Here is a 60,948-nt window from a genome sequence, read left to right on the forward strand (position 1 = left end):
CATTCATTCTATTAGTGAGGACAATGATGTATATGATGAAAAACCCTCCAAATGTTTGTTTCTACTGTTGGTTCGTTTCTTTTATATCTCTTGCAAATTTGTTCATTTCTTGGGGTTCAAGCCACTGATTTAAGTCATTTTGTTTTCAGAATTTTGAAGAACTTGTTGTGGGCATTTCTACGGCCGAGCACATGTGAAACAATTGGAGTAAGTATTGTTAGAAATTTATAAGTGCAATCAAGGAACATTTTTATTGAAAACCAAAATTTTGAGAATGTGATTCTAAGAGTTGACAAATCTTACTGCTTTAATGAGCTTTGGCATGTTTGAGTTTTATGGCTTGTTTGACCCAGCTTTTTTTTTTAGAGCTTATGCAAATAGCTTATGCAATATAATTAAGTTTTATGTTATTTTATAAGATCATACTAGTAAAAAATTATAATTTTATAAGTTATTTTATCATAAACTACCTCGACAAACTTATTTGGTAGTAATCAATTTATTATTATATTTTATATATATTAGAAGGATATTCTTATTTCTGATTTATTATTATTTTTATGCATATGTTCTTATTTTTTTGAACAAATCTTAGTCAAAATTTTTGAACAAATCTTAATTTTTTTTAATATAATCTTCTTATTTTTCTGATTCATTATTATATTTTATAAATATATATTTATACTCTTTCTTTTGTTTGTAACACCCCGCGCAAACCTTCACTCACTCTTCCACTCTCTCTTTTTATCATAAAAGGGGTTTATTGATCATAGTTATTGCTTCATGGATCCTGATGCTGTTGAAATTCCTCCGCAGAAACAGGTTTCTAACTATTCAAAGTTTTGATTTTTATTAAAATCTTCATCTGGGTTTTCAGTTTAAAGTGATGATCATTCTTAAATTCATTGCCTTTTCTAAAATAGTTTTACTTTTCTTGTGTGGGAAACTTGGAAGTTGAATTCATGTTTAGGGTTGTTATCTTTTAGGAACTTGGAAACAAACAAATAATATTTTTTTTTTTAATTTGTTTTATGATATGGCTTGGTCAGGTAAACTAAACCTATTTACCGTCAAGCACAAACACTTCTCAGATTGGGTGGTGGACACATGTCATTGTCCACACTGACACTTATGATTATTGGTGTCTATGTTTAGTGTTTGTGTTGTGTCTGGTGTCCGTGCTTCATAGCCATTTGTGCTGGTTTATTTGTTTATTTTCTCCCTCTCTCCTCTTTTAGAATAATTTCCTAGTTTAATCAGAACAAGAGAAATCACCTTTTTAAGTGGTTAAGGACTTGAAAGTACTTGAATGTGCATGTATTATAGGAGTCTGTTATCATCAGAATGCTATTTCCCATCATACATATGAAACAACAAAGACACTAACACATCGACACCGATAGTAATCTGAGAACATGACATAATTTCATGTAATTATAAGTGTCAGTGTTGCGTCAAATTCAAGGAGTGTTCGTGCTTCAAAACATATACAAATGATGTTTTTTATCGTCCGATTGTTTAAGGAGATTCCGTATGTGCCCTTTGTTGTTATGAATCTACTGGTATCTTTAGAAATTAGGGTCTAATATTTAACCATAACTTCCATTTTATTTTATCTATGTATGAATGTTTCAAAAACTTAATATTTTTCTTTACCGATAAATAATCATTGTATGTTACTTTATTGTAGACCGTTTTTCATGATGTGATTGACCTTGAAGGTGAAACATCTCATAAAAGAACAAATAAGGGGAAGGCAGTGGTTCCACCAGGGTCGACGACAATCACTAATGAAACTTTGAAGAAACTTCAAAGTTTTAAGCAATTTGACATTGTCGTTGACACTTCCGACCATCACTATGTTACAAATAATTCCTCCACAAAGCAAGTTAGTTGGTTTTTTTTTTCTTTTCTTTTTTTAATTCTTTTAAAGGCGTACTTTGTCTCAGTATATGGATTTATATATTACCTATTTCCTGAGCAGAATCCAACGAGTTGGGCTAAAAGAATCCAAGAAGAGTGGAAGATTTTGGCGAAGCATTTGCCGGGTGAGTACAGTATTCCTGATACTAAATAGCTTGTAATAGTTTCTAAGTTTTATCACAGATCACGTTTAGTATTCAATTTACTTTTTTGAGCTGATGGACTTTACTATATGTAACCAATCATTGTTCATTTATTTCCTATTGATATCCGTTCGTTGCTATTGAAATGGTAGGTCCGGTTTATTTTGAGTACTACTATAATACTCAACATGACCATATTGTGTAACCTGCTTCTGGCATATTGCTCAACATGACCATTTCTTTGTCTGTTTTTTCTTTAATGTTCATCAGAAACAATATTTGTGAGAGTTTTCGAATCAAGGATGGATCTCTTGAGGGCAGTGATTGTTGGAGCAGAAGGTACACCTTACCACGACGGTCTTTTCTTTTTCGATGTTCAATTTCCCAGTGGCTATCCCAATGTACCCCCGGTGCGTGGTTAAAGATACTTCATCTGACTGACATTATTTTCTTGTTAACTCCGTTTAACTCAATTCTAATAAAAGGTCATTATTTTTGTGGCAGTTAGTCTACTATCACTCTAGAGGTGTTAGGCTCAACCCGAATTTGTATGAGTGTGGCAAAGTATGTCTCAGTCTACTTAACACCTGGGATGGCGAAACAAATGAGATGTGGACTCCAGGTGTTTCAACAATGCTACAGGTTCTAGTCTCCATACAAGGTCTAATCTTGAATTCAAAGCCTTTCTTTAATGAGCCTTTTATTGGAATTATGAGTGGCACACAAATTGGTGAAGCATGGTCCCTGAAGTATAGTGAATATACATTCATTCAATCAGTAAGGACAATGATGTATACGGTAAAAAAGCCTCCAAAGGTTTGTTTCTAATCTTTGGTTCTTTCTTTTATATCTCTAGCAGATTTGATTCATTTCTTTGGTTCTAATATAAACAGGTTTTCCTTTCTTGGGATTCAAGCAACTGATTTAAGTCATTTTGTTTTCAGAATTTTGAAGAACTTGTTGTGGGGCATTTCTACAGTCGAGCACATGATATTCTGGCGTCATGTAAAGCGTACATGGAAGGTGTTCAGGTTGGTTGTTTTGTGAAAGGCGGGGTTCAAGATGATGATAATGGTGGACGAAAAAGCTCAGATATTTTTAAGGCTAGATTACTTGGATATGTCAAGCTTCTTGTCCAAGTTTTTGAAAAAATTGGAGTTAAGGATTGTCAGAAATTCATTTTTCCGAATTCTCCGAAACCAACTCTTTTGAAAAAACTGTTTTCAAGTTGTTTTTTAGACTTAATTGTAGTTTTTGCCTCTTCTTAAATTTTTTAATTGTGCGATTTTATTCCTCCACTTGATTTCCTCCAATTTTATGACATGGCTTAAAAGTCAGCTTTCCAATAGTGAAATTAATTACATTAATATACAAAAATAGAAAATAAATTAATGTTTGTGACATAGACTTTCTCTTTATCTTCTTCTTCTTGCCCTATTCTCCAACCCTCTACGACGCATCATCAACAACATTAGTTTGTTCGACTTATTCCAATTGATTTCGAAAATGCATCAGAAGCAATACTTCTACAATTTTTAATTTACACTGCTGATTCTTTGATGATTCTCTTGTTCCCCTCTCGTTTCTATTCCACTTGTACCAAACACTAACCAGTTGATCAATCGAGCCTCTGTGGCTATGCAAATATACTAATTTTGTAATTTGCATACAAATATAATACTCCTCCGACATTAATTATAAACAAAAGTGAATGTATTTTCCAAATATATCAACTTTCTTTGTTTCAAAATATTTGGTCTACATGCAAACAATTTTAGGAAGTACTCTCTATTTCGAAATAATTGGTCTACTTGAAAACAAAAATTTCTTCCCAAAATAATATTAATTACTTTTTTTTGAAACAATATTAATTACTTTTTAACCATCAATGACTTCGCTCAAGTGGTAAAGTATCGTGTGTGCCCTTAAACAAGTGACGGACAAAATAATTGGTCTATCGTGTGTGCCCCAAAATATATCAGAGAGAAAAAAAAAACATGCAGTGACGGACAATGTTGAAGATTAAACCATTCTTATCCAATGTTAGTGCATATCCTTTAAACTCACAAGATAATTGTTTTTTTTTTGGTTTAAACTCACAATAGAATTTATTGACTAGCTTAACACCCCGCTCAAAACGTTCAATCTGCTTACTCACTCACTCATATGCTTTCTCTGGTTTTACTCAAGAAATAAAACCCAAAAAGGGTTTAATTTGATAACAGTGTTAACAAGATTGAACATATAGAAACATAGAAAAAGAGAAAGATCCTTAAAGATACTTCATCTGACTGACATTATTTTCTTGTTAACTCTGTTTAACTCAATTCTAATAAAAGGTCATTATTTTTGTGGCAGCTAGTCTACTATCACTCTAGAGGTCTTAGGCTCAATTAATTTCAGTTGTCGTGGATGTCATAGCACGATATTCAGATTCAGTAGAAGAGCGGGAGACAATGTCCTGCTTTTTGCTCTTCCAAGAAATGAGAGAATCTCCAAGAAAGATACAAAACCCTGTGGTAGACTAGTCAAATACACAAAACAGAGAGTTAGAAAACATAAACATCAACATACCAGTGTGAGAAATATACTCACACTTCATCATTATTATCATCCATATTCTAACTCACAAATATACATTAATATCTTCATTCAATAATAGATTACAAGATAATTGTAATCAAAACATCATTTACAAACAACAAAGCATCACAAACATACATTCTCAATCTTAGTTTAATTATAAGATTATTAGGCATCAACACATAGAAGTATCATTTAGAGTTAATAAAACATCTAACACTTCAATCAATTATAGATTACAATATAATTGTAATTAACACATCATCTAGCAAGTATAGACAATTCATCACAAGTTTATGTATAATGTCATAGATTTACATAGGAAAGATTCCTATAGATCGTATTTTTTTTTATCAAATTAAAAAATGTATCATAGTTTTTCTTGTTTTTATTATTTTCCACAGAATTATAAAGTTGATGGAAATAATTTTTCTATGGGATATGGAAGAGACTTTGAGGTTTCGAAAAAAAAACTTTGAGGTGGATATGAATTAAAAAAAGTATGTGTATCAATATATGAGTAGAAATATAGAATAATAACAAAAAAAAATTGATTCACATATTAATATTTAAGCAGTAATATATGTTCCGGTTGACATAAAAAAAAAACTCCATATACGACTAAAAATATAGATTTCATAAAAATTATAAAATAAATAAAATTTCATATTAATATATATATGTCTTCCAATTTTTTTTTTACAAACAGAATAGAGGATCGAACCTAGACCTCTTGTATATAATTCAAAGGGAGCTACTTTTATCACCCTACTGGTTATTCACACGCTCTATTTTTATACATCCGCTATTTAAATAGTGGATGTTATAAAATCAAAATTTTTGAGAAAAAATGTCGTCCACTACTTAAATAGCGGACAATGTTTAAGTAATCAGTAGGTGATAAGTGCTAAATATTAGTTAAAATACATGTTTAAAAAGCACTTATTGAATGAATTGTGATAACAAATCCTTGGAATATAAATCACTTTTGATGTAAATATAGTATGTACTAAGAAATTGTGCAAGAATTATCAAATCCAACCATTTTGTTAGGTTCATGCTGATACTAAGAAAAGAAACAAAATTTTGAAGCATTCGCTGCAGCGAGCATGCAGCGAACAAAGGCCGGGAGTTCAGGGTACTTGGCGAACACCCAGCGAACCTGCAGCGAACAAACTCGCTACAGCGAGCATGCAGCGAACAAAGGCAGTGAGTCCAGGGTACTTGGCGAAGCACCAGCGAGCATGCAGCGAATAAGCTCGCTGCAGCGAACACTTAGCGAGCAAAGGATGAGTCACAGCTAAATACACGTGTCAGCAAACCTCTTCAACTAAGCAACTTCTTCGCGTAGCGAACACGGATTCGCGTAGCGAATAGGCCTATTTCAGAAATCTATAAATAGCATTTCAGATCATTTTGTAAAATATCAAGTTAGTTAATACCAGATAGAAAAAAACACTATTTTCATAGATATATCCTGTTAGTGAGGTTTTGAAGGTGGATTCCACACAACTTGAGAAATCAAGCCCAATGGTTTTTCAATCCTTCTCATCTTCACTCTTTTGTAAGTTTATCATGGCTATTCATAGCTAAATCTCTTTTGTTGGGATTGGATGTAATTGAATTATGATCATGAATCTAGTTTAACTTTGCTATATGTGTTTTATTTATCAATCAATATTAGTGATGTCCTTGTTTTCATGCTTTTATTAAAAGATTTAAATGATATAGACATATGTTATTTGAATCAAAGGTAGGATAATCACTTGTTAAAGTTCAAAGTTTAGACATAGATCTTGAGCTTTAATAGTCACTTAAAGTATTAGAGCTTAATGCTATTTTATCGATTAATGATTCGAGACATCGGAAAGTTAATAGATACAATAGATTTCAAGACATATTCCGGACACGGATATGATCAACGAGTAATACGTGACGATATTGATTTATAAATGAAATATATATATCAATAGTTAACTGATACATGTGAATGATTTGATGGAATCCAATTCCAACAAGTTTTTATCTCAAAAGTTTATCACGCACTTTTATCGCAATTTTATGTTACGAAACCAAATCGAAACAAACCCATACTTAGAATCATGGAATTTGTGTATTTACAATTGATATCACACTAGTCCCTGTGGATACGATATAACGAAAATACTTGCTTTTGTACTTTCATCAAATGGCGCCGTTGCCGGGGACTGGCGTTTGATATTAGTTGTTTAATCGCAATTTCTATCGTTTTAAGCAATTTTGTACTTTTTAAATTTTAGTTACTATTCGTTATTTTTTGTGCACGCTAACTTGTCTGGTTAGATTGTTGTCCTGTTTATGCGAGGAAAGATTTCTGCAGAGAATTTACTTTTTGATCCAGAAATCGAAAGAACAGCTCGAAGGAATAACAGTCAAAGAAAGAAAAGGAAACAATTAGCCAAACAAAAGAGGCTGCAAGAAGAAAATTCTGCTTCTATTTCTTCAACATCCTCAATCTCCGAAGAGATGGCTGACGATCCGCCACGTAACGAAGGTGGAGGTGCCAGTATAAGGCCATGTCACAATAGTCCGCGGAGGCTTGCTCATCTTGCAAGGCCTCCCAGAGGTGCAAGACAAACGGAGATGAAAACCGGACTCTTGCAATTGTTATATGCTAACCCTTTTACAGGTTTGTCACATGAAGATCCTTACAACCATTTGGTCAAATTCTATGAAATTGCCGGTTCACTTGGTGCTCCTGAAGCGGAGGAGGAAGCGGTGTTCATGAGAATGTTTCCACATTCATTGATAGGAAAGGCCAAAGATTGGTACCTTGATTTACCAGCTCAAGTCATGACAAATTGGAATACTTTGGAAGAGAAGTTTCTTGATCGGTTCTTTCCACATCATAAATTCATGGAGTCAAAAACATCAATTGCGGTGTTTTCTCAAGGCTCCAATGAGACTCTATGTGAAGCATGGGATCGATACAAAGCAATGCTGCGTAAATGCCCTAATCATGGATTTGATGAACTAACCCAAATTCATATTTTTAGAAATGGTCTTTTGCAGGATTCAAAGCTCCTTTTAGATGCAACAGCAGGTGGTTCTCTTTTATCATTAAGTGCTGCAGATGCTACGACTATCATTGAAAAAATGTCACTTAGTGATCGACAAAGTGAACGCAGCAAAACTCAAAGGAAGCCTGGGATTCTTGAACTTGATACTTCAGATGCTATGTTAGCTCAAAACAAGCTTCTTACTAACACGGTGGAAGAACTATCAAAACAAATGTCTAAGATAATCACCTTACAAGAAGGATCGGGGAAAGCAAAGCAAGTAGCATCGTGTGAATTATGCACCGGAGATCATCCAACTGGTCATTGTCCTCCATCTCATGAAGAGGTGAACTTCATGGCAAATCAACAAAGACAAAGTCAGTATCCGAATAATGCTGGCTATCAAAGGGGAAACAACTCAAACTATGGTCAAGGTTGGAGACAAGATGTTGGCTCATCAAATAGGCAAAGACAATATGAAAGCTACAGTCAACCACCGGTACAACAAACTCAAAATTCAAATTTGGAAGAAGCTTTGAGATCATTCATAGAGATGCAGACCAAACAGAATCAACAACAAAATTTGATGAATCAACAACAAAATCAGTTTGTGCAAGAAACTCAAGTCTACCAAAGAGGCAATGATGCGGTGTTAAGAAATCTTGAGACTCAGATTAGTCAAATAGCAAAAGAAATGGCCAATAACAAAAATCAAGGAGGATCATTTGCAGCCAACACCGAACCGAATCCAAAAGAACAATGCAAGTCAATTACAACAAGAAGCGGTAAGGAAGTTGGCAAGGGAATAGGTGATAATTTGAGGAAGGAAGAGGAGGTTATGAGACGAGTAGATGAAGAGGAGGAAGGAGAAAGTGAGAATGAAGCAGAAAAGAATAAAACGGAAGAATTAGTTGAAAAAGAAAAAAAATGAAAAAACAGAAAAAAATGAAAATATTGCAGAGAAGGAGGTTGAAGTGAGAAAAGAAAAGAGTAGTTTACCTCAACATCTGCCATATCCACATGCTCCATCAAAGAAGGATAAAGAAAGGCAGTATGCAAGGTTTATGGATATCTTTAAAAGATTGCAAATCAACATTCCATTTTCCGAAGCCTTGGAGCAGATGCCAACATATGCAAAATTCATGAAAGAAATCCTTACCAAGAAGAGAAGGTACAATGATGATGAAGTTATTCAACTTGATGCAAGCTGTAGTGCCATTATTCAACGAACTCTTCCGACAAAAGAAAAAGATCCGGGGAGAGTCACGTTGCCGGTTACCATTGGTAATGTGAATGTTGGAAAAGCCCTTATTGATTTAGGGTCAAGCATCAATCTTATTCCTTTATCGGTGATTAAACGGGTTGGTGGTCTTGACATCACACGTACAAGAATGACATTGCAACTTGCTGATAAATCCATCACTCGTCCGTCGGGAATGGCTGAAGATGTTCTTGTAAAAGTTGATAAGTTTATGTTCCCTATAGACTTTGTGGTGATGGACATTGAAGAGGATGATGATGTTCCATTAATTCTTGGAAGGCCGTTCATGAAAACAGCTCGTATGATGATTGATATTGATGACGGGGTGATGAAAGTTCGAGTTCAAGATGAGGAGGTTAGTTTTAATTTGTGGGAAGCTATGAAGCATCCACATGAGAAAGATATGTGCTTCAAACTTGATGCAACTGAAGAAGCCATATTAGATGTAAGAAAGCAAGCACATAGACCTTCATCTCTTGAACAGGCCTTGACAGATGCTTTCGAAGCACTTGACCCCGAGAAAGAAGAAGAGATTGAGGACTTCTTGAAGCAACTTGATGCTTTTGAAGAATTACCTCAACCTGAAGTAGTGATTGACGAGTTGAAGGAGGATGGAAAGCCGGTCGAAGTAAAACTTGAGCTGAAAACATTACCATCACACCTCAAGTATGTTTTCCTTGGGGATGACAATCAAAAACCAGTAATAATCAGCAGTTCTCTATCAAAAGGTGAAGAAGAAAGTCTGATTCAAGTGCTGAAAAACAACAAAGAAGCAATAGGATGGGCATTATCCGACTTAAAAGGTATTAGTCCATCTTATTGTATGCATAGTATCATGATGGAGGATGATTATAAACCAGTTGCACAACCCCAACGTCGTTTGAATCCAACAATGAAGGAGGTTGTAAGAAAAGAAGTGGTGAAATTACTTGAAGCTGGTATGATTTATCCGATTTCCGACAGTGCTTGGGTTAGTCCGGTCCAGGTGGTCCCAAAGAAAGGTGGGATGACGGTAATCACAAATGACAAGAATGAGTTGATACCATCAAGAACAGTCACAGGTTGGCGGATGTGTATAGACTACCGGAGACTCAACAAAGCAACCAGAAAAGATCATTTTCCATTACCATTCATGGATCAAATGTTAGAAAGGTTGTCAGGTCAAGAATTCTATTGCTTTTTGGATGGTTATTCGGGGTACAATCAGATTTCAGTCAACCCCGAGGATCATGAAAAAACAGCTTTCACATGTCCTTTCGGTGTTTTCGCTTATAGAAGAATGCCTTTCGGATTGTGCAATGCACCAGCAACATTTCAACGGTGTATGCAAGCAATTTTTTCTGACTTGATAGAGAAATGCATCGAAGTGTTCATGGATGATTTCTCCGTGTTCGGTCCGTCTTTCCAACATTGCTTGAAGAATTTGGACACCGTACTGAAGCGGTGTGTTGAAACGAATCTGGTTCTTAATTGGGAGAAGTGTCATTTCATGGTGACCGAAGGTATTGTTCTTGGTCACAAGATCTCTTCCAAGGGTATTGAAGTGGATAAAGCAAAGGTGGAGGTCATTGAAAAGCTCCCTCCTCCGGTAAATGTCAAAGGAATCAGAAGTTTTCTAGGTCATGCCGGTTTCTACCGAAGATTCATCAAAGATTTTTCCAAAATTGCCAAACCATTAAGCAATCTGCTTAACAAAGGTACGTCTTTTAAAATTGATGATGAATGTTTACTTGCTTTTAATAAATTGAAAGAAAGATTGGTGACTGCACCCATAATCATAGCACCCGATTGGAAACTTGAATTTGAATTGATGTGTGATGCTAGTGATTATGCAGTTGGTGCAGTCCTTGGACAAAGAAAGAACAAAATTTTTCATGCTATACACTATGCAAGCAAAGTATTAAATGATGCACAAGTTAACTATGCAACAACCGAGAAAGAATTGCTTGCTATAGTGTATGCACTTGAGAAATTTCGTTCTTATTTGATTGGTTCAAAGATTGTTGTGTACACTGACCATGCAGCTATCAAGTATTTGATTACAAAAGCTGATTCTAAGCCGAGACTCATTCGGTGGATGCTTTTATTACAAGAGTTTGATCTTGAGATCAAAGATAAAAAGGGAACAGAAAACTTGGTAGCTGATCACTTATCGAGACTTATAAACAATGAGGTGACCAAACATGAACGTGAGGTTCTTGACGAATTCCCCGATGAAAAACTGCTTATGGTGCAAGAAAGGCCATGGTTTGCTGATATGGCTAATTTCAAAGCATCCGGATTAATACCGGATGATTTCAATTGGCACCAAAAGAAAAAGTTCCTCCGTGAAGCAAATCAATATGTTTGGGATGATCCTTATTTGTTTAAAATTGGAGCAGACAACTTGTTGAGTTGATGTGTTACAAAAGAGGAAGCCACAAGCATCATGTGGCATTGTCATAACTCACCATATGGAGGCCATTATAATGGAGAGAGAACAGCAGCAAAAATTTTGCAGTCAGGATTCTTTTGGTCGAGTTTGTTCAAAGACACTTATGAACATACTCGGAGATGTGATAACTGTCAAAGAATTGGTGGAATTTCAAGGCGTAATGAAATGCCACTTCAAAACATGCATGTTGTTGAAGTATTTGATTGCTGGGGTATTGATTTTGTTGGCCCTTTTCCATCATCATTTTCAAATGAATACATTCTTGTGGCAGTAGATTATGTGTCTAAGTGGGTGGAAGCAATTGCGTCACCAAAAGCCGATGGCAAAACGGTGATAAAATTTCTAAAAAGAAACATTTTCACTCGTTTTGGAACTCCTCGTGTGCTTATTAGTGATGGAGGGTCACATTTTTGTAATTCTCAACTAGCCAAAGCACTTGAGCATTATGGAGTCAAGCACAAAGTAGCATCGCCATACCATCCTCAGACCAACGGACAAGCAGAAGTTTCGAATCGTGAAATAAAGAAAATTCTGGAAAAAACTGTGTCCGCATCAAGAAAAGATTGGTCATTAAAGTTAGACGAGGCATTATGGGCATATCGAACTGCTTTCAAAGCACCAATAGGCCTTACACCTTTTCAGATGGTATATGGTAAGGCATGTCATCTTCCGGTCGAACTAGAACATAAAGCCTATTGGGCTTTGAAATTTTTGAATTTTGATGAAAGCCAAGCCGGAGAGCAAAGAAAAGTTCAGCTTCAACAGTTGGATGAATTGAGATGCCAAGCTTATGAATCTTCTAAGCTGTACAAAGAGAAGGTCAAAAGCTATCATGATAAACGGCTTGTCAACAAAGAATTCAGGCCAGGCCAAATGGTTTTGCTTTTCAACTCAAGATTGAAGTTATTTCCGGGAAAGCTTAAATCCAAATGGTCCGGTCCTTTCAAAATCCGTGAAGTGAAACCATATGGTGCAGTTGTGTTGGAAGATCCAGCTACCAATGACACATGGACTGTGAATGGTCAAAGATTGAAGCTCTATTTTGGTGGTGAATTTGATCGTAGCACTACCAAAATCCCACTTTCCGATCCTTGAAGCTCCAAAAAGAACGTCGAGCTAATGACGTAAAACAAGCGCTTGTTGGGAGGCAACCCAATTTTGTAAGTATTTATGAGTTTTAGCATGCATTAAACACTTTTGTTATGAAGGAAGCAAGTTGGCCAGACACAGCAGGCCAATTATGCAGAATTTTTTTTTTTGATGTGTGTTCGCTAAGCGAATAATCCATTCGCTAAGCGAACAGTGCGAAATCTGCAGTTTTTAAATTGAGTGACAGCTGGCCATTTTTGGCCACCTCACATGCCACCTCACTCCCCACTTCCACAAAATCAGAGGGGAGTACGAATCTCACCCCTTTCAACCCTAATTCCACTTTTCTAACTCCCTCTTCTCACAAAATTCTCAAAACCACCATCTCCATCCTTCACCATCTCAAATCTAAGACAACACTCACTACCCCATTCATTTCTACTTTCAGTTTGTACATCTCCATCACTCAGGTATGCAGAATTTTAACTTCAATTTCCAATTTTTTTTCATTTTTGTTCATAGTGAAAGATGCATGCTATTGTGGGTAGAAAGATGCATGATTGTATAGATAGTTTGAAAATTTTGATGAAATTGTGGGTAGTCATGTATGTTCTTCCATGAATTAGGGTACACAAATTTACATCTCTTCATGTTGAATTTCTTTTTGACAAATTGTGAACAATTAACTTGCTTTTGAATTGTGTAATTTTGTTCACACATGCTACAAATTTGTTTCAAAAGATTGAATTTGTCAACCCTAACTCCAACCCTTTGTGTGTGCATAGTTGTGGTTTGCCAAAATGTAAATCCTTGTGTTATATATTACTTCAAAAAACCCGAAAATTTTCGATAAATTGAACTGTGAAAAGTTGAAATTCATGCTCTGTAATATGAATTATCTAATATTCTGAGCAAAAGACTTATGTGGTTTTTCGAAGTAATTTCAGGAATGGCACCAAAAAGACCCGCAGCTAGCACCGGAAAGAAGCAAAAGACTGGGGCAAGTTCATCGCACACAGCCTTTGACCCCAGCAGGTTTCGTGGACCGGAGCAATTTGAGCGGTACCAAATACTTGAAAAGAAAAAGATTTGGAATGAAAGGAAATTCGAGATTTTTGAGCATGGAAGCTATGAGAAGTTTGCAACAATCATCAATGATAGGCGTTGGGGTAGAATTATTGACCCACCAAAATATTTCAACACTACCTTTGTGAGAGAATTTTATGCAAATGCTTACCCATCTGAGGGTGAGCCATTCTCTTTCACCACTATGGTACGCGGAAAAACCATCCGTTTTGACCGAAATGCCATCAATGAGTATCTTGGCAACCCTTTCACCCTACCCGCCCATGAAACTTTGTGTGATTTTCAGAAGCAAAGAGCCCGCAAGACTTGGGACATTGACACCATGCGAAGAAAACTTCTTAGGCCTAACCATGACTTCGTATATGGCACAACCAACAAACCTTTGAGGGCCCTTAGAGATGATATGCGCACCTTCACCCTACTCCTTTTCCTACTTGTTTTATATAACATCCAACCTAATTCTCACACTTCTGATGCTGTCATGAATATACTTGGCCTCATTCATTACATAAATGAAGGCCTTGAAGTGGATTTGGCCGGTATCATCTCTGGTTGGATGAAAGAGATTACCTTGTGTGGCCACCCTGACAAAAACCTCAAGTCCACTGCTGTGAGATCCGACAGTCCTTTGGGTTTCCCGTGCTTAATTATGGGATTGTGTACGGCTAATAGGATACACATTCCTGAAATTGGACGTGAGGAGATTGGGAAGATTGATGATAATTATGTGGATCGGTACTGCAAACCGAAGAAAAGAAGAGCTGCACAACAACCACCACCACCCCCACCACCCCAGGCCTCCACCTCTGCTGTTCAGGATCAGAATTTTTATAACCATTTTACTTATTTGTATGATCAGAATGATGCAGGGTATAGAGCCATGAGTGCAATGCAGCAATCTTTCTATAATCAGCACACCGGGCAGTCGGTGATGACACCACAAGATTTCGAAGCCTATGTTGCATGGCCTGAGGTCAGGCCTACTTTTCTCGGAGGAGGTAATGTAGCAGATGCTGAAGCTGCTAGTGAAGGAGACAATGCAAGTGAAGAAGAAGCTGGTTCTGATGCATCTATGCAAGAAGGAGATGAAAGTGATGCTGGTTCCGAATCTGGTTCGGAAGCCGGTTCTGAATCCGAGTGAAGAAAGCAAGGAGATGGCTGAAAAGCTCGCCAAAATGAGTGAACTTTAAAAAGCTTTCAGTCATTTAATGTTTAAGTTTAAGTAGTTTATCTTTTGTGGAACATGTGGAAGTATGAATGTGTGTCACTTGTTTTGTGTTTTGTTGTGAACATATGATGAATGTTTGAAGTTTAATGCATGATAATTAGTAATTTAATATAGTAGTATGGTAGTCTAGTAATGTGAAATATTGTGATTAGCATTTTGAAGAACAAGCTCACATATGTTTGAAATTGAAAGATAGGTTTGTGATAAATCAATGTGTTGAGCATGATAGTTGATTTGTAGAGATATATGTCAATCTTCTTTGATTAGTGTTCAAAATAGGCTTAGAAACTTAACATGTTTTTGAAATGTGTTACTTGTCCTAAGATGATTCTCACTATTTTTGTTGAACATGATTGAAACTTGTGTTATCCAATCTAGCTGGGTGAGAATGTGTGAACTTTCCATTGTTTACATAAATATGAGAGTGCCGGCAATTGTGTATGCTCATTTGATTTTAGCTTAATCTTGCTGTCACTAATGTGTTTGATGTTGTGGATATGATCAAGGCCTTGTTTCTTTTTGAGTGATAACCACTTAGCCAAATTTAACCTACCCTGTGAGATAGTGATCTTTTGTGTCCCCATTTGAGCCTTAAAATTTGAAATTTGTTTGTTTTATAAACCCTGAAACCGAAAGAAAAGAAAAACAACTACTCTACCCTTGTCTTAGGATAGGAGAGCAAGTGTATTTTTATAAGGGTTATTTGATAAGATTCAAGTTGGGGAGAAGTAGGTTGAAAAATAGATAAATAAATTGGTTGAAAAAGGTAGTGTTGTGGTGATTGAAAAAGAAAAGAAAATATGTGAAAAAATAAAAGAGTTGCTTGACACAATTGAAAGTCAAAAGGAAATGAGAAAAGAAAACAAAATTTTGTGAAAAGTGTCAAAACAAAAGAATCACCACAAATGGAAATAGGGGGAAAAAGAAAGGGAGTGAATGAATCATGAGATAAATTTTGCAGATTTTGTGCTCTCTTATCCTTGAGGCTTTTTGAATCCATAGAAAAACAATGAATTTTTGTAGCCCAGCCCCATTACAAGCTTGATAAAGTCCTTAGTGATCCACAACTGATAGCATGTTTTGTGATTTTGCTTGGATAAATGTTTGAATTGAATTGTTGCATGCACATTGCTTGGATTGAGTTAAACACTTACCCTTGAGAGAAATAATTGTGAGAAATTTGAGATAACACTTGAGTCTTGATTGTTTGATAAGAATGTTGAGAATTTTGCTTAGGCATAGGAATCATTTCATGATCATGCTTTGTTTTCTTTGAATGTTTTGGGAACTAGTCTTTGAGATGACATTGCTTTACTTGTGCTCTGAGATTTTGAAAACTTTGATTGATTACAAACCCACTCTTTTGAATGAATTGTGAGCTAGTTAAAATACCTTTTGTTTGAGGACAAACAAAGTCCTAAGTTGGGGAGATTTGATAAGTGCTAAATATTAGTTAAAATACATGTTTAAAAAGCACTTATTGAATGAATTGTGATAACAAATCCTTGGAATATAAATCACTTTTGATGTAAATATAGTATGTACTAAGAAATTGTGCAAGAATTATCAAATCCAACCATTTTGTTAGGTTCATGCTGATACTAAGAAAAGAAACAAAATTTTGAAGCATTCGCTGCAGCGAGCATGCAGCGAACAAAGGCCGGGAGTTCAGGGTACTTGGCGAACACCCAGCGAACCTGCAGCGAACAAACTCGCTACAGCGAGCATGCAGCGAACAAAGGCAGTGAGTCCAGGGTACTTGGCGAAGCACCAGCGAGCATGCAGCGAATAAGCTCGCTGCAGCGAACACTTAGCGAGCAAAGGATGAGTCACAGCTAAATACACGTGTCAGCAAACCTCTTCAACTAAGCAACTTCTTCGCGTAGCGAACACGGATTCGCGTAGCGAATAGGCCTATTTCAGAAATCTATAAATAGCATTTCAGATCATTTTGTAAAATATCAAGTTAGTTAATACCAGATAGAAAAAACACTATTTTCATAGATATATCCTGTTAGTGAGGTTTTGAAGGTGGATTCCACACAACTTGAGAAATCAAGCCCAATGGTTTTTCAATCCTTCTCATCTTCACTCTTTTGTAAGTTTATCATGGCTATTCATAGCTAAATCTCTTTTGTTGGGATTGGATGTAATTGAATTATGATCATGAATCTAGTTTAACTTTGCTATATGTGTTTTATTTATCAATCAATATTAGTGATGTCCTTGTTTTCATGCTTTTATTAAAAGATTTAAATGATATAGACATATGTTATTTGAATCAAAGGTAGGATAATCACTTGTTAAAGTTCAAAGTTTAGACATAGATCTTGAGCTTTAATAGTCACTTAAAGTATTAGAGCTTAATGCTATTTTATCGATTAATGATTCGAGACATCGGAAAGTTAATAGATACAATAGATTTCAAGACATATTCCGGACACGGATATGATCAACGAGTAATACGTGACGATATTGATTTATAAATGAAATATATATATCAATAGTTAACTGATACATGTGAATGATTTGATGGAATCCAATTCCAACAAGTTTTTATCTCAAAAGTTTATCACGCACTTTTATCGCAATTTTATGTTACGAAACCAAATCGAAACAAACCCATACTTAGAATCATGGAATTTGTGTATTTACAATTGATATCACACTAGTCCCTGTGGATACGATATAACGAAAATACTTGCTTTTGTACTTTCATCAAATGGCGCCGTTGCCGGGGACTGGCGTTTGATATTAGTTGTTTAATCGCAATTTCTATCGTTTTAAGCAATTTTGTACTTTTTAAATTTCAGTTACTATTCGTTATTTTTTGTGCACGCTAACTTGTCTGGTTAGATTGTTGTCCTGTTTATGCGAGGAAAGATTTCTGCAGAGAATTTACTTTTTGATCCAGAAATCGAAAGAACAGCTCGAAGGAATAACAGTCAAAGAAAGAAAAGGAAACAATTAGCCAAACAAAAGAGGCTGCAAGAAGAAAATTCTGCTTCTATTTCTTCAACATCCTCAATCTCCGAAGAGATGGCTGACGATCCGCCACGTAACGAAGGTGGAGGTGCCGGTATAAGGCCATGTCACAATAGTCCGCGGAGGCTTGCTCATCTTGCAAGGCCTCCCAGAGGTGCAAGACAAACGGAGATGAAAACCGGACTCTTGCAATTGTTATATGCTAACCCTTTTACAGGTTTGTCACATGAAGATCCTTACAACCATTTGGTCAAATTCTATGAAATTGCCGGTTCACTTGGTGCTCCTGAAGCGGAGGAGGAAGCGGTGTTCATGAGAATGTTTCCACATTCATTGATAGGAAAGGCCAAAGATTGGTACCTTGATTTACCAGCTCAAGTCATGACAAATTGGAATACTTTGGAAGAGAAGTTTCTTGATCGGTTCTTTCCACATCATAAATTCATGGAGTCAAAAACATCAATTGCGGTGTTTTCTCAAGGCTCCAATGAGACTCTATGTGAAGCATGGGATCGATACAAAGCAATGCTGCGTAAATGCCCTAATCATGGATTTGATGAACTAACCCAAATTCATATTTTTAGAAATGGTCTTTTGCAGGATTCAAAGCTCCTTTTAGATGCAACAGCAGGTGGTTCTCTTTTATCATTAAGTGCTGCAGATGCTACGACTATCATTGAAAAAATGTCACTTAGTGATCGACAAAGTGAACGCAGCAAAACTCAAAGGAAGCCTGAGATTCTTGAACTTGATACTTCAGATGCTATGTTAGCTCAAAACAAGCTTCTTACTAACACGGTGGAAGAACTATCAAAACAAATGTCTAAGATAATCACCTTACAAGAAGGATCGGGGAAAGCAAAGCAAGTAGCATCGTGTGAATTATGCACCGGAGATCATCCAACTGGTCATTGTCCTCCATCTCATGAAGAGGTGAACTTCATGGCAAATCAACAAAGACAAAGTCAGTATCCGAATAATGCTGGCTATCAAAGGGGAAACAACTCAAACTATGGTCAAGGTTGGAGACAAGATGTTGGCTCATCAAATAGGCAAAGACAATATGAAAGCTACAGTCAACCACCGGTACAACAAACTCAAAATTCAAATTTGGAAGAAGCTTTGAGATCATTCATAGAGATGCAGACCAAACAGAATCAACAACAAAATTTGATGAATCAACAACAAAATCAGTTTGTGCAAGAAACTCAAGTCTACCAAAGAGGCAATGATGCGGTGTTAAGAAATCTTGAGACTCAGATTGGTCAAATAGCAAAAGAAATGGCCAATAACAAAAATCAAGGAGGATCATTTGCAGCCAACACCGAACCGAATCCAAAAGAACAATGCAAGTCAATTACAACAAGAAGCGGTAAGGAAGTTGGCAAGGGAATAGGTGATAATTTGAGGAAGGAAGAGGAGGTTATGAGACGAGTAGATGAAGAGGAGGAAGGAGAAAGTGAGAATGAAGCAGAAAAGAATAAAACGGAAGAATTAGTTGAAAAAGAAAAAAATGAAAAAACAGAAAAAAATGAAAATATTACAGAGAAGGAGGTTGAAGTGAGAAAAGAAAAGAGTAGTTTACCTCAACATCTGCCATATCCACATGCTCCATCAAAGAAGGATAAAGAAAGGCAGTATGCAAGGTTTATGGATATCTTTAAAAGATTGCAAATCAACATTCCATTTTCCGAAGCCTTGGAGCAGATGCCAACATATGCAAAATTCATGAAAGAAATCCTTACCAAGAAGAGAAGGTACAATGATGATGAAGTTATTCAACTTGATGCAAGCTGTAGTGCCATTATTCAACGAACTCTTCCGACAAAAGAAAAAGATCCGGGGAGAGTCACGTTGCCGGTTACCATTGGTAATGTGAATGTTGGAAAAGCCCTTATTGATTTAGGGTCAAGCATCAATCTTATTCCTTTATCGGTGATTAAACGGGTTGGTGGTCTTGACATCACACGTACAAGAATGACATTGCAACTTGCTGATAAATCCATCACTCGTCCGTCGGGAATGGCTGAAGATGTTCTTGTAAAAGTTGATAAGTTTATGTTCCCTATAGACTTTGTGGTGATGGACATTGAAGAGGATGATGATGTTCCATTAATTCTTGGAAGGCCGTTCATGAAAACAGCTCGTATGATGATTGATATTGATGACGGGGTGATGAAAGTTCGAGTTCAAGATGAGGAGGTTAGTTTTAATTTGTGGGAAGCTATGAAGCATCCACATGAGAAAGATATGTGCTTCAAACTTGATGCAACTGAAGAAGCCATATTAGATGTAAGAAAGCAAGCACATAGACCTTCATCTCTTGAACAGGCCTTGACAGATGCTTTCGAAGCACTTGACCCCGAGAAAGAAGAAGAGATTGAGGACTTCTTGAAGCAACTTGATGCTTTTGAAGAATTACCTCAACCTGAAGTAGTGATTGACGAGTTGAAGGAGGATGGAAAGCCGGTCGAAGTAAAACTTGAGCTGAAAACATTACCATCACACCTCAAGTATGTTTTCCTTGGGGATGACAATCAAAAACCAGTAATAATCAGCAGTTCTCTATCAAAAGGTGAAGAAGAAAGTCTGATTCAAGTGCTGAAAAAACAACAAAGAAGCAATAGGATGGGCATTATCCGACTTAAAAGGTATTAGTCCATCTTATTGTATGCATAGTATCATGATGGAGGATGATTATAAACCAGTTGCACAACCCCAACGTCGTTTGAATCCAACAATGAAGGAGGTTGTAAGAAAAGAAGTGGTGAAATTACTTGAAGCTGGTATGATTTATCCGATTTCCGACAGTGCTTGGGTTAGTCCGGTCCAGGTGGTCCCAAAGAAAGGTGGGATGACGGTAATCACAAATGACAAGAATGAGTTGATACCATCAAGAACAGTCACAGGTTGGCGGATGTGTATAGACTACCGGAGACTCAACAAAGCAACCAGAAAAGATCATTTTCCATTACCATTCATGGATCAAATGTTAGAAAGGTTGTCAGGTCAAGAATTCTATTGCTTTTTGGATGGTTATTCGGGGTACAATCAGATTTCAGTCAACCCCGAGGATCATGAAAAAACAGCTTTCACATGTCCTTTCGGTGTTTTCGCTTATAGAAGAATGCCTTTCGGATTGTGCAATGCACCAGCAACATTTCAACGGTGTATGCAAGCAATTTTTTCTGACTTGATAGAGAAATGCATCGAAGTGTTCATGGATGATTTCTCCGTGTTCGGTCCGTCTTTCCAACATTGCTTGAAGAATTTGGACACCGTACTGAAGCGGTGTGTTGAAACGAATCTGGTTCTTAATTGGGAGAAGTGTCATTTCATGGTGACCGAAGGTATTGTTCTTGGTCACAAGATCTCTTCCAAGGGTATTGAAGTGGATAAAGCAAAGGTGGAGGTCATTGAAAAGCTCCCTCCTCCGGTAAATGTCAAAGGAATCAGAAGTTTTCTAGGTCATGCCGGTTTCTACCGAAGATTCATCAAAGATTTTTCCAAAATTGCCAAACCATTAAGCAATCTGCTTAACAAAGGTACGTCTTTTAAAATTGATGATGAATGTTTACTTGCTTTTAATAAATTGAAAGAAAGATTGGTGACTGCACCCATAATCATAGCACCCGATTGGAAACTTGAATTTGAATTGATGTGTGATGCTAGTGATTATGCAGTTGGTGCAGTCCTTGGACAAAGAAAGAACAAAATTTTTCATGCTATACACTATGCAAGCAAAGTATTAAATGATGCACAAGTTAACTATGCAACAACCGAGAAAGAATTGCTTGCTATAGTGTATGCACTTGAGAAATTTCGTTCTTATTTGATTGGTTCAAAGATTGTTGTGTACACTGACCATGCAGCTATCAAGTATTTGATTACAAAAGCTGATTCTAAGCCGAGACTCATTCGGTGGATGCTTTTATTACAAGAGTTTGATCTTGAGATCAAAGATAAAAAGGGAACAGAAAACTTGGTAGCTGATCACTTATCGAGACTTATAAACAATGAGGTGACCAAACATGAACGTGAGGTTCTTGACGAATTCCCCGATGAAAAACTGCTTATGGTGCAAGAAAGGCCATGGTTTGCTGATATGGCTAATTTCAAAGCATCCGGATTAATACCGGATGATTTCAATTGGCACCAAAAGAAAAAGTTCCTCCGTGAAGCAAATCAATATGTTTGGGATGATCCTTATTTGTTTAAAATTGGAGCAGACAACTTGTTGAGTTGATGTGTTACAAAAGAGGAAGCCACAAGCATCATGTGGCATTGTCATAACTCACCATATGGAGGCCATTATAATGGAGAGAGAACAGCAGCAAAAATTTTGCAGTCAGGATTCTTTTGGCCGAGTTTGTTCAAAGACACTTATGAACATACTCGGAGATGTGATAACTGTCAAAGAATTGGTGGAATTTCAAGGCGTAATGAAATGCCACTTCAAAACATGCATGTTGTTGAAGTATTTGATTGCTGGGGTATTGATTTTGTTGGCCCTTTTCCATCATCATTTTCAAATGAATACATTCTTGTGGCAGTAGATTATGTGTCTAAGTGGGTGGAAGCAATTGCGTCACCAAAAGCCGATGGCAAAACGGTGATAAAATTTCTAAAAAGAAACATTTTCACTCGTTTTGGAACTCCTCGTGTGCTTATTAGTGATGGAGGGTCACATTTTTGTAATTCTCAACTAGCCAAAGCACTTGAGCATTATGGAGTCAAGCACAAAGTAGCATCGCCATACCATCCTCAGACCAACGGACAAGCAGAAGTTTCGAATCGTGAAATAAAGAAAATTCTGGAAAAAACTGTGTCCGCATCAAGAAAAGATTGGTCATTAAAGTTAGACGAGGCATTATGGGCATATCGAACTGCTTTCAAAGCACCAATAGGCCTTACACCTTTTCAGATGGTATATGGTAAGGCATGTCATCTTCCGGTCGAACTAGAACATAAAGCCTATTGGGCTTTGAAATTTTTGAATTTTGATGAAAGCCAAGCCGGAGAGCAAAGAAAAGTTCAGCTTCAACAGTTGGATGAATTGAGATGCCAAGCTTATGAATCTTCTAAGCTGTACAAAGAGAAGGTCAAAAGCTATCATGATAAACGGCTTGTCAACAAAGAATTCAGGCCAGGCCAAATGGTTTTGCTTTTCAACTCAAGATTGAAGTTATTTCCGGGAAAGCTTAAATCCAAATGGTCCGGTCCTTTCAAAATCCGTGAAGTGAAACCATATGGTGCAGTTGTGTTGGAAGATCCAGCTACCAATGACACATGGACTGTGAATGGTCAAAGATTGAAGCTCTATTTTGGTGGTGAATTTGATCGTAGCACTACCAAAATCCCACTTTCCGATCCTTGAAGCTCCAAAAAGAACGTCGAGCTAATGACGTAAAACAAGCGCTTGTTGGGAGGCAACCCAATTTTGTAAGTATTTATGAGTTTTAGCATGCATTAAACACTTTTGTTATGAAGGAAGCAAGTTGGCCAGACACAGCAGGCCAATTATGCAGAAATTTTTTTTTTGATGTGTGTTCGCTAAGCGAATAATCCATTCGCTAAGCGAACAGTGCGAAATCTGCAGTTTTTAAATTGAGTGACAGCTGGCCATTTTTGGCCACCTCACATGCCACCTCACTCCCCACTTCCACAAAATCAGAGGGGAGTACGAATCTCACCCCTTTCAACCCTAATTCCACTTTTCTAACTCCCTCTTCTCACAAAATTCTCAAAACCACCATCTCCATCCTTCACCATCTCAAATCTAAGACAACACTCACTACCCCATTCATTTCTGCTTTCAGTTTGTACATCTCCATCACTCAGGTATGCAGAATTTTAACTTCAATTTCCAATTTTTTTTCATTTTTGTTCATAGTGAAAGATGCATGCTATTGTGGGTAGAAAGATGCATGATTGTATAGATAGTTTGAAAATTTTGATGAAATTGTGGGTAGTCATGTATGTTCTTCCATGAATTAGGGTACACAAATTTACATCTCTTCATGTTGAATTTCTTTTTGACAAATTGTGAACAATTAACTTGCTTTTGAATTGTGTAATTTTGTTCACACATGCTACAAATTTGTTTCAAAAGATTGAATTTGTCAACCCTAACTCCAACCCTTTGTGTGTGCATAGTTGTGGTTTGCCAAAATGTAAATCCTTGTGTTATATATTACTTCAAAAAACCCGAAAATTTTCGATAAATTGAACTGTGAAAAGTTGAAATTCATGCTCTGTAATATGAATTATCTAATATTCTGAGCAAAAGACTTATGTGGTTTTTCGAAGTAATTTCAGGAATGGCACCAAAAAGACCCGCAGCTAGCACCGGAAAGAAGCAAAAGACTGGGGCAAGTTCATCGCACACAGCCTTTGACCCCAGCAGGTTTCGTGGACCGGAGCAATTTGAGCGGTACCAAATACTTGAAAAGAAAAAGATTTGGAATGAAAGGAAATTCGAGATTTTTGAGCATGGAAGCTATGAGAAGTTTGCAACAATCATCAATGATAGGCGTTGGGGTAGAATTATTGACCCACCAAAATATTTCAACACTACCTTTGTGAGAGAATTTTATGCAAATGCTTACCCATCTGAGGGTGAGCCATTCTCTTTCACCACTATGGTACGCGGAAAAACCATCCGTTTTGACCGAAATGCCATCAATGAGTATCTTGGCAACCCTTTCACCCTACCCGCCCATGAAACTTTGTGTGATTTTCAGAAGCAAAGAGCCCGCAAGACTTGGGACATTGACACCATGCGAAGAAAACTTCTTAGGCCTAACCATGACTTCGTATATGGCACAACCAACAAACCTTTGAGGGCCCTTAGAGATGATATGCGCACCTTCACCCTACTCCTTTTCCTACTTGTTTTATATAACATCCAACCTAATTCTCACACTTCTGATGCTGTCATGAATATACTTGGCCTCATTCATTACATAAATGAAGGCCTTGAAGTGGATTTGGCCGGTATCATCTCTGGTTGGATGAAAGAGATTACCTTGTGTGGCCACCCTGACAAAAACCTCAAGTCCACTGCTGTGAGATCTGACAGTCCTTTGGGTTTCCCGTGCTTAATTATGGGATTGTGTACGGCTAATAGGATACACATTCCTGAAATTGGACGTGAGGAGATTGGGAAGATTGATGATAATTATGTGGATCGGTACTGCAAACCGAAGAAAAGAAGAGCTGCACAACAACCACCACCACCCCCACCACCCCAGGCCTCCACCTCTGCTGTTCAGGATCAGAATTTTTATAACCATTTTACTTATTTGTATGATCAGAATGATGCAGGGTATAGAGCCATGAGTGCAATGCAGCAATCTTTCTATAATCAGCACACCGGGCAGTCGGTGATGACACCACAAGATTTCGAAGCCTATGTTGCATGGCCTGAGGTCAGGCCTACTTTTCTCGGAGGGGGTAATGTAGCAGATGCTGAAGCTGCTAGTGAAGGAGACAATGCAAGTGAAGAAGAAGCTGGTTCTGATGCATCTATGCAAGAAGGAGATGAAAGTGATGCTGGTTCCGAATCTGGTTCGGAAGCCGGTTCTGAATCCGAGTGAAGAAAGCAAGGAGATGGCTGAAAAGCTCGCCAAAATGAGTGAACTTTAAAAAGCTTTCAGTCATTTAATGTTTAAGTTTAAGTAGTTTATCTTTTGTGGAACATGTGGAAGTATGAATGTGTGTCACTTGTTTTGTGTTTTGTTGTGAACATATGATGAATGTTTGAAGTTTAATGCATGATAATTAGTAATTTAATATAGTAGTATGGTAGTCTAGTAATGTGAAATATTGTGATTAGCATTTTGAAGAACAAGCTCACATATGTTTGAAATTGAAAGATAGGTTTGTGATAAATCAATGTGTTGAGCATGATAGTTGATTTGTAGAGATATATGTCAATCTTCTTTGATTAGTGTTCAAAATAGGCTTAGAAACTTAACATGTTTTTGAAATGTGTTACTTGTCCTAAGATGATTCTCACTATTTTTGTTGAACATGATTGAAACTTGTGTTATCCAATCTAGCTGGGTGAGAATGTGTGAACTTTCCATTGTTTACATAAATATGAGAGTGCCGGCAATTGTGTATGCTCATTTGATTTTAGCTTAATCTTGCTGTCACTAATGTGTTTGATGTTGTGGATATGATCAAGGCCTTGTTTCTTTTTGAGTGATAACCACTTAGCCAAATTTAACCTACCCTGTGAGATAGTGATCTTTTGTGTCCCCATTTGAGCCTTAAAATTTGAAATTTGTTTGTTTTATAAACCCTGAAACCGAAAGAAAAGAAAAACAACTACTCTACCCTTGTCTTAGGATAGGAGAGCAAGTGTATTTTTATAAGGGTTATTTGATAAGATTCAAGTTGGGGAGAAGTAGGTTGAAAAATAGATAAATAAATTGGTTGAAAAAGGTAGTGTTGTGGTGATTGAAAAAGAAAAGAAAATATGTGAAAAAATAAAAGAGTTGCTTGACACAATTGAAAGTCAAAAGGAAATGAGAAAAGAAAACAAAATTTTGTGAAAAGTGTCAAAACAAAAGAATCACCACAAATGGAAATAGGGGGAAAAAGAAAGGGAGTGAATGAATCATGAGATGAATTTTGCAGATTTTGTGCTCTCTTATCCTTGAGGCTTTTTGAATCCATAGAAAAACAATGAATTTTTGTAGCCCAGCCCCATTACAAGCTTGATAAAGTCCTTAGTGATCCACAACTGATAGCATGTTTTGTGATTTTGCTTGGATAAATGTTTGAATTGAATTGTTGCATGCACATTGCTTGGATTGAGTTAAACACTTACCCTTGAGAGAAATAATTGTGAGAAATTTGAGATAACACTTGAGTCTTGATTGTTTGATAAGAATGTTGAGAATTTTGCTTAGGCATAGGAATCATTTCATGATCATGCTTTGTTTTCTTTGAATGTTTTGGGAACTAGTCTTTGAGATGACATTGCTTTACTTGTGCTCTGAGATTTTGAAAACTTTGATTGATTACAAACCCACTCTTTTGAATGAATTGTGAGCTAGTTAAAATACCTTTTGTTTGAGGACAAACAAAGTCCTAAGTTGGGGAGATTTGATAAGTGCTAAATATTAGTTAAAATACATGTTTAAAAAGCACTTATTGAATGAATTGTGATAACAAATCCTTGGAATATAAATCACTTTTGATGTAAATATAGTATGTACTAAGAAATTGTGCAAGAATTATCAAATCCAACCATTTTGTTAGGTTCATGCTGATACTAAGAAAAGAAACAAAATTTTGAAGCATTCGCTGCAGCGAGCATGCAGCGAACAAAGGCCGGGAGTTCAGGGTACTTGGCGAACACCCAGCGAACCTGCAGCGAACAAACTCGCTACAGCGAGCATGCAGCGAACAAAGGCAGTGAGTCCAGGGTACTTGGCGAAGCACCAGCGAGCATGCAGCGAATAAGCTCGCTGCAGCGAACACTTAGCGAGCAAAGGATGAGTCACAGCTAAATACACGTGTCAGCAAACCTCTTCAACTAAGCAACTTCTTCGCGTAGCGAACACGGATTCGCGTAGCGAATAGGCCTATTTCAGAAATCTATAAATAGCATTTCAGATCATTTTGTAAAATATCAAGTTAGTTAATACCAGATAGAAAAAACACTATTTTCATAGATATATCCTGTTAGTGAGGTTTTGAAGGTGGATTCCACACAACTTGAGAAATCAAGCCCAATGGTTTTTCAATCCTTCTCATCTTCACTCTTTTGTAAGTTTATCATGGCTATTCATAGCTAAATCTCTTTTGTTGGGATTGGATGTAATTGAATTATGATCATGAATCTAGTTTAACTTTGCTATATGTGTTTTATTTATCAATCAATATTAGTGATGTCCTTGTTTTCATGCTTTTATTAAAAGATTTAAATGATATAGACATATGTTATTTGAATCAAAGGTAGGATAATCACTTGTTAAAGTTCAAAGTTTAGACATAGATCTTGAGCTTTAATAGTCACTTAAAGTATTAGAGCTTAATGCTATTTTATCGATTAATGATTCGAGACATCGGAAAGTTAATAGATACAATAGATTTCAAGACATATTCCGGACACGGATATGATCAACGAGTAATACGTGACGATATTGATTTATAAATGAAATATATATATCAATAGTTAACTGATACATGTGAATGATTTGATGGAATCCAATTCCAACAAGTTTTTATCTCAAAAGTTTATCACACACTTTTATCGCAATTTTATGTTACGAAACCAAATCGAAACAAACCCATACTTAGAATCATGGAATTTGTGTATTTACAATTGATATCACACTAGTCCCTGTGGATACGATATAACGAAAATACTTGCTTTTGTACTTTCATCAGTAGGGCGGGAAGTGGAAACACCTAAGAACTCTTGAATTAAAATGGGAAATATAGATGATGTAGCTCCAGTTACTTTGGAAATTGTAAGATCTTTGGCACAAGAAAGAAGAGTTCATCCATATCATCTTGCCTTAGTTCTGATTTATATAATTTTTTAAGAATACTGAGTCAGGTTCTTTTCTTACTCTTATTGAATAGAACAACGAGCCAAACCTTACGATCTCTTCCCGAGCCAAACATGAATCTTTCAATTCATTTGGCTTTCACACTCAATTCCTTATAGGAAAATTCCCTATCTTTATTATCGAATGAACCTATCCTCTTTTCTCTATTTCTAAAAAACTTGACAATTACCGATACAAGACCAAAATGTTTGGAGACTCTTCTGACGAAACAAATTATTGTCAGCAAAGTTGTTTACAGAACACAAAAGACCACTAGTTCGGGCTTTTGAACAATTTCATATACTATTTTATTGTGGGGTGAGAGTTACTCCCTCTGGTCTTATATATAAGCAACAAAACAAAAAAATTGAAAATTTCAACTATAAGCAAAAACTATTATAATCATTATATTTATTATCAATATTCCAATTTTATCCTTAATTTCATTTTTACCCATGATAAATACTCCCTCCGTTTTCGTATAAGCGTTCAGTTCTATCATATTCAACGATTTTAATAAACTGTCCAGTTTGTCTTTTAAAGATATGATTTGTCAATTATACCATTTGTCAATTATTGTTATCTTTTTCAATATATTTTTTTATAGATATTTGAAAAACTAAAGTTTTTTTTTTAACAAAAAGAAAGTTTGTTTTTTTTACGATAGGAATGTTTGTTGTTTCCTTGTTATATTTTCAGATTTAAACAGTGTTTGTTACCTCTAATAATGGTTCATTGAAGATTTAGATGAGGGTATAATAGAAAGATGAGGTGCAAAAATTCACTTTCTTAATTTAGTGTTATCATTCCAACTAAACACTTATACGAAAACAGAGGAAGTAGTAATTTAATTTAAAATAAAAAGTAAGGGTAAAATTGTAAATGACATTCGAATGTGTTTTTTTTTCTTTCAATATATAAAGAATGTTTATAATTGGGCGTTATTGTGGGGAGGGAGTTATTAATTTTCGTAAATTTCGTCAATCAGGAAAGACAAAACAAAACCCTTTCTCTTCCTTATTTGTCTCTTTCTTTTCTGTGCAACAAAACCCCGCGCAACTAACTTCTCACTCACTCTTCATTTGATTACACTTCATGATGGATCCTGATGTTGTTGAAATTCCTCCTCCACTTCACCAAAAACCTTCCAGATTCAAAAAGCAGAAACAACAGGTTTCTATCTATTAATTTTTTTTATTTTTATTTTTTTTATATTTTTTTTTATAAATTTTCTCTCAAATTCTCATTTTCCCCTTTTTGCTTTAAAGTCATTGCCTTTACTAAACTGATTTGATTTGCTCATGGACACCCTTCGTATTAGGCATGTTCAGGTGTCCATGTGTCATATATGCCTGACACCGATATTTATGATTACATCTAATTGTTATTTTTTCAAATTATTATCAGTGTTGATGTTCACTTTTTGTGTTGTGTCTGGTGTCAGTTTCCTTGTTTTATAGATGATTTATGCTAATCTATTTATTTATTTTCTCTGTCCTCCATAGCTGACACCATCAGTCCTAATTATCGATGTGGTAAATATTTGCCGGTGAAAATGTGAATTTTTTTAATTTTAATAATTTAGATGATAAATTAGATACGGATAGCAAAAATGGTCTACAAGAATCCATATTTCGTTGTATATCAAAGCAAGAGGATGATTGGTTTTGTCACACAGAAAGGTTTAACAGCGCAACAGTGTACATTTCAATCATTTTCTTTACCCACAATTAATCATTGTATGTTACTTTTGTAGATCGTTTTCCATGATGTGATTGACCTTGAAGGCGATGACGATTTAGTGGTACTTGGCGAAACATCTCGTAAAAGTAAAAGAAATAAGGGGAAGGCAGTGGAAACCATTCACGGGGGTTATGGTGATCATCAAGTTGTGGTTTGTTTGTATATCATTTTGTAGTAGATTGATATTATCTTTTCCAACTTTTAAGACTCTAACAATTTGTTCGCAATTTTGGCAGCCCAGCTTCGGAAAATCTGGAATTCAATCTTCTAATGGTCAGCCTTTGGTATCACAGAATTTAATCAATGTTGGCGGCCAAAGTTCCAATCCATTGTTCGTTGAAGATGACTACCTTTATAAGTTTAAAGATGATTATATGGATGAAGATGAGTATGCTTTATTATTACAGGCACAGTTTGATAACGTGAATCTACCTACTGGAATTGAGACGCCGTTTACATTGTTGCCAGAATATGGATCTAAAATGGGTAATTCTAGTTTGCAAATCAAAACGGATAATGTTGATCGATTTGGGCTTGACTTGAGTGCTAAGAAAGGATCTAGCAGTAGCAGTTCATTTCATTCAAGTTTCGTTGGACAAAATGGATCATTGTATCCTCAGGGAATAGAATCCGGAAACCCTTGGTTGAATAGTTCTTATAATTTTGATCCGCCTTTTGAGCACGGGCATGGCAAATCTGCCACATCCGGCCATAATGGAGCATCTGTGGCTTCCCCTGGTTTGACGACAATCACCGATGAAACCAAAAATGAAACTCTGAGGAAATTTCAAAATTTTAAGCAATTTGACACTGTCGATGATGCTTCCGACCATCACTTTGTTCACCAAAATTCCTCTACCAAGCAAGTTAGTTTATTTTTTAATACTTTGTTTCAAAGCTAATCTTAATTGCGTCAAAAAAAAAAAAAAAAACTAATCTTAATTATACGGATTTACATATTACATATTTGCTGAGCAGAATCCAAAGAATTGGGCAAAAAAAATCCAGGGAGAGTGGAAGATTTTGGAGAAGCATTTGCCGGGTGAGTACAAGATTCCTGATACTAAATAGCTTGAAATATTTTCCATGTCATCACATTTGGTATTCAATTTACTTTTTTGAGCTGATGGACTTTGCCATATGTATCCAATCCTTGTTCATTTTTTCCTACTGAACTCCATTCATTGCTATTGCAATTTCTGTTATGTGGTGTCAACTCCAGATATCTGATATAAAGTTCGAATCAAGAACTTATACATACCATATTGTCAAATCTGCTTCTGGCATATTACTCAACCTGATAATTTCTTTTTCTTTTTTCTTTAATGTTCATCAGATACAATATTCGTGAGAGTCTTCGAATCAAGGATGGATCTCTTGAGGGCTGTGATTATTGGAGCAGAAGGGACTCCTTACCACGACGGTCTTTTCTTTTTCGATGTTTTATTTCCTAGTGGCTATCCCAATGTACCCCCGGTACGTGGTTCAGGATAATTTATCTGACTGAAATTATTTTCTTGTTAACTCTTTTTAATTCAATTCTAACAAAAAGGTCATTATTTTCATGGCAGCAAGTCCACTATCATGCTGGAGGTCTTCGGCTTAACCCGAATTTGTATGGGAATGGCAATGTATGTCTCAGTCTACTTAACACCTGGTCTGGCAGTAGGAATGAGAAATGGACTCCAGGTGTTTCAACAATGCTACAGGTTCTAGTCTCCATACAAGGTCTGATCTTGAATGCAAAGCCTTACTTTAATGAACCTGGATATGCAAGTACGAGTGGCACACAAAATGGTGAAGCGCAGTCCCTGAAGTATAATGAGAATACATTCATTCTATCAGTGAGGACAATGATGTATACGATGAAAAAGCCTCCAAAGGTTTGTTTCTACTATTGGTTCATTTCTTTTATATCTCTAGCAAATTTGGTTCATTTCTTTGGTTCTACTCTTGGTTTATTTTCTAATATAAAATGGTTTTATTAATACCAAAAAGTTGTCCACAGACGTTTGATTCTATTTCATGGTAGTTTATGTTATAATATTATTTTCGAAATACCTACACAAATATTTGCGTGGTAATATTTTATTGGATGTCTGTAATTTTTTCTACACAGCCATTGCAATGTATTTAAAATCTTTTTTCCTTTCTTGGGGTTTAAGCAACTGATTTACGTCATTTTTGGTTTTCAGAATTTTGAAAACCTTGTTGTGGGACATTTCTACAGCCGAGCACACGATATTCTGGCGTCATGTAAAGCTTACATGGAAGGTGTTCAGCTGGTTGGTTGTTTTGTGAAAGGTGGGGTTCGAGATGTTAAGAAGCGTGGACGAAAAGGCTCAGATAGATTTAAGGCTGCTTTACTTGAATGTGTCAAGCTTCTTGTCCAAGATTTTGAAAAAATTGGAGTTAAGGACTGTCAGAAATTCATGTCTCCAACTTCTCTGAAACAGACAACTCAGAAAACCTATATGAAACCGACTACTTCGAAACCAACTCCTCTAAAACCGGCTCCTCCGAAACCGCGTACCACTGGCGGTACCAAGTGGTTAAATTTTTAAGTTCTCTAATTCCTATCAATGAACCTTTTATTTTTTTGAAAACCCAATTGAGACTACTAAAGGCTTTATTATACATCAACTGCATGCAGGTTTTTAACGTTTTACATTAATTTAATTAAGTAGTTACATTTTGAGACTACTAAAGGCTTAATTTATTTAAAACTTGACATAATTTGTATTTAGTTGGTTAGGACTATACGTTATGTTTGCTTTTTATCATCTTTTTTCCTTCCTCTAAAAGAAAGGCAATCAATTCTAGTTTTTATATTTTTCATCTTCTGTAGTAATTACATAAATTTGATATTACTTTTAACTTGTTTTCTTGTATTGACAAATGTGGCTCTATTGATTAAAAGGGCAAACTTATAGCTGCTAGTAATTCACATCCAACAAAAAGTTATCTGAAACTGACTACTCCGAAGTCGACCCCTCCTAAACCGGCTCCTTCGAAACCGAGTACCACTTGCGGCAGAAAGTGATTCGGTTAACTACATGAGTACTGTGATCAAGGAACATTATTTTTGAAAACCCGATTTTGAGACTATGATACTAAAGGCTTATTACATCAACTGCATGCAAGTTTTTTTAACTTTTTACATTATGCTATTTTTTACATTAATTAAGTAGTGCAAAGACATCTCATAATTTTTTTTTAGGGAAACAACAAACACAAATTGTGCTTCATTGTATAAGGTGAAATTTCTAGCCACTAGGCTACTTGACAAAAAAAAATAGTGTTCACAAATATCAATATTTTTAGGTCGAACACATTCGCTCAAATTCAATCTCTCGTAGTTATGTGCGGATGAGTTTTAGTGTGATTATCACTTCATTTAAGACAAAGTTCACGTAACATTTTGGTATGTACAACTATTAATAAAATTTCCGTTTTTTAGTCAATATCAAAAATCAGATGAAGATTACCAAAATAAATTTCTTAGCAGATAATATTGTTTCTGTTCCTATTTCTATGCGTATTATTTCTGATTTTTTTTTTTTGGATACTTATTTCTGTTTTATTGTTCTATCTTTATGCGTATATTCTTATTTATGTTTTGTTACCTTTATTTATGCATATATTCTTTTTATTTTGTTTGTGTGTGATGTGTTTTTTGTAACAACACCCCGCTCAAAAAGTTCTCTATTTTTTCACTCACTCTTTTGCTTCATGGATCCTCAAGTTGTTGAAATTCCTCCTCCAGTTCACCAAAAACTGAAACAGGTTTCTATCTATTCATTTTATGTTCAAAGTTTTCATTTTTATTCAAATTTTCATCTGGGTTTTCAGTTTAAACTTTAAAGTGATGATCATTCTTAAATTCATTGCCTTTGCTAAAATATTGTTACTTTTCTTGTGTGGGAAACTTGGAATTCATGTTTAGGGTTGTTGCTATTTTTTAGGAACTTGGAAACAAACAAAATAATTTAAATTTTGGTAATTTGTTTTATGATAAGACTTGGTCAGTTAAACTAAACGGATTTGCTATTGAGTGGCAGACACAAGTCATTGTCCACACAGACACTTATGGTTATTGGTGTCCATGTGTGTGTCTGGTATCCGTGTCCGTGCTTTATAGCTGATTTGGTTTGGTCTATTTGTTTAATTTCTTTCAGTGTATAATTTCCTAGTGCAATCAGAACAAGAGAAAATCACCTTTTAGGTAAGGTAATAGATAAACTAAATCACCTTTTTAATTGGTTAAGGGTACTTGACAGTACTTCAATGTGCATGTATTATAAGGCTTCTGTTATCATCAGTATGCTATTTCCCATTATACACATGAGTTATGACACAACACAGACACTAACACATCGACACCGATAAATAATGGTTGTGTTGGCACGCCAAATTCGACAAGTGTCCGAGCTTCACATCATATTCGGATGATGTTTTTTATCGTCTGATTGTTTAAGGAGATTCCGTTCGTGCCCTTGTTGTTGTGAAGCTACTGGTATCTTTAGCAATTAGGGTCTATTATTTAACCATATAACTTCCATTTTATTTTATCTATTTTATCTTTGTATCATGAAAGTTTCTGAAATATAATATTTTTCTTTACCGATAAATAATCATTGTATGCTACTTTTGTAGACCCATTTACATGATGTGATTGACCTTGAAGCTGGTGGTGACGATCTATTGGTTCCACCAAGGTCGACGACAATTACTAATGAACCCGAAAGTGAAACTTTGAAGAAACTTCGAAGTTTTAAGCAATTTGACATTGTCTTTGACACTTCCGACCATCACTATGTTACAAATAATTCCTCCATGAAGCAAGTTAGTTGGTTTTATTTTTTCTTTCTTTTTTTAATTCTTTTAAAGACACTTGTTTCAGTTCTAATCGTAACTATATGGATTAATATATTACCTATTTCCTGAGCAGAATCGAACGAGTTGGGCTAAAAAAATCCAGAAAGAGTGGAAGATTTTGGAGAAGCATTTGCCGGGTGAGTACAGTATTTTCCATGTCTTATCACAGATAACATTTAGTATTCAATTTACTTTTTTGAGCTGACGAAGTTTACTATATGTATCCAATCATTGTTCATTTATTTCCTATCGAACTCCGTTTATTGCTATTGAAATGGTAGGTCCTGTTCTTGTCCTATCGAACTTATAAATACCATATTGTGAAACTTGCTTCTGGCATATTGGTCAACCTGACCCCGTTTTTTCTTTAATGCTCGTCAGAAACAATATTTGTGAGAGTCTTCGAATCAAGGATGGATCTCTTGAGGGCTGTGATTATTGGAGCAGAAGGGACTCCTTACCACGATGGTCTTTTCTTTTTCGATGTTTTATTTCCCAGTGGCTATCCCAATGAACCCCCAGTACGTGGTTGAGGATACTTTATCTGACTGACATTATTTTGTTATTAACTCTTTTTAATTCAATTTTAACAAAAGGTCATTATTTTTGTGGCAGCTAGTCTACTATCACTCTAGAGGTCTTAGGCTCAACCCGAATTTGTATGATAATGGCAAAGTATGTATCAGCCTTCTTAACACCTATGATCATGGCCGCGAGAATGAGAAATGGACTCCAGGTGTTTCAACAATGCTACAAGTTCTAGTCTCCATACAAGGTCTAATCTTGAGTGCAAAGCCTCTCTTTAATGCACCTTTAATTGGATTTATGAGTGGCACACAAATTGGTGAAGCATTGTCCCTGAAGTATAGTGAAGATACATTCATTCAATCAGTAAGGACAATGATGTATACGATGAAAAACCCTCCAAAGGTTTGTTTCTAATCTTGGTTCTTTCTTTTATATCACTAGAAAATTTGATTCATTTCTTTGGTTCTAATATAAAAAGGTTTCAATATAAAAAAGTTGTAGACGTATGCTTGATCATATTTCACGGTAGTGTTATCAGTTATGTTAAAATATTATTTCCGAAATATATGCACAAATATTTACGTGGTAATATATTATTGGATGTATGTAATTTTTTTATCTACCATTGCAAAGTATAAAATCTTTTTCCTATCTTGGGGTTCAAGCAACTGATTTAAGTCATTTTGTTTTCAGAATTTTGAAGAACTTGTTGTGGGGCATTTCTACAGTCGAGCACATGATATTCTGGCGTCATGTAAAGCTTACATGGAAGGTGTTCAAGTTGGTTGTTTTGTGAAAGGTGGGTTTCAAGATGTTGATAAGGGTGGACGAAAAAGCTCGGATAAATTTAAGGCTGGTTTACTTCGATATGTGAAGCTTCTTGTCCAAGATTTTGAAAAAATTGGAGTTAAGGACTGTCAGAAATTCATTTTTCCGACTTCTCCGAAACAAACTCCTTTGAAAAAGCTTTTTACATTATGTTTTTTTTTTCTTAGGCTTAATTGCATTATTTTTGGCTTACTCAAAATTTTCAATTGCGCTATTTTAACCCTCTAACTTTTTCAATTGTGTAATTTCATAGTAACGATTTGATTTCCCCAATTTTATGTTTAGTTGGCAGTTTTTATGACATGACTTCAAAGTCAGCTTGCCAATAATGAAATTAGTTAAATTAAAATATTAACAAATAGAAAATAAATTAAGGGCACATGACATACAATTTCTCTTCATCTTCATGCTTTTGTTCCTGGACAAATAATCAATTCTAAGACAACTAAATACCACTCTCTACTTTCTCAAATTTCATTCTTTTAACTTTGTTTTCTTAACTACATTCGTTAAAGACAAGTTAGTATTCAATTTACTTTTTTGAGCTGACGAACTTTACTATATGTATCCAATCATTGTTCATTTATTTCCTATCGAACTCCTTTTATTGCTAATGAAATGGCAGGTCCGGTTCTTGTCCTATCGAACATATAAATACCATATTGTGAAACTTGCTTCTGGCATATTGCTCAACCTGACCCTGTTTTTTCTAAATTGGAATCAAGAACTTATAAATACCATATTGTGAAAGCTGCTTCTGGCATATTGCTCAATATGACCAATTGTTTGTCCGTTTTTTCTTTAATGTTCATCAGAAACAATATTTGTGAGAGTCTTGGAATCAAGGATGGATCTCTTGAGGGCTGTGATTATTGGATCAGAAGGGACTCCTTACCACGATAGTCTTTTCTTTTTCGATGTTTTCTTCCCCAATGGCTATCCCATTGAACCCCCGGTACGTGGTTGAGGATACTTTATCCCAATTCTTGTTAACTCTTTTTAATTCAATTCTAACAAAAGGTGATATATGCACAAATATTTACGTGGTGATATATGATTGGATGTATGTAATTTTTTTTCCCTACCATTGCAGAAGTATTTAAAATCGTTTTCCTTTCTTGGGGTTCAAACAACTGATTTAAGTCATTTTATTTTCAGAATTTTGAAGAACTTGTTGTGGGGCATTTCTACAGCCGAGCACATGATATTCTGGCGTCATTCATGTCAAGCGTACGTGGAAGGTGTTCAAGTTGGTTGTTTTGTGAAAGGTGGGGTTCAAGATGTTGATAAGGGTGGACGAAAATGCTCGGATAAATTTAAGGCTAGTTTACTTGGATAATGAGTTCTGGTAGCAATTTCAAGTTGAATAAGGAAATTGACAGATAAAATGAAACAGAAAGAAAATAAAGTTAAACAAAGTTAAAAGAATGAAACTTGAGAGAGTAGAGGAGCAAGAGCGTGAAGAAGAAGATAAAGAGAAAGTGTATGTCATAATGTCACAAACATTAATTAATTTTCTATTTTTTTATATTTTAATTTAATTAATTTCACTATTGGAAAGCTGACTTTTAAATGTCATAAAAAACTGCCAACTAAACATAAAATTGGGGGAATCAAGTGGGGGACTAAAATCGTACGATTAAAAAATTTCAGAAGCAAAAGTTACAATTAAGCCTAAAAACAACTTAATGTAAAAAGCTTTTTCAAAAGAGTTGGTTTCGGAGAATTCAGATGAGTTTGTTTCAGAGTAGTTGATTTCAGAGTAGTCGCTTTCAGAGGAGTCGGTATCGGAGTAGTCGATTTCAGAGGAGTCGGAGACATGAATTTCTGGCAGTCCTTCACTCCAATTTTTTCAAACTCTATTACAAGAGGCTTGACATATCCAAATAAATCAGCCTTAAATTTATCTGAGTTTTTTCCCCCATCCTCATCAACGTCTCGAACTCCACCTTTCACAAAACGACCAACTTGAACACCTCCCATGTATGCTTTACATGACGCTAGAATATCGTGTGCTCTGCTGTAAAAATGCCCCTCAACAAGTTCTTCAAAATTCTGAAAACAAAATGACTTAAGTAAGTTGCTTGAACCCCAAGAAATGAACCAAATTTTCTAAAGATATAAAAGAAATGAACCAAGAGTAGAAACAAACCTTTGGCGGCTTTCTCATCGTATACATCATTGTCCTCATTGATAGAATGAATGTTTTCTCATTATACTTCAGGGACTTCGCTTCACCATTTTGTGTGCCACTCTTACTTGCATATGCAGGTTCATTAAAATAAGGCTTTGCATTTAAGATCAGACCTTGTATGGAGACTAGAACCTGTAGCATTGTTGAAACACCTGGAGTCCATTTCTCATTCTTACTGCCAGACCAGGTGTTAAGTAGACTGAGACATACATGGCCATTATCATACAAATTCGGGTTGAGCCGAAGACCTCTAGATTGATAGTGGACTTTCTGCACAAAAATAATGACCTTTTGTTAGAATTGAATTAAAAAGAGTAAACAAGAAAATAATGTCAGACAGATAAAGTATCCTCTACCACGTACCGGGGGTACATAGGGATAGTCACTGGGAAAGAAAACATCGAAAAAGAAAAGACCGTCATGGTAAGGAGTCCCTTCTGCTCCAATAATCACAGCCCTCAAGAGATCCATCCTTGATTCGAAGACTCTCACAAATATTGTTTCTGATGAACATTAAAGAAAAAACGGACAAACAATTGGTCATATTGAGCAATATGCCAGAAGCAGATTTCACAATATCTGGAGAGGAAAAAAATGACAATCTTCCCATAAGGATGTATTATAGTACTACTCAAAATAAGCCAAGACCCTTTCGATAAGGCAAGAACCAGACCTACCATTTCAATAGCGAAATTGAACACTAAATTTGATATGTGATAAAGACATGGAAAATATTACAAATATATTTAGGGGGTGTATTTGATTGAGATTTTATGAGACAATTTTTGCAAAAAAAAGTCTTGGTGATTTTATGAGATTTTGTTGGACTATATTGATTTTGTGAGATTTTGAAGACTTTTTTACGATCAAGATTTTTAACACATGATTTGAATGAATTTTGAGATATTTTTTTCAAAAGACTTTTTACAATCAATATTTCATAATACTTTATATATTAGGAAACTTTTGTATATTAGAAAATTTTTAAAAGAATCAATAAATTTTAATAAAAGAAATTATATTTTTTTGGGAATCCAAATATTTAAACAAAAAAAAAACTTACATTTTTTTTTATGTATATGTTTCTAATCACAAATAAAAACCACTTCCACCATTGATGGGAAAAGAAGCAGATGAATGTAACGAGAAAAAAAATTGTTGTAAAAAGTTGTAATGAATCAAAAGTTTGTAAAAAAGATGTAGAATTTGTTAAAATATTTGATAGGTAAAGAAGAAGAAGAAGAACTGATATAATGATGATGAAAGTAAAAAATCTTGGAGAGTTTGAAAAAGTCTCAAGTCTTTTGGTGAGATTCTTGAAAATGTGAACAAAGAAAAGAAGAATAGGTGCAGTGATGATGAACTGTGAAAGTAATAAAGAAGAAGAAGAAATTTGATATAGTGTACTGCAAACAAAACAAAAAAAAATTGATATAGTGATGATGAAAATAAAAAGTCTTGGAGAGTTAAAAAAAGTCTCGAGGCTTTTGGTGAGATTGTTGAAAAAGTCTATCAAGTGTATTTTCAACTAAAAAGTCTTCCAAAATCCATTCCAAAGAAGAATCCATATCGGTGGACATTTTAAAAGTAGTACCAAATCTCAATTGAATACCAACGGATTTTGTTGCCCTGAAAAAAAAATCATGTTTGTCTTAATTGAATACCACAAGATTTATTTAATTTTGTAAAAGTCTTGATTGAATCTCTCAAGATTTTTTTGTCATAAAAAAGTCTTTTAAAATCCATGAAATCTCAATCCAATACACTCCATCTAGTATTAGGAATACTGTACTCACTCGGCAAATGCTTCACCAAAATCTTCCACTCTTCCTGGATTTTTTTAGCCAAACTCGATAGATTCTGCTCAGGAAATAGGTAATATATAAATCCATATAGTTAGGATTAGAACCGAAACAAAGTACTCCCTTCTTCCCATAATATAAGCAAAAAAAAAATATTTCACACTTTTTAAGAAAAGTGAAATATGATAATTTGAAATATTATTTTTTGTGTTTTCCTTGAAATAAGTCTCATGGGAAGATGTAAAAAGAATTTTGATTGGTTATTGATTTTCGGAAAAATAAGAGAGAGAGAGAGAGTAAATTAAACGCAATTTGCATTTAATTTTATGAGAATAAGTAAAAGTAAATCTTGAAAATGATAAAAGTTGGTTTTTTTTCTTATAATTTGTGACATGAAAAAGTGATTTTTTTGCTTATATGGGACGGAGGGAGGTCTTTAAAAGAATTAAAAAAAAAAGAAAGAAAAAAAAACCAACTAACTTGCTTCGTGAAGGAATTCTTTGTAACATAATGATGGTCGGAAGTGTCAACGACAATGTCAAATTGCTTAAAACTTTGAAGTTTCTTCAAAGTTTCATCGGTGATTGTCGTCGACCGTGGTGGAACCACTGCTTTCCCCTTATTTGTTCTTTTATGAGATGTTTCACCTTCAAGGTCAATCACATCATGAAAAACGGTCTACAATAAAGTAACATACAATGATTATTTATCGGTAAAGAAAAATATTAAATTTTCGAAACATTGAATTTAATTGTTGTGCACCGTCGGTGTAAAAGTTTTTTACACATACATCCAATGACGCGTTGCCACATCACTTAATGAATGTAACACATCATGTGTTTTTAATTACCATACATGATGTGTCGTTATATTATTGGACGAATGTGCAAAATAACTTTACACTGACGGTGCATATAAATTAAATTCTTCATAATATATAGATAAAATAAAATGGAAGTTATAGCAACACTTGCTTCACAATATATAGACACACACACAAACCAAAAAAATTAAAAGAAAAATAAAATGATCACATCAAATTATATTATTTTAATAATTTTCTATTTTTATATTTATGTTTTTTGGGTGTGTGTCCAACAAATCATATTTATGGTTGTGCCTATTAAAGAATTCTTCGTTGAATATTAGACCCTAATTTCTAAAGATACCAGTAGCTTCATAACAACAAAGGGCACGTACGGAATCTCCTTAAATAATCAGACGATAAAAAGCATCATCAGTATATGATGTGAAGCACGGACACCCCTCGAATTTGGTGTGTGAACACCAACACTTATAATTATATATATAAAATTATGTCATCAAAGTATTTATGAAACAAATTAAAAAAAAGTATTTATGAAACAAATTAAAAAAGAAAAATATTAAATTATTTGTTTGTTTCCAAGTTCCTATAAACATGAATTCAACTTCTAAGTTTCCCACACAAGAAAAGTAACAATATTTTAGCAAAGGCAATGAATATAAGAATGATCATCACTTTAAAGTGAAAACCCAGATGTAGATTTTAATAAAAATCAAAACTTTGAATAGTTAGAAACCTGTTTCTGCTCTTTGAACGTGGAAGGATTTTGGTGAATTGGAGGATCCATGAAACCCCTTTGCATGATAAAAAGAGTGAGCGAAGGAAGAGTAAAGGTTTTGCGCGGGGTGTTACAAACAACACCTGTATAAACACATGTATAAAGATTATGTTTTTTTTCTGTGAAATAAGGAGCCAAAGGCTCATATATATACATATATATTAAGATTTGTACCAAAAAAAAAATTAAGATGAATAACGATAAAAATCATATTATTTATTTTGGTAATCTTTATTTGATTTTCGATATTGATTTTGTTCAAAAGTTTTATGTCTTTTTATATAATTTTACTCAAATGAGAATATATGCATAAAAATAATAATAAATCAGAAATAAGAATCTCCTTCTAATATATATATATATATATAATATAATATAATATAATAAATTGATTACTACCAAATTTATTATTTTGCTTAATAATATTTCTAATTTTATATACTTCAATGTAATTTTATGCTCTATTAATAAGATATGCATAAACAAAATAAAAATATGAATATATGCATAAAAAAATGAACAAAACAAAAACAATAAAAATTTAATAGAAAATTTAGTAAAAAGTTGCGTCGGACAAGACTAAAGCTCAAACATGCTAAAGGTTCATTAAAGCAATAAGGTTTATCAACTCTAATACATGTTACCAAGCATAGACAACTCTCCCATATACAAGGACAGACACGTCCTAGACAACACATGACCCCAATCAATAGAGAGAAATGCTAATATGGGCACAAACCCAAACAAATTATTCTTAGGCACACTTACATAGGTGAAAAAATTTTAAAGAAAATATGAATAAAATTATATTAATTGATGTGACTATTTAATTTTTGTTTTAATTTTTTTGATTGATGTTTGTGTGCCTAAATTTGTGCCTAAATGTTTTGTGCCTATGTAAAAATGCCTCATCAATAGAAACCCAACATACTATTAAATTGGTACTATCCTCGGCTCCACTATCATAGTGGAATTTATCACTCTTCTTGCGTGCAAGGTTTTTCCTATAAATACACATACATTTCAAACGTCTAAGGTACACATTATTCACCAAATTCTTAACTTTTCCCTCATTCAAATACTGACTTGAGTGTTGGACTGATGCTAATGTTTTTGCATGTATCTTTCTTCTTCGTAATTCCATGGCAGGTTCCAAAAGCACTCGTAGCAAGACCACTACAACTGCGTCTCAAATAGAACAACTTCAGAGTAACGCTAACCCTGTCTTACCCTTTAGTGGCTGAATCGTCAGCCCAAGGAGTGAATCGTCAAGCTCAAACCAACGACGGAAACATCTTTACCTTTAACAACGCCACCTTAGACGTCCTCCCGTTGAACCAGCATCCACCAATCAAAACTACTAACGGACAAATAGGTGGAAGCACAACCAAAGTAGAATCTGTTTCCAACCAAAGATTTCTCCAATTTTTTGAAGCTGCAATTTCTATAGCATTCATAGCACCATATAATTCAACAATAAGGGCAGAAGACAAACCAATGTTTTCCGCAAAACCACACAAGAACTCAGCCTTGTTGTTTCGAAAAATCCCACCACAAGCTGAAGATGAAGCTGTTGATGCACCATCTGTATTGCATTTCACCCCATGAGCTAAAGGTGGTTGCCAAATGACTTCCCTCAGAATTGTAGGAATAGGAGGATGAGAAATGACATTGAAACTCTGCAAAGTAATGAAGTCTCTGATGGAATAAGTAGATAACTTGCTAGTTAAGTTACCAGCTGTGATTACATTAACAGATATCCAAGAAACAGAAGATCTTCAATTTGGCACCAAATTTTTAAACCTGACATTGTTTCTAGCTAACCATATGGCATTGAAGATATTAATAATTGCAGCATTAATAACTATCTTGCATTGAGGGGAAAATGACTGCTTCTTCTTGTTTGACACTACTCCAAATGGATGAGAAGATATGATGACTTATTGGAACTCCATTCTTTAAGACTCTATTGTTCAAGATGGAAGCCCAATCCTCAATTGAATGCATCAACTCCCGGCAAAGTTTCAAATTTGCAGCTTCATTTAGAGTTGCCAGAGATCTCAAATATAGCATGTGTCAAAAAAGTAGTAATATTTAATGAGTAATAACCACTTATATTTTTCAAGCTTGAATTACATTCATACAATATGTAATCATCGTTAATATATTACTAGAATTTTTCTGTCAAAAAAAATATATATATATATTACTAGAATTTCATTCTCCTCCCTTGACTTAAGTTTGAATTTCATTTTCCTCCCCTTATATGAAAATATACATTTTTCCTTTAATAAACACTTCATTTTAATATAATCAAATTTATAAAGTTATAATACATATGTTTTCATATTTTCTATTCACATCATTAACACGTAATTCTAAGCATTATCATAAAATATGAAATTATATAAAATAAAATAAAATAAAATATTTGGATAAATTACTAAAGCCATTTTTAAAATTATTTTAAATAGAATTTTATATTCTAAAATCATATAATTAATCATAAATTTTCAAAAAAAAAAAAATTATTTAATTTCTTAAGTGATGACTCAAAATTATTTTGACATAAAATAGTGATTTAAAGTTAATTGTTATCACAAAAATATTTACTTTAAAAATGGACTAAAGTAGTAAAGTATATATAGTATAACATAAGAGGGGAGGGTAATTCAACCTTCCGTCAAAGGAGAGGAGTGTAATTTACTTTAAAAAAAAAATTTGAAAACTTTTTAACATAATCAACATCAGAAATCAGATCCTTCAAAGAAAAAAAAACATCAGAAATCAGATGAAGATTACCAAAATAAATTGCAGATATTATCAGAAAATAAATACCCGGCTGTCTGTTGCTATATATTATGTTGCTATTTTTATTATTCATATCTTTATGCCTATATTCGCTCTTTCATCACTCACTCTTCCACTCTCTCCTTTTTATCATAAAAAGGTGTTTTATTTGATCATAGTTATTGCATCATGGATCATGAATCCAGATTTAGAAAGCAGAAACAACAGGTTTCTATCTATTCATCATTCTCTGTTCAAAGTTTTCATTTTTATTCAAATCTTCATCTGGGTTTTCAGTTTAAAGTGATGATCATTCTTAAATCCATTGCCTTTGCTAAAATATTGTTACTTTTCTTGTGTGGCAAACTTGGAAGTGAAATTTAAAGTTGTTTAATTTTTTTTAATTTGTTTTATGCTATGTTGCACGGTACTTCGTTTTAGACAGAGTACCGGTACCGGGTACATACCGGGTATCGGTACGCGTATAGTACTCCATGGTATCCCTTCAAAGTACCAAGTTTTTTTTTTTTTGCAACACTTTCCAATCTCATTCTTTTTTTATTTGTTTATTTTTTTAATAAAGATTCACTTTAGTTTAAAATTAGAATCAATTCAGTCTCCTTCCCTTTTTATTTATTTTTAAAAGTAGAGCCGCATAGTCTTATTACTACTCCTAATTTTCTAAAGTTTGCTATTTTTTATGTTTAATTATTTGTTTTAAGAATATAATTTTATTATTTTAAGTATACAACTATATTAAAAAAAAAATATACGAGCGTACCCGTACCTTAATTTTTTTAAAAATGTCTTATACCACGAACCGGTACCTTACCGGCCGTACCGGATACCAGTACCGTACCCGCACATATGCAACATATGTTTTATGACATGGCTTTGGTCAGGTAAACAACACCGATTTGCTGTAAAGCATAGACACTTTTCAGATTAGATGGCGGACACTTGTCTTTGTCCGCACTGACACTTATAATTATTGGCATCCATGTTCATGGTTTGTGCTGTGTTCGGTGCCCGTGCTTCATAATTGATTTGTGCTATGGTCTATTTGTTTATTTTTTCTCTTTTTGATAATAATTTCCTATCAAACCAAGAGAAAATCTCCTTTTAGGTAAGGCAATAGATAAACTAAATCACCTTTTTAATTGGTTAAGGACTTGACAGTACTTGAATGTGCATGTACTATAGGCGACTGTTATCACCGGTATTCTATTTCCCATCATACATATGAAATAACACAAACATAACACATAGACACCGATAATAACTTGAGAAGATGACATAATTTCATGTAATTATAAGTGTCGGTGTTGACACGCCAAATTCAAAAAGTGTGTTCCACATCCTATACGGATGATGTTTTTAATCGTCTGTGCCCTTTGTAGTATATGCTTCTGTTATGTGCTATTTCCCATCATACATATGACACAACAAAGACACTAACACAGCTACACCGATAATAATCAGAGAAGATGACATAATTCCATGTAATTATAAGTTTCAAAAGTGTCATGTTGACACGCCAAATTCGTGGAGTGTTCGTGCTTCACATCATATACAGATGATGTTTTTAATCGTCCGATTGTTTAAGGAGATGTTGTTATGAATCTGCTGGTATATTTAGAAATTAGGGTCTAATATTTAACCATGACTTCCATTTTAATTTATCTATGTTTTATGAATGTTTCTAAAAGTCAATATTTTCCTTTACTGATATATAATCATTGTATGTTACTTTTGTAGACCATTTTTCATGATGTGATTGACCTTGAAGGTGAAACAGCTCGTAAAAGAATAAACAAGGGGAAGGCAGTGGTTCCACCATTTTTCACTGATGAAACTCTGAAGAAACTTCAAAGTTTTGAACAATTTGACATTGTCATTGACACTTCTGACCATCACTATGTTAAAAATAATAAATCCATGAAGCGAGTTAGTTAGTTTTTTTTTTTCTTTTTTAATTCTTTTAAAGATGTACTTTGTTTCATTGCTAATCTTAACCATATGGATTTGTATATTACCTATATCCTAAGCAGAATTCAAAGAGTTGGGCTAAAAAAATCCAGGAAGAGTGGAAGATTTTGGCGAAGCATTTGCCAAGTGAGTACTAAATAGCTTGTATAGTTTCCAAGTTTTATCACAGATCACAGATCACATTTCAGCTGATGGAATTTGCTATATGTATCCATTAATCCTTGTTCATTTATTTCCAATCGAACTCCGTTCATTGCTATTGAAACGGTAGGTCCGGTTTGTTCCTTATCGAAAGGGTCTTGGCTTATTTTGATTACTAATTTACTATTTTAATGATCATCAGAAACAATATTTGTGAGAGTCTTCGAATCAAGGATGGATCTCTTGAGGGCTGTTATTATTGGAGCAGAAGGGACTCCTTACCATGACGGTCTTTTCTTTTTCGATGTTTTCTTTCCCAGTGGCTATCCCAATGTACCCCCGGTACGTGGTTAAAGATACTTCATCTGACTGACATTATTTTCTTGATAACTCCGTTTAACTCAATTCTAATAAAAGGTCATTATTTTTGTGGCAGCTAGTCTACTATGACTCTAGAGGTCTTAGGCTCAACCCGAATTTGTATAAGAATGGCTATGTATGTCTTAGTCTACTTAACACTTGGAGTGGCCGCCGGAATGAGAAATGGACTCCTGGTTATTCAACAATTCTACAGGTTCTAGTCTCCATACAAGGTCTAATCTTGAATGCAAAGCCATTCTTTAATGAACCTGGATATGCAATTATGAGTGGCACACGAATTGGTGAATCATGGTCTCGAAAGTATAATGAAGATACATTCATTCTATCAGTGAGGACAATGATGTATACGATGAGAAACCCTCCAAAGGTTTGTTTCTAATCTTGCTTCTTTCTTTTATATCTCTAGAAAATTTGGTTCATTTCTTTGCTTCTACTTTTGGGGTTCAAGCAACTTATTTAAGTCATTTTGTTTTCAGAATTTTGAAGATCTTGTTGTGGGACATTTCTACAGCCGAGCACATGATATTCTAGCATCATGTAAAGCGTACGTGGAAGGTGTTCAAGTTGGTTGTTTTGTGAAAGGTGGGGATGTTGATAATGGTGGACGAAAAAGCTCTGATAATTTTAAGGCTAGTTTACTTGGATATGTCAAGCTACTTGTCCAAGATTTTGAAAAAATTGGAGTTAAGGATTGCCAGAAATTCGTTTTTCCGACTTCTCAGGAACCAACTCCTTTGAAAAAGTTTTTTACATTTTGCTTTTTTTTAGGTTTAATTGCATTTTTGATTTACTCGAAATTTTCAATTGTGCAATTTTAGCTCTCCGATTCAATTGTGTAATTCATACTCTCCACTTGAATTCCCCCAAATTTATGTTTAGTTGGCAGTTTTTATGACTAAATTTATATTTATATATAACAAACATTCACCAAAAATGAAAAGTTTGACGAATCAAATTCACATCCCTAATCTAGACTAATTAAACCCTACCTTATTTATATGAAAACCATAAATTGGATTCTTTCTTATCATTGGAGTGTGCATCATGTAGTGTTTCCAGAGGTACCAATAGTGTATAATTTGAACATAGCCCAATCATAGACAATGTGACAAAGACCAATGTCAAACTTTTTTTTTTGGACACAAATGTCAAACTATTTTTTTTGTTTTACAATGAACTGAGAATCGAACCCAGGACTTATAACATACCACTCAAATCTCTCACCACTAGACCAAACCTAGTTGCTTAATGTCAAACTATTTTTAAAAGTATGAAATATATCAAATTTTTAATGAGTGAACTCGTGGTAAAATTGGTGAAATCTATTAAAAATTGAATTAATTTATTTTGGTCAAACTATTAAAATTGAAAACTATTTTTTTTCACCACCAGTTTAATCTGGTACGGTGTTAATCTTCCAATCACTATTGTAAGGATCGAACTTTGGTTCTCTCTACTAAATTTAGTTTCAATTACCACTTAAATATATCAAATTTTGTGTTTGATTATTTTTAATACTCCAAGGTTTTAATACTACTAGTGCACAAAATTAGCATTTTTTTTTTGGTAGAGCAAAATTAGCATTTTTGTTGCTTAATTATCGTAAACCTTAGGATGGAGAGTAATTAATTTTCGAAAATTTTGTTATTTTGATGAAAGACAAAAAATCTCTTTCTCTTCCTTAAACAAAAAATAAAAACTTTCTGTTTTAGTTGTTCTTTTGCTTATAATTATAATAAATGTTATTTTTGCTCTTTGTTTGTAACAACACCCCGCGCAAAAAGTTGACTCTTTTTTCACTCACTCTTTTGCTTCATTCATGGATCCTGATGTTGTTGAAATTCCACCTCCAATTCACCAAAAACCTTCCAGATTCAAAAAGCAGAAACACCAGGTTTCTAACTATTCATCATTCTCTGTTCAAAGTTTTCATTTTTATTCAAATTTTCATCTTGTTTTCACTTTAAAGTTATGATCATTCTTAAAGTCATTGCCTTTGATAAAATATTGTTACTTTTCTTGTGTGGGAAACTTAGAAGTTGAATTCATGTTTAGGGTTGTTGCTATTTTTTAGGAAACCTGGAAACGAACAAATAATTTAACCTGTGTTATGATATGATATGGCTTGGTCTAGGACTCTAGGGGTGTTATGTTTCATAAATTGAACTGGATTGGACCATATTTGAGGTTTGGTTCAGTTTTTAGAAAACCATTTTAGTAAACTGATTTGCTCACCGACACTCTTCTGATTAGACATGTTTAGGTGTCACATACATGTGTCGGTGTGGACAAGACACTTAGGATTACATTGAATTATATTATTTTTTTCAAATTATTAGTTGTGTTGATGGGTCAGTGTTCATGTGTCTTGTGTGTCCGTGCTTCGTAGCTAATTTGTGCTGATCTATTTGTTTATTTTCTCTCTGTCCTTATCAATATAATTTCTCAGTGTAATCAGAACAATACTAAAATTTCATTTAGGTAAGTTAATAGATAAACAAAATCACCTTTCTAATTGGTTGAGAACTTGAATGTGCATGTATTATAGGCTTCTGTTATCATCAGTATGCTATTTCCCATCATACATCTGACACAACACAGATACTAACACATCGACACCGATACTAACACATCGACACCAATAACAACTTGAGAAGATGACATAATTCAATGTTATTACTGGTATCTTTAGAAATTAGGGGCTAATATTTTGCCATAAGGTCATTTTATTTTATCTATGTTTTATGAATGTTTCTAAAAGTTGATATTTTTCTTTAACCACAACACAAATAATCATTGTATGTTACTTTGGTATAGACCATTTTCCACGATGTGATTGACCTTGAAGGCGATGACGATTTAGTGGTACTTGGTGAAACATCTCATAAAAGTAAAAGAAATAAGGGGAAGGCAGTGGAAACCAATCATGGTGGTTATGGTGATCATCAAGTTGTGGTTTGTATAACATTTTGTAGTAGATTGATATTATATTTTCCAACCTTTAAATGACTATAACATTTTGTTCGCAATTTTGGCAGCCCAGCTTTGGAAAATCTGGAATTCAATCTTCTAATGGTCAGCCTTTAGTATCACATAATTTAATCAATGTTGGCAGCCAAGGTTCGAATCCATTGTTCGTCGAAGACGACCCTCCTATGAACGTGCATCCTCAGGGATTCGAATCTAGTAACCATTGGTTGAAGCTTTCTAATAATTCAAATGCCCCTCCTGAGTACGCACATCCTCAGGGATTAGAATCCATAAACCATTGGTTGAAGCTTTCTTATAATTCCAATGCCCCTCCTAAGCATGTGAATTCTCAGGGATTAGAATCCAGAAACCCTCGGTTGAATAGTTCTTATAATTTCAATGCCCCTCTTGAGCACGCGTATCCTCAGGGATTAGAATCCAGAAACCCCTGGTTGAAGAGTTCTTATAATTTCAATGCCCCTCATGAGCACGCGCATCCTCAGGGATTACAATCCAAATACCCCTGGTTGAAGAGTTCTTATAATTTCAATGCCCCTCCTGCACACGCGCATCCTCAGGGATTAGAATCCATAAACTCTTGGTTAAAGAGTTCTTATAATTTCAATGCGCCTCCTGAGCACGCGCATCCTCAGGGATTAGAATCCAGAAACCATTGGTTGAAGCTTTCTTATAATTCAAATGCCCCTCTTGAGCACGCACATCCTCAGGGATTAGAATCCATAAACCCCTTGTTGAAGAGTTCTTACAATTTCAATGGCCCTCCCGAGCACGCGCATCCTCAGGGATTAGAATCCAGAAACTCTTGGTTGAAGAGTTCTTATAATTTCAATGGCCCTCCCGAGCACGCGCATCCTCAGGGATTAGAATCCAAAAACCCTTTGTTGAAGAGTCCTTATAATTTCAATGGCCCTCATGAGCACGCGCATCCTCATGGATTAGAATCCGGAAACTCTTGGTTGAAGAGTTCTAATAATTTCAATGCCCCTCCACGGAACACACATAACGGAGCGTCTGTGGTCTCCCCAGGTTTGACGACAATCACTGATGGACCCGAAAATGAAACTCTAAGGAAACTTCAAAGTTTTAAGCAATTTGACATTGTCGTTGACACTTCCGATCATCACTTCGTTAACAATAATTCATTGGTGCCACAAGTTAGTTTTTTGTTTTTCTTGTTTTAAACTCTTTTAATGACGTACTTTGTTTCGGTTCTAATCTTAACTATATGGATTTACAAATTACCATGTCCTGAGCAGAATCCAACGAGTTGGGCTAAAAAAATCCAGGATGAGTGGAAGATTTTGGAGAAGCATTTGCCGGGTGAGTACAGTATTTCTGATACTAAATACAACTTGTAATATTTTCCTGTCATACCACATATCACATTTAGTATTCAATTTAATTTTTCCTATATCCAGGATGGACTTTTCTATATGTATCCAATCCTTGTTCATTTTTTTTTCCTATAGAACTCTTTTCATTGCTATTGAAAAGGTAGGCCCGGTTCCTGTCTTATCAAAAGGGACCTGGCTTATTTTCTTGATAATACATCCTTATGGAAAGATTGTCATTTTTTTCCTCTCCGTTTATTTGATCTAAAATTGGAATCAAGAATTTATAAATACCATATTGTGAAACCTGCTTCTGGCATAGAGACATGACCATTCGTTTGTCCGTTTTTTCTTTAATGCTCATCAGAAACAATATTTGTGAGAGTCTTCGAATCAAGGATTGATCTCTTGAGGGCTGTAATTATTGGAGCAGAAGGGACTCCTTACCACGACGGTCTTTTCTTTTTCGACATTCTCTTTCCCATTGGCTATCCCAATGTACCCCCGGTACGTGGTTGAGGAAACTTTATCTGACTTACATTATTTTCTTGTTTACTCTTTTAATTTAATTCTAACAAAAAGGTCATTATTTTCATGGCAGCAAGTCCACTATCATGCTGGAGGTCTTCGGCTTAACCCGAATTTGTATGGGAATGGCAAAGTATGTCTCAGTCTACTCAACACCTGGCCTGGCAACGTGAATGAGATGTGGACTCCAGGTGTTTCAACAATGCTACAGGTTCTAGTCTCCATACAAGGTCTAATCTTGAATTCAAAGCCTTACTTTAATGAACCTGGATGTGCAAGTAAGAGTGGCACACAAAATGGTGAAGCGAAGTCCCTGAAGTATAATGAGAAAACATTCATTCTATCATTGAGGACAATGATGTATACGATAAAAAAGCCTCCAAGGGTTTGTTTCTATTCTTGGCTCAGTTCTTTTGTATCTCTAGAGAAATTGGTTTATTTTTCACATATATTTCACAGTACTGTTATGCTATATTATTTTCAAAATATCTATGTGGTAATATATGTAAGTTTTTTACACTACCATTGTGAAGTATTTAAAATCTTTTTCCTTTCTTGGGGTTCAAGCAACTGATTTAAGTAAATTTGTTTTCAGAATTTTGAAGAACTTGTTGTCGGGCATTTCTACAGCCGAGCACATGATATTCTGGCGTCATGTAAAGCGTACATGGAAGGTGTTCAAGTTGGTTGTTTTGTGAAAGGTGGGCTTCGAGATGTTGATAAGGGTGGACAAAAATGTTCAGATAAATTTAAGGCTGATTTAGTTGGATATGTCAATCTTCTTGTCCAAGATTTTGAGAAACTTGGAGTTAAGGACTGCCAGAAATTAATTTCTACGACTTATCCAAAACCGCGTACTGCTGGTGGCAGATTCGCTTAACTACATGAGTGTGATCAAGGAACATTCTTTTTGAAAACCCAATTTTGAGACTATGATACTAAAGGCTTATTACATCAACTGCATGGAAGTTTTTTAACTTTTTACATTGTTTTTTTTAGGGAAACTTTTTACATTAATTAAGTAGTTGAAATTTGACATGATTTTTTTTTATAGTTTTTTTCGACATGATTTGTATATATAGTTGGGTGTAATTATTAGTATATTTTAGTTTCATAATGTTTAGCCGACGAGCAAATTACATAGAAACTAGCTGAGTAGTAGTAACTCCGATAACATAAGCATCAAACTTGTCCTTGATAGCATATGAACACATCAAAAAAGAAAATTACCCTTGCAAATTGAAAGCCATATTTGCAAGTCTATCGGCACAATAGTTTTCTTCTCGGCAAACATGTTTCATGTTAACTTCCCAGTCGAGATCAAACATTTGACAAATCCTTTGCACCCATCTGCAAAATAGATTAAGTTTTATCCATTGTCTTATATCCACATTGGAAAAGTTACTCCTCAGCTAGTTTGGTACAATATGAAGCCAAACAACCATAGCTAGTGGACAATCTCTTAAAACATGGAGCATAGACTCATGAGCCAAACAAAGCATCTAACTCTTTCATGTGCTTCAATCTTCAAAATGTTCAACCAATTCTTATGTTGTAATTCAAAGCTACTCTCTTCCATACTCAACAAATAATAAGCACTACTAGCTACCTTAAAATCGCCTCGACCATTACCCGGCCAAAGCCATTATCTCTACCCATCTCTGCAGACGGCGTAAAGTCATTTGCTTTGACCTCAACCTCATATTTACCACGCATAACCTGGCACCAAAGCACATTGTTACCTCTACGAAGCTTCCAACCAAGTTTCATCATTCATAGTATTGAGATTTCATGAGACTTAGCTTTTCGTTTTGTAACATTATCCCAATGAACAACATGGATTTTTTTCTTCTCAATAGTATGATAAATGCTAAAAACAATGATTTTAGATACATATTTTGAAGCAATTATTAACTTAGTAAACAAGTAAATTGAAATAAAAACCTAACTTTTTGTGAATATTATTATTAGTAATATTGTCAGTTTAGATGCTTTAATCGAGTTTTCTTCCTTTTTTGAAAGTTTTGTGAGCCTAATGGTGAAAGAACTGAAAAAAGTAACGATTTTGAGTCTGAGTAGGTATGTTAAGCAAGATTAAAGCGAACAAAGTAAAAAAAAACAAGGAATTTCTTCACAAAAGAATTCGCTCAGCGAGCATAATTTCATTCAACAAAATTATGGAGTTAAATTTAGTAAAAATCAGCTAGCATAAAAATTATGGAGTTAAATATATTCTTAATTCCCCTAAACATACCGATTTCATTTTTGGTCTCTAAGTCTTCGATATTTTATTCTCTATTTTATTTTATTTTTACAAAATTCACAAGCATGTTCTAAATGACTTATTTTTATAAAATAGATCAAATTTTTTGTGTTTATCATTTTTTTAGGTATATTCTTCGATACACATCTTATTTGGATATGTATCATACATTCACTAAAATGGATAATTATAATAGATTTACAAATATTATTTATTAATTTTTCTATATTAAACACTGTTTATTATTACTCGTTCAAGGTTAGTGCCTTAGCTCATATTGACAAGACTCACACACAACGTCAAGTGAGATGGTACCTTCCTCCAAGGATATATCAAATGTGCTGCATCATAGTATAATGCACCGTCAACACTGTATTTTATTTTACTACTTTTTTTTAAAAAAAAAAAAAAATTACATTTTTTTTAAAATTTTTGGTTTTTATCAAGTACTTTATGATTCACTGTGAAAGTCTTTAGTTTATAATTTTTTTTCAAGAGTTACATTTGAAAATTTTAAAAGAATTTATAGGAATTGAGTTTTAAGACTTTTTAAAGAAATCTTAGTTGTGTGTGGATGAATTTTAGTGGTGATTATCACTTCATATAAGACGAAGTTCTCATAACCCCATATTTTTGCAAATTTCAATCTATTATCTTTGTGACGCGTATCATAATCAATTACTTATGCGATGCGAGTCACATTGGCAGATGCCACATATGACTATATTAACGAGCTATCAAAACGGGTTACCCGACCTGTTTAGGGCTGACCTTAATGAGCTTTAGGCTTTATCAGGTCGGGCTAGAATAATAAGTCATGTCAGACTTTTAAAATAACAGACTAAGTCTAAAAAATATGGCTATGACGGGCCAACCAAACTCAGACCTTCAATTTTTTGATTGGTCAGACTCCGACTTGACAAAGGCTCTGTTTGGGAAGGCCAATAAGCTAGCGTATAGCATATAAGCTAAAAGCTCTGTTAATTTTTAAAAAAGAGCTTATAGCTTATTTTTCAACCGCTATTTCAAGTAGTTTATCATCTTACTTAAAAAAATTAAATATTAAATAACATATCTTTTTTATGTCATTCCATACTTATGAATTAGTTCAACGGTTAATTTTACCAAACACTACAAATTCAATTAGCTAGCTTATTCGCTATAAGCTAAAAGCTAGCTTATAAACTAACCACTATAAGTTCATCCGCTATAAGCTAACTTATCAGCTATCCGCTATTTTTTACCAAACAAAACCAAAATCCAGCTCGATCTAACTTATTCTCAACCATAATCATCACATACAGAATTGACGGAGGTAGGATCAATTTGACAAACACAAACACGGATCAAGATGCCCTGCAGTTGTAAATCACAAAGTTATACGCTGTTTTAGATCTCATCCGTCTATTTCAGATCGGTCAGTTCATATTGTATCTATACAAAATCAGTCCAAATCAATCTGAACCATTCAGATTAGATCGGACGGTCCTGATTTAACACAGCGTGAAACTGTGTGAAAATATTACAAGGGGTATTTGATATTTCAAAAATTTCAAGAGTATTTAATAATTTTTTGCAATTTCACTCGGTATTTGGCTTTCTCTTTTTAATACTAGTGCACTAAGGAAGTGTTTGGTAAGTCCAATAAACTAATTTATAGTTTATTGTACTAGTTTATAAGCTTTTTTGATAAAAATGTAAAGTGTTTGGTAACGAGCTTTACTAACTAACTTATAGCGTTTTTTGAGATGATATTTCAAGTAATGTATAAACTTATAGCCAGATCCAGTTTTGAGCCAGGGCAACGAGGCCTCCGGCCTAGAACCTCCAAAATATTGGGACCACAAATATTTTTGCCCATCATTAATATAATTAATTAACTATAATTTGTAACATAAAAATTACAACTAATCGTATTTACCGTAATGGTAGCGTGGGCTCTAAGACCCCAAGATCGAGAGGTCATCTGTTCCACTTTCTCCCATCCCAGTGATATTTTTTTTCTTCTTTTGTAAGCAGTTTTTTTTTATATATTTTATTTTAAGAGTCTTTTTATTAAAAAAATTAAGGGGAGGAGATGACGGTAATCTTGAGAAATTTTTTTTTTTATTAAATCATTTTTTTTATAAAAAAATCCTTTTTTATTCTTGGAAAAAAAAATTAAAACAAAAACAAATATTCCTTTACCAATTTAAAAACAAATTTAAAATTTTTCTTCAATAATAAAAAACGTTCTTTTTAAAAAAAGATTTAATAAAAAGAAATATTTTTTGTCAAGATTACTCATCACATCTCCTCCCTTCCATCTACCTCGAACCAACCATTTGATAAATAGTTGTTTCTCTTAATTTTCGTAAACCTTAGGATTGGAGGGTAAATAATTTTCGCAAAATATTGTTAATTTGTTATTATTGATGAAAGACAAAAAATCTCTTTCTTCCTTGTCTCTTTATTTCTTTTCTTTTTCTTTTGTTTGTGTGTGATGTGTTTGTAACACCCCGCGCAAAACGTTCACACTTTCTTCACTCACTCACTATCCCACTTTCTCTTTTTATCATCATAAAAGGGTTTTGTTTTTTACCATAGTTCTTGCTCCATGGATCCTGATGTTGTTGAAATTCCTCCTCCAATTCACCAAACACCTTCCAGATTCAAGAAGCAGAAACAGGTTTCTATCTATTCATCATTCTCTGTTCAAAGTTTTCATTTTTATTCAAATTTTCATCTGGGTTTTCACTCTAAAGTTATGATCATTCTTATTCTGTTCGAAGTTTTGATTTTTATTCAAATTTTCATCTGGGTTTTCACTTTAGAGTTATGATCATTCTTAAAGTCATTGCCTTTGATAAAATATTGTTGCTTTTCTTGTGTGGGAAACTTGGAAGTTGAATTCATGTTTAGGGTTGCTGCTATTTTTTAGGAATTTGGAAACAAACAAATAATTTTTTAACTTGTGTTATGACATGGCTTGGTTAGGTAAACGAAACTGATTTGCTGTGAAGCATGAACACTCCTCGAATTAGCCTTATCCCGATATCGGATGCTCATCGGCACCGACACTTATGATTCTATTGAAACATGACATTTTCTTATATTATCAGTGTTCGTATGTTGTATCTGTGCTTAGTAACTGATTTGCTGTGAAACACGAACACTTTCCGGATTAGGTGTGTGAGTGTCTTACAGGTCCAAGGAGTGCCAAAGTAAAGGAAAAATTGAGTTTTTTTTGGACTCCGAGCTATCCGACACGTGTCGTACGAGTGTCGGTCAGACACCTCGACACGCCCAATCATAGAGGTGTCCGTGTTTCATAGTTCATATGTCATTTTCAAATTATCAGTGTTGTGTCCAATGTCAGTAACTGTGTTTTGTAACTGATTTGTGCTGGACTATTTGTTTATTTTCTCACTGTCCTTTTTAAATATAATTTCTTAGTGCAATCAGAACAAGAGAAAATTTCATTTAGGTAAGGTAATAGATCACATTTTTAGTTGGTTAAGGACTCAACAGAACTAGAATGTGCATGTATTATAAGGCTTCTGTTATCATCAGTATGCTATTTCCCATTACACAGATGATGTTTTTCATTGTCTGATTGTTTAAGGAGGTTCCGTCCGTATCCTAAGTTGTTATGAAGCTGCTGGTATCTAGAAATTAGGGGCTCCATTTTATTTTTTCTATGTTTTATGAATGTTTCTAAAAGTCAATATTTTTCTTTACTGATAAATAATCGTTGTATGTTACTTTTGTAGACTGTTTTCCATGATGTGATTGACCTCGAAGGCGATGACGATTTATTGGTACTTGGTGAAACATCTCGTAAAAGAAGAAATAAGGGGAAGGCAGTGGTTTCCCCAGGTTTGACGACGATCACAGATGAACCTGAAAATGAAACTTTGAAGAAACTTCGTAGTTTTAAGCAATTTGAAACTGTCGTTGACATTTCCGACCATCACTATGTTACAAATAATTCCTCCATGAAGCAAGTCAGTTGTTTTTCTTGTTTTGCTTCTTTTTTAAAATTCTTTTAATGGCGTACTTTGTTTCAGTTCTAATCTTAACTATATGGATTTATATATTACCTATTTCCTGAGCAGAATCCAAAGAGTTGGGCTAAAAAAATCCAGGATGAGTGGAAGATTTTGGAGAAGCATTTACCAGGTGAGTACAGTATTTCTGATACTAAATAACTTGTAATATTTTCCTATATCCAGGATGGACTTTGCTATATGTATCCAATCGTTGTTCATTTTTTTCTGTCTTATCCAGGATGGACTTCTGGCTTATTTTCTATATAAATACCATATTGTAAAACCTGCTTCTGGCATATTGCTCAACCTGACCATTTCTTTGTCCGTTTTTTCTTTAATACTCATCAGAAACAATATATGTGAGAGTCTTCGAATCAAGGATGGATCTCTTGAGGGCTGTGATTATTGGGGCAGAAGGGACTCCTTACCAGGACGGTCTTTTCTTTTTCGACGTTCTGTTTCCCAGTGGCTATCCCAATGTACCCCCGGTACGTGGTTGAGGATTCTTTTCTGACTGACATTATTTCCTTGTTTACTCTTTTTAATTTAATTCTAACTATCATGGCAGCAAGTCCACTATCATGCTGGAGGTCTTCGGCTTAACCCGAATTTGTATGGGAATGGCAATGTATGTCTCAGTCTACTTAACACCTGGTCTGGCAGTAGGAATGAGAAATGGACTCCAGGTGTTTCAACAATGCTACAGGTTCTAGTCTCCATACAAGGTCTGATCTTGAATGCAAAGCCTTACTTTAATGAACCTGGATATGCAAGTACGAGTGGCACACAAAATGGTGAAGCGCAGTCCCTGAAGTATAATGAGAATACATTCATTCTATCAGTGAGGACAATGATGTATACGATGAAAAAGCCTCCAAAGGTTTGTTTCTACTATTGGTTCATTTCTTTTATATCTCTTGCAGATTTGGTTCATTTCTTTCGTTCCACTCTTGGTTTATTTTTCTAATTTTTTTATTAATATAAAAAAGTTGTACGCAGACGTTTGATTCTATTTCACGTTAGTGTTATGTTATAATTTTATTTTCAAAATACCTAAAGTATCTGCAGTAATATTTGATTGGATTCTGTAATTTTTTCTACATAGCCATTGCAATGTACTAGTTTATAAACCTTTGGTTCCTAGGGGAAAGGGGCCCTAGTAGTCCAGAGTTTGGCCGCGAGGTAACTAAAGCCTGACCAAGCAATTGTTCCACCCAGGAATCGAACCCGGGTTCTCCGGAAATTCGTCCTTTTTGATGAAGTTCATTAACCACTTGAGCCTAATGACTTGGTTCCTTTCTTGGGGTTTAATTAACTGATTTACGTCATTTTCGGTTTTCAGAATTTTGAAGATCTTGTTGCGGGGCATTTCTACAGCCGAGCACATGATATTCTGGCGTCATGTAAAGCATACATGGAAGGTGTTCAAGTTGGTTGTTTGGTGAAAGGTGGTGTTCAAGATGTTGATGAGGATGGAGGAAAAAGCTCAGATAAATTTAAGGCTGATTTACTTAAATATGTCAAGCTTCTTGTCAAAGAGTTTGAAAAACTTGGAGTGAAGGACTGTAAAAAATTCATATCTCCGACACCGACCCCTTTGAAACTGACTACTCCGAAACCGACTCCTTCGAAACTGCGTACCACTCGCGGTAAAAAGTGATTCACTTCATGAAACATGACTGATCAATGAACATTCTTTTAGAAAACCAAATTTTGATACTACTAAAGACTAATTACATCAACTGCATGCAGGTTTTTAGCTTTTAACATTAATCTAATTAAGTAGTTAAAACTTAAAATAATTTGTATATATAGTTGCATATAATTATTTTTTAGTTGGTTAGGACTACGTTATGTTTGCTCTAGTTTTTATATTTTTAATCTTCTGTAGTAATTACATAAATTTGATATTGTCACCACTATACATATAGACACATTGTTTTGACAAATGTGGCTTCTCATATATTGAGTAAAAGTGCAAACTTATAGCTACAAGTTATTGAGTGTGTGGATAGTTCTAACTTCAAACCAACCATGTTCAATCATTTAAAATTGGGAAATCACATCCAACAAAAAGGTTAAAAAGATGTAAAAATTGGGCTGTTTTACAACTTCAAATTATTTTTTTTTTGAGCAGCTTGTTTTTATTTCTCGGTATACAATAATAATTAAGAGTCTGCATTTTTTTTGGTTACTTGGTATGTTTCCACCGTCGTTAGCGATGACTAATCTCCGTCGAGAAACTTGTAGGGCATACAAGGTGGGTTCTCCTATCTCAACCAAATTTTCTCCGTACGCACGTTAAGAATTAAATAAAGCAATTTTTATATAAAAAATAGTTTATTAATTCCTTTGGAGTATGAAAATAGTAAGGGGTGACTTGATATTTTTTCGGCGAGGGATACTCTACCCCTTTATAAGTGGATTTGCATATGGTAATCACAACCGTAACACACAAACCCATTATTTAAGTAATTCTACCTTTATTAAAAATCTATTTCAAAGTACGCAACGGAAAATTAAAAGTTATTTATAAAACATTGGTTCTAGGTATTACATTTTTCTTTACAAAAATGATACTAATG

The 60,948-nt window shown here is 34.6% G+C and overlaps 7 protein-coding genes across 10 annotated transcripts in view; 6 read left to right on the top strand and 1 right to left on the bottom strand.

Moving 5' to 3' along the window:
- The window catches only part of LOC123895178 (putative ubiquitin-conjugating enzyme E2 38), a 3,479-nt gene extending 144 nt beyond the window's left edge, over positions 1-3,335 (top strand). The window contains exons 2-8 of the mRNA XM_045945413.1: positions 150-207; positions 757-822; positions 1,691-1,888; positions 1,985-2,048; positions 2,337-2,476; positions 2,571-2,882; positions 3,011-3,335. Of these exons, the coding sequence (XP_045801369.1) occupies positions 784-822; positions 1,691-1,888; positions 1,985-2,048; positions 2,337-2,476; positions 2,571-2,882; positions 3,011-3,334 (1,077 nt within the window). The 5' untranslated portion in view covers positions 150-207; positions 757-783 and the 3' untranslated portion in view covers position 3,335. The remainder of the gene's footprint in view (positions 1-149; positions 208-756; positions 823-1,690; positions 1,889-1,984; positions 2,049-2,336; positions 2,477-2,570; positions 2,883-3,010) is intronic.
- Positions 3,336-17,824: 14,489 nt separating this feature from the next.
- On the top strand, positions 17,825-20,428 carry LOC123896466. Its single transcript, XM_045946846.1, has 2 exons — positions 17,825-19,229; positions 19,317-20,428. The coding sequence occupies exons 1-2, from the start codon at positions 17,825-17,827 to the stop codon at positions 20,426-20,428; spliced, it is 2,517 nt and encodes an 838-aa protein (XP_045802802.1).
- An 8,856-nt stretch (positions 20,429-29,284) lies between these two features.
- LOC123895171 (putative ubiquitin-conjugating enzyme E2 38) lies at positions 29,285-36,562 on the top strand. 4 transcript variants are annotated; one of them, XM_045945400.1, is made up of 7 exons: positions 29,285-29,514; positions 30,098-30,235; positions 30,321-30,950; positions 31,063-31,126; positions 31,421-31,560; positions 31,656-31,967; positions 32,280-32,719. In XM_045945400.1, the coding sequence occupies exons 1-7, from the start codon at positions 29,437-29,439 to the stop codon at positions 32,646-32,648; spliced, it is 1,731 nt and encodes a 576-aa protein (XP_045801356.1). In that variant the 5' UTR covers positions 29,285-29,436; the 3' UTR covers positions 32,649-32,719. The 4 variants fall into 4 exon arrangements, with proteins under 4 accessions (XP_045801356.1, XP_045801359.1, XP_045801358.1 ...); XM_045945403.1 differs by having other exon boundaries at positions 29,286-29,514; positions 30,098-30,229; XM_045945402.1 differs by lacking the exon at positions 32,280-32,719 and adding an exon at positions 36,184-36,562 and having other exon boundaries at positions 29,307-29,514.
- A 603-nt stretch (positions 36,563-37,165) lies between these two features.
- LOC123896467 lies at positions 37,166-37,657 on the top strand. The gene is made up of 2 exons (XM_045946848.1): positions 37,166-37,273; positions 37,412-37,657. The coding sequence occupies exons 1-2, from the start codon at positions 37,166-37,168 to the stop codon at positions 37,655-37,657; spliced, it is 354 nt and encodes a 117-aa protein (XP_045802804.1).
- A 335-nt stretch (positions 37,658-37,992) lies between these two features.
- LOC123896468 (putative ubiquitin-conjugating enzyme E2 38) lies at positions 37,993-43,752 on the bottom strand. The gene is made up of 7 exons (XM_045946849.1): positions 43,743-43,752; positions 43,220-43,656; positions 40,795-40,992; positions 40,309-40,372; positions 38,876-39,015; positions 38,471-38,782; positions 37,993-38,373 (listed from the first exon to the last, which is right to left on the bottom strand). Exons 1-7 carry the CDS (start codon positions 43,750-43,752, stop codon positions 37,993-37,995), a joined length of 1,542 nt encoding a protein of 513 aa, XP_045802805.1.
- A 1,145-nt stretch (positions 43,753-44,897) lies between these two features.
- Positions 44,898-53,007, top strand: LOC123896469. Its single transcript, XM_045946850.1, has 11 exons — positions 44,898-44,936; positions 46,467-46,655; positions 46,760-46,823; positions 47,041-47,180; positions 47,275-47,586; positions 47,696-47,961; positions 51,100-51,364; positions 51,497-51,530; positions 51,927-52,048; positions 52,143-52,454; positions 52,665-53,007. The coding sequence occupies exons 1-11, from the start codon at positions 44,898-44,900 to the stop codon at positions 52,947-52,949; spliced, it is 2,028 nt and encodes a 675-aa protein (XP_045802806.1). The 3' UTR covers positions 52,950-53,007.
- Positions 53,008-56,775: 3,768 nt separating this feature from the next.
- LOC123895176 (putative ubiquitin-conjugating enzyme E2 38) lies at positions 56,776-60,212 on the top strand. Its single transcript, XM_045945410.1, has 6 exons — positions 56,776-57,000; positions 58,085-58,318; positions 58,430-58,493; positions 58,712-58,851; positions 58,932-59,243; positions 59,706-60,212. Exons 1-6 carry the CDS (start codon positions 56,929-56,931, stop codon positions 60,021-60,023), a joined length of 1,140 nt encoding a protein of 379 aa, XP_045801366.1. The 5' UTR covers positions 56,776-56,928; the 3' UTR covers positions 60,024-60,212.
- Positions 60,213-60,948: the final 736 nt, after the last annotated feature.

Source organism: Trifolium pratense, linkage group LG7 (genome assembly GCF_020283565.1).
Source record: "Trifolium pratense cultivar HEN17-A07 linkage group LG7, ARS_RC_1.1, whole genome shotgun sequence".
Taxonomy (NCBI): Eukaryota; Viridiplantae; Streptophyta; class Magnoliopsida; order Fabales; family Fabaceae; genus Trifolium; species Trifolium pratense.

Coding starts and splice junctions, on each gene's coding strand:
- LOC123896466 (XM_045946846.1), top strand. CDS start 17,825: ATGGCTGACGATCCGCCACGTAACGAAGGTGGAGGTGCCGGTATAAGG. Junction 19,230..19,316: donor TGAAGAGGAGGAAGGAGAAA/GTGAGAATGAAG, acceptor AAAATATTACAG/AGAAGGAGGTTGAAGTGAGA.
- LOC123895171 (XM_045945400.1), top strand. CDS start 29,437: ATGATGGATCCTGATGTTGTTGAAATTCCTCCTCCACTTCACCAAAAA. Junction 30,236..30,320: donor ATGGTGATCATCAAGTTGTG/GTTTGTTTGTAT, acceptor CAATTTTGGCAG/CCCAGCTTCGGAAAATCTGG. Junction 30,951..31,062: donor AAAATTCCTCTACCAAGCAA/GTTAGTTTATTT, acceptor TTTGCTGAGCAG/AATCCAAAGAATTGGGCAAA.
- LOC123896467 (XM_045946848.1), top strand. CDS start 37,166: ATGGATCTCTTGAGGGCTGTGATTATTGGATCAGAAGGGACTCCTTAC. Junction 37,274..37,411: donor GCTATCCCATTGAACCCCCG/GTACGTGGTTGA, acceptor CTACCATTGCAG/AAGTATTTAAAATCGTTTTC.
- LOC123896468 (XM_045946849.1), bottom strand. Junction 40,993..43,219: donor CTAAGGTGGCGTTGTTAAAG/GTAAAGATGTTT, acceptor ACTTTATTGTAG/ACCGTTTTTCATGATGTGAT. Junction 40,373..40,794: donor AGAATTCCTTCACGAAGCAA/GTTAGTTGGTTT, acceptor TTTCCTGAGCAG/AATCTATCGAGTTTGGCTAA.
- LOC123896469 (XM_045946850.1), top strand. CDS start 44,898: ATGGATCATGAATCCAGATTTAGAAAGCAGAAACAACAG. Junction 47,587..47,695: donor CGATGAGAAACCCTCCAAAG/GTTTGTTTCTAA, acceptor TTTTGTTTTCAG/AATTTTGAAGATCTTGTTGT. Junction 51,531..51,926: donor TTTGGAGAAGCATTTGCCGG/GTGAGTACAGTA, acceptor TATTTGTGAGAG/TCTTCGAATCAAGGATTGAT.
- LOC123895176 (XM_045945410.1), top strand. CDS start 56,929: ATGGATCCTGATGTTGTTGAAATTCCTCCTCCAATTCACCAAACACCT. Junction 58,852..58,931: donor GCTATCCCAATGTACCCCCG/GTACGTGGTTGA, acceptor CTATCATGGCAG/CAAGTCCACTATCATGCTGG. Junction 59,244..59,705: donor CGATGAAAAAGCCTCCAAAG/GTTTGTTTCTAC, acceptor TTCGGTTTTCAG/AATTTTGAAGATCTTGTTGC.